The sequence below is a fragment of the Phyllobates terribilis genome, unplaced genomic scaffold (assembly GCF_046119375.1).
Source record: "Phyllobates terribilis strain yellow unplaced genomic scaffold, ASM4611937v1 Scaffold_11__3_contigs__length_659146591, whole genome shotgun sequence".
In the NCBI taxonomy this organism is placed as follows: domain Eukaryota; kingdom Metazoa; phylum Chordata; class Amphibia; order Anura; family Dendrobatidae; genus Phyllobates; species Phyllobates terribilis.
In genome coordinates, this window is record NW_027362771.1 from 257884790 (window position 1) to 257956878 (window position 72089).

At 45.9% G+C, this 72089-nt stretch overlaps 1 protein-coding gene across 1 annotated transcript; it reads left to right on the forward strand.

Annotated features, from left to right (window-relative positions):
* The first annotated feature begins 27964 nt into the window (after positions 1-27964).
* CCDC71L (coiled-coil domain containing 71 like) lies at positions 27965-29850 on the forward strand. Its single transcript, XM_073650728.1, has one exon. The coding sequence runs from the start codon at positions 28178-28180 to the stop codon at positions 28799-28801; it is 624 nt and encodes a 207-aa protein (XP_073506829.1). The 5' UTR covers positions 27965-28177; the 3' UTR covers positions 28802-29850.
* Positions 29851-72089: the final 42239 nt, after the last annotated feature.

Consider the following 72089-nt stretch of genomic DNA (forward strand, 5'->3'; position numbering starts at 1 on the left):
AACTCCTTAATAATGGGAACAATCTTTTTTAATGAGGACCTCCTCTACGTCTCTTTAAAGGGGTATTAGAGTGCGTTCAAATTTTTGGCAGCCCTTGCAGTCACTGCATGGGCATTACCACTATAGGAGACCCACTCCTTAATAATGGATACAGTTTTTTAATGAGGCCCTCCTCTACGTCTCTTCAAAGGTGTATTGGAGTGCATCCTAATTTTTGGCAGCCCTTGCAGTCACTGCATACACAATAACAGTATACTGTAGGAGACCAACTCCTTAATAATGGGAACAATCTTTTTTAATGAGGACCTCCTCTACGTCTCTTTAAAGGGGTATTAGAGTGCGTTCAAATTTTTGGCAGCCCTTGCAGTCACTGCATGGGCATTACCACTATAGGAGACCCACTGCTTAATAATGGGAACAGTTTTTAAATGAGGTCCTCCTCTACGTCTCTTCAAAGGTGTATTGGAGTGCATCCTAATTTTTGGCAGCCCTTGCAGTCACTGCATACACAATAACAGTATACTGTAGGAGACCAACGCCTTAATAATGGGAACAACAAAGCATAGCCGGCTGATGGCCCTCTAACAATAGTGAGGGATGACTGCTGGCCCTCAAACAATAGTAAGGGCCACCTGACGGCCTTGTAAAAATCGGCTTTGTGACTTTCACAGTCCCTCCTTCATAAATGAAACAGGATGTGTCTGATGATGTCTCACACACCACATGGTCAAATAAGGTAGTAAAATGTTAAAATTACATTTACTGGTGAATATATTTTTCACTGTTGAAAGGAATGCAAAAGTGCAAAAACACATCAAAAACACTACATGTGAACATCGGTCAAGGTGTGGAGGAGCATTTTTGTTTTTGGTTATTTATTTTGCCTTATATACAAGTCATTACCCTGGAAAGAATGTTCCTAATATTTTTACCAGGAAAATCCATTTTGGCTTCATTTTTGTATGATTTATTGTGAGTCCATAAAAGTGGCATTGTTCACAGCAGTGACTTGGGAGTCAGAGATGCTTTCAGGGGTGTTCCCATGCTGTTCCCATATAATTTGAGCACTGTTCCCATCAATTTGGCCAATTTTTAGGCCCCCTCCAGACCTCCGGGGGGGGGGGGTGCCGCTGGAAAAATGCTTGAGTTTCCCATTGACTTACATCTGGCTCGTTGCTTGGGTCGAGCACCCGAGCATTACGATTTGCTCGACCGGAGCAACAAGCATCCAAGCATTTTAGTGCTCGCTCATCACTAGTCATCATAGCTCCCTAAAAAAATGCAATAAAAATATCATATGTACTTTAAATTGGTATGAATAAAACAGTCAGCTCACCACAAAACAAGCCCTTACACAGCTCCATTGCCTGGAAAAAAAGTTAAATGTCTCAGAAAATAGCAAAACTTTTTTTCTACAAACTTCTGAATTTATTTTTACCACTTAAATTACAAGAAAATCTATGCAAGTTTAGCTTTTCTTTAACTATGCTAACCTGGAGTTTCCAGGTCAGCTTAACCATATAATGAATACCGTTAAAATAAAACCCCCAAAAATTATGGCTGAAGTACATTTTTTTCACCATTTCATCCCATTTGGAGTTTTTGTCCAGTTTTTCAGTACATTCTATGGTAAAAAGGAAAAATGGATGGTGTCAATCAAAACTACAACTTATCTCGCACACGAATTGCTCACTGATGGCGTACACAGGATAATGTATCACTGAGAATGATGATCTTTTGCACTGCACAAAAGATCAATTCACCTGATGAGCGAGCATTTTGTTCTTTTATCAGATTATCGGCAACCTGTTTAGACTGAAAGATTATTGTGAAACGTACTTTCTTAAGATCGCTCCTTCATGATTATCTTTCAGTTTAAATGCAGCTTAAGTGTGTGTGTCTCCAATGGCACAAGCTGGCCACAACATGTGAGCCATCATCTGCTGTGTATTTCATACTTTTAAAGCTGAAAAAAGACACAAGTCCATGGAATTCTATCTCCGTTCACTACAGCCCTAGATGTGGTTTTTTTTTTGAGTAATTTTTTGCAATATTTGATCACTTCTCGGGGAAGTAAACTGATTTGTTAACTCAAGGTGACTGAAAATGCAACATGGCACCAAAAAACAGCAATATCTGTGCTCCAAAAGTCAAATGGCGCTATTTCCCCCTTTTAACCACTGCTGTGTACTCAAACAGGAGTATAGTGTATCAAATTTCTCCTGAGAAATTGAATTAAAAAAGCTCACGTAACTGTGGTAACCTTACTGACGTCAACGCTCGCAAAGTGAGAACCAACAGTAAGTTCACACACTGTGAGAGGTGACGTCAGTAAGATTACCGCAGTTCACCGTCACAACAGCCGGATTCACATGCTCTCTCAGTGTGTTCTGGCTACTGTGGTGAGCGGTAACATTACTGACATATCTCTCTGATTTAAGGGCATGAAAATTCAAAGTTTGAAAATTGCTACATTTTCGCCAAATTTCTGATTTTTTCACAAATAAATGCCAGTTATATCAAATAAATTTTACCACTATCATGAAGTTCAATATGTCGCGAACAAACAATCTCAGAATCAGTGTGATCCTTTGACTTTCACAGTCCCTCCTTCATAAATGAAACAGGATGTATCTGATCATGTCTCACATACCACATGGCCAAATAAGGTAGTAAAATGTTAAAATTATATTTACTGGTGAATATATTTTTCACTGTTGAAAGGAATGCAAAAGTGCAAAAACGCATCAAAAACACTACATGTGAACATAGGTCAAGGTGTGGAGGAGCATTTTTGTTTTTGGTTATTTATTTTGCCTTATATACAAGTCATTACTATGGAAAGAATGTTCCCTAACATTTTTTCCAGGAAAATCCATTTTGGCTTAATTTTTGTATGTTTTATTGTGAGTCCATAAAAGTGGCATTGTTCACAGCAGTGACTTGGGAGTCAGAGATGCTTTCAGGGGTGTTCCCATGCTGTTCCCATATAATTTAAGCACTGTTCCCATCAATTTGGCCAATTTTTAGGCCCCCTCCAGACCATCGGGGGAGGGGGGGTGCCGCTGGAAAAATGGTCGAGTTTCCCATTGACTTACATTGGGCTCGTTGCTTGGGTCGAGCACCCGAGCATTACGATTTGCTCGACCGGAGCAACAAGCATCCGAGCATTTTAGTGCTCGCTCATCACTAGTCATCATAGCTCCCTAAAAAAATGCAATAAAAATATCATATGTACCTTAAATTGGTATGTATAAAACAGTCAGCTCACCACAAAACAAGCCCTTACACAGCTCCATTGCCTGGAAAAAAAAGTTAAATGTCTCAGAAAATAGCAAAACAAACCAAACTTTTTTTCTACAAACTTCTGAATTTATTTTTACCACTTAAATTACAAGAAAATCTATGCAAGTTTGGCTTTTCTTTAACTATACAAACCTGGAGTTTCCAGGTCAGCTTAACCATATAATGAATACCGTTAAAATAAAAGCCCAAAAAATTATGACTGAAGTACATTTTTTTCACCATTTCATCCCACTTGGAGTTTTTGTCCAGTTTTTCAGTACATTCTATGGTAAAAAGGAAAAATGGAAGGTGTCAATCAAAACTACAACTTATCCCGCACACGAATTTCTCACTGATGGAGTACACAGAATAATGTATCACTGAGAATGATGATCTTTTGCACTACACAAAAGATCAATTCACCTGATGAGCGAGCATTTTGTTCTTTCATCAGATTATCGGCAACCTGTTTAGACTGAAAGATTATTGTGAAACGTACTTTCTTAAGATCGCTCCTTCATGATTATCTTTCAGATTAAATGCAGCTTAAGTGTGTGTGTCTCCAATGGCACAAGCTGGCCACAACATATGAGCCATCATCTGCTGTATATTTCATACTTTTAAAGCTGAAAAAAGACACAAGTCCATGGAATTCTATCTCCGTTCACTACAGCCCTAGATGTGTTTTTTGTGGAGTAATTTTTTTCAAAATTTGATCACTTCTTGGGGAAGTAAACTGATTTGTTAACTCAAGGTGACTGAAAATGCAACATGGCACCAAAAAATAGCAATATCTGTGCTCCAAAAGTCAAATGGCACTATTTCCCCCTTTTAACCACTGCTGTGTACTCAAACAGGAGTATAGTGTATCAAATTTCTCCTGAGAAATTGAATTAAAAAAGCTCACGTAACTGCGGTAACCTTACTGATGTCACCGCTCGCAACGTGAGAACCAACAGTAAGTTCACACACTGTGAGAGGTGACGTCAGTAAGGTTACCGCAGTTCATTGTCACAGCAGCCGGATTCACATGCTCTCTCAGTGTGTTCCGGCTACTGTGGTGAGCGGTAACATTACTGACATATCTCTCTGATTTAAGGGCATGAAAATTCAAAGTTTGAAAATTGCTACATTTTCTCCAAATTTCTGATTTTTTCACAAATAAATGCCAGTTATATCAAATAAATTTTACCACTATCATGAAGTTCAATATTTCACGAACAAACACTCTCAGAATCAGTGTGATCCGTTGAAGTGTTCCAGAGTTATTACCTCATAAAGTGACACTGGTCAGAATTGTAAATATTGGCCTGGTCATAAACGTGCAAACAGGCTTCGGGGGTAAAGGGGTTAAACCAGAGAGTTATGTCACACAAAATAGTTAATAAATAACATTTCCCACATGTCTACTTTACATCAGCACAATTTTTGAAACATCATTTTTTTTTGTTCGAAAGTTAGAAGGGTTAAAAGTTGACCAGCGATTTCTCAATTCTCCTACAAAATTTACAAAACCATTGTTTTAGGGAACACATCAGATTTGAAGTTACTTTGGGTGGCCTATATAACCAATGACCAGAAAATACCAAAGGTGACACCATTTTAAAAACTGCACCCCTCAAGGTGCTCAAAACCACATTCAATAAGTTTATTATCCCTTCAGGTGCTTCACAGGAACTGAAGCAATGTGGAAGGATAAAATGAACGTTTAACTTTTTTTCACAAATTTTACTCTACACCCAATTTTTTGATTTTCACAAGGGTAATGGAAAAAATGAACCCCAAAATTTGTTGTGCAATTTCTCCTGAGCATGGCGATACTCCATATGTGGGGGAAAACTACTGCACGGCAGGGCTCAGAAAGGAAGGAGCACCGTTTGACTTTTTGAACGCAAAATAGGGTGGAATCGAGAGCTGACACCATGGCGTGTTTAGAGAGCCCCTGATGTGCATAAACAGTGCAAAACCCCAACAAGTGACCCCATTTTGGAAACTACACCCCTCAAAGATTTTATCCAGGGATATAGTGAGCATTTTGAATCCAAAGGTACGACACAGAATTTGATAACATTTGATCATCATATTGAATACATCATCATTAGTGTTGAGCAAATGCTCTCTACTTGAGTTTGCATCGGGTGCTTGGGTATGCACCGAGTATCGTGGGTGCTCGAGTGACATGCTCGAATCCCCACCCCGCATGATTCACGGCTGTTAGACACCCAAAAAAACATGCGGGGATTGCCCGTGTATGGCAGGCCGCAAAACATGGGGGTCAGGAACTCGAGCATGTCACTTGAGGACCCACGATACTCAGTTCATACTCGAGCACCCTATGCAAACTCGAGTAGCGAGCACTTGCACTCAACACTAGTCGTCACATCGTCATCATTTATTTTATTTTTTACTTTTGAAAAAAAAACAATCCCAACTCCAACCTCAACCCTAACACAACCCTAACCCCAACCCTAAGCCTAACACAACCCTAACCCCAACCCTAACACACCACTAACCCCCACCCTAACCTCAACCATAACGGCAAAGAATGGAAAAAATATTACTTTTTTTATTTTAGAATTTTTATCTAACTAAGGGGATGACAAAGGAGAATTTGATTTATTAATTATTGGATTTTGATCACTGTGATAGAGTCTATCCCAGTGATCAAAAGGAACCCATAGGAAAAATTCTCTATTGTTGCCCAGTAGCTGAGACCTCAGAGATTTTTCAACTCTGGGAGCGCTATACCCTTATTCCCGATCGCCGTTTTAAAACGGCAATGAGGGAATAAGGCCACTTAGTGGCCGCAATTTTAAGGGGTTACACAAACACTAAACCTATAGGGGAATAATAAAAGTATACTTGTAAATTTGCCCAAGCTGTTTTTGGACTACAGCATTTACTGCATGTTAGCCTATGTTCACAGGTTGCATTTTTGCTTTCAATTAAAAGCTGCTTTTTACGTTACCAACAAAAGCTATGGGATTTCAGAAATCTCATGCACATGTTTTTTTCCTGACAGAATTGAAAAACTCCAGCTATTTTAAAAACTGCAGCATGTCAATTCTTTCAGCATTTTTGCCGTGTTTTTCACCCATAGAAAGCAATGAGTAAGTGCAAAAATGCAGCAAAAATGCTGCTTTCAGTTTTTGCAGAGTTTTTGGGGAAGAAAACGGAGGTACAGCAGGATGTGAAACCCATTTATTTTTGTGATTTTGCTTGTCCTGACTCCAAGTTTAATTGAATTAGTGATATATGTTGAAGTACACAACGCCCCACTAATTCAGTGCCCTACCAATGTCTCACAATTCCACCTATTAGTGTGCCTGGAAGCAGTGAGTGACAGTTGAGCCTTAAACAGGGGCGTGCTCAGCTGTCAGTGTGTTGAGTGACAGTTCAGCCATCAAATCAGGGCCAAGGCGTAACAGTGCTCCCTCCATGTGTCTACTATTCCAGTAATTACCTGGCTATTTAGCCAATTAGTGCCAGCTGTAGCTTAGCTCAAATGGTGTGTGGTTGCTCTGTTCTCTGTATTCCTTTAGTTGATCTTTGTTGCTTGACCTTGGACCTTGCATTTGACTATCCATTTGCGTTGCCCTTTTGTCTTCTGCTACCTCCCCAGAATTCTGACCATGGACTGTGACCTGATTATGCCTTTGCCTTACCCCTTTTTTTATGACGAGCCCACTTGGTATCTGACCCCAGACCTCTTGAATATCCAGCCTGTCTGTGAGTTGTGGCTACCGTCACACATGCCCATCAATTCAATACTCTACCAATGTGTTAAGTTAACAATGCCTGACCAGTTCAACTTCTTCCTGCTGTTTTTATGTTTGCAATTGTGTTTTTTTTCTCATGAACTCATAAAACTTTAGTTCATGGCTGCGCTTCATACATGAATCTAGCTGTTTTGCTCAGAATAGTCACTATTTTTTCAGACATAAAAAACGTTTTCCCCTAACAAATTTGATCAAATTGCCCCCTTTCGCCAAAATGTCTTATGGTGTCGCATACGTCTTGGATTGGTGGCCTAAAACCTTGTATTGTTTATGCTTGAAGGAGGAAGCAAAGCTGAACTTTGGGATCCTGAAAAAGGCAGCAAAAAAGGCAGCAAAACCTGCATTTTTGCTACAGCTCTTTTACTGGCTAGAGATCAGGTTTTGGCTGCAGAAAAAAAAGCAACATATGAACATAGCCTTACACTCGTTACAGAAATTCTGCAGAGAACACAGGGGTTAATTTTCTTCTCATACTTTTCATCTGTGCAAATGACTGAGGGGCAGTTAAAGTGGCGATGTTTAATGAGGTTGGTCACTTTCTCTTGTTAGTGTAGCTTTCCTCACACACTGGACCAACACTTCTGCCCATACAATGGCTGCAGGTAGAGCAGTATGTGACCAGACCAGTCCATCAGCTGCTTTTTTATTGGAGGATGCTGGTCTGGTCACATGTTCCTCCATCAGCAGCTATTTTCTGGATGCAAGTGCTGGTCAGTTTGTGAGGTAAGCTGACTAAAGGAGCATTTATGTTGCACGATTATCGTAAACAAGCATTCCAAGAAAGGATTGTTTCATGATAATCATGCAGTCTAAACAAGCTGCTGATCACCTGTCAAACAATCGAACCAATTGTTTGGTGAAATTATCTTTTGGTCTGCCAAAAAGATGATGGTACTCTTCAGCAAATTGTGCAGTGTAAACAGGACCTGCACTGTCTAAAATAATGGCAGCCTACATGCACTGAATTATCTATTACGGATCTATTACGCTTTGCCTGTGTAAATAGGCTATTAACCCCTTTACCCCCGAAGGCTGTTTGCACGTTAATGACCAGGCCAATATTTACAATTCTGACCACTGTCACTTTATGAGGTAATAACTCTAGAACACTTCAACGGTTCCCACTGATTCTGAGACTGTTTTTTCGTGACATATTGAACTTCATGATAGTAGTAAAATTTAATATATATAAAAAATAAATATTTAAAATATAACTGGCATTTATTTGTGAAAAAATCGGAAATTTGACGAAAATTTAGCAATTTTCAAACTTTGAATTTTCATGCCCTTAAATCAGAGAGATATGTCAGTAATGTTACCGCTCACCACGGCAGCCAGAACACACTGAGAGAGTGTGAATCCGGCTGCTGTGACGATGAACTGCGGTAACCTTACTGACGTCACTTCTCACAGTGTGTGAACTTACTGTTGGTTTTCACGCTGTGAGCGGTGACGTCAGTAAGGTTACCGCAGTTACGTGAGTTTTTTTTAATTCTGATTCTGAGATAGTTTTTTCATGACATATTGTACTACATGATAGTGGTAAAATGTATTCGATACGACTTGCGTTTATTTGTGAAAAATCTGAAATTTGGTGAAAATTTTGCAATTTTTTAACTTTGAATTTTCATGCCCTTAAATCAGAGAGATATAGTATGTCACACAAAATAGTTAACAAATAACATTGCCCACAAGTCTACTTTACATCACCACAATTTTGTAACCAAATTTTTTTTTGTTAGGAAGTTATAAGGGTTAAAATTGACCAGCGATTTCTCATTTTTCCCAAAAATTTACAAAACCATTTTTTTAGGGACCACATCACATTTGAAGTTACTTTGAGGGGCCATTATAACAGAAAATACCCAAAAATGACACCATTCTAAAAACTACACCCCTCAAGGTGCTCAAAACCACATTCAAGAAGTTTATTAACCCTTCAGGTGCTTCACAGGAATTTTTGGAATATGGAAGAAAAAAAATGAACATTTAACCTTTTCACAAAAATGTTACTTTAGACTCCAATTTTTTTATTTTCACAGGGGTAACAGGAAAAAATGGACCCCAAAGTTTGTTGTGCAATTTCTCTTGAGCACGCCAATACTCCATATGTGGGGGAAAAACAATGTTTGGGCACGCGGCAGGGCTCGGAAGGGAAGGAGTGCCATTTGACTTTTTGCATGTAAAATTTGCTTGAATAATTAGCAGGCGCCATGTCGCGTTTGGGGAGCCCCTGATGTGCCTAAACAGTAGAAACCCCCCATAAGTGACACCATTTTGGAAACTAGACCCCTCAGGGAACTTATATAAATGTGTGGTGAGCACCTTGAACCCCAAAGTGCTTAACAGAAGTTTATAACATTGAGCCGTAAAAATAAAATTTTCACATTTTTCCCACAAAAATGTTTTTCAGCCTCCAATTTTGCATTTTCATAAGGGTAACAGGAGAAATTTCACCATACCATTTGTTGTGCAATTTCTCCTGAGTAAGCTATTACCCCATATGTGGGAGAAAACCACTGTTTGAGCGCACAGCAGGGTTCGGAAGGGAAGGAGCACCATTTGACTTTTTGATTGTAAAATTTGCTCGAATAGTTAAGAGACTCCATATTGCGTTTGGGGAGCCCCTGATGTGCCTAAACAGTGGAAACCCCCAAGTGAAACCATTTTGGAAACTAGACCACTCAGGGAACTTATCTAGATGTGTGGTGTGCACCCTGAGCCCCCAGGTGCTTCACAGAAGTTTATAACATGGAGCAGTGAAAATAAAAAAATCAAACATTTTCCACAAAAATGATCTTTTAGCCCCAATTTTTTTATTTTCACAAGGGTAAAAAAAGAAAATGGACCCCTAAAACTGTTGTGCAATTCCTCCTGAGTACGCTGATACCCCATATGTGGGGAAAATACACTGTTTGGGCGCACGGCAGGGTTCAGAAGGGAATGAGCACTGTGTTAACTTTTAGAATGCAAAATTGGCTGGAATCAAGACTGGATGCCATGTCGCATTTGGACATGGTGCGCCTAAATTATGGAAACCCCCCACAAGTGACCCCATTTTCGAAACTAGACCCCTCAAGGATTTTATCAAGGGACTAGAACATTTTGAAACCAGAGGAATGACACAGAACTTGATAACATTAGGTCATCATATTGAATAAGTTTTCATTAGTCTTGAGCACAAGTGCTCGCTACTTGAGTTTGCATCGGGTACTCGGGTATGCCCCATGTATCGCGGGTGCTCGAGTGACATGCTCGAGTCCCCGCCCCGCATGTTTCACGGTTGTTAGACACCCAAAAAAAAACCATGCGGGGATCGCTCGTACATAGCAGGCAATCCCCGTGAGTTTTTTTTGGCCGCGAAGCATATGGGGCGGAGACTCGAGCATGTCACTCGAGCACCCGCGATACTCAGTGCATACCTAAGCACCCGTTGCAAACTCAAGTAGCGAGCACTTGTGCTCAACACTAGTCGCCATATCGTCATCATTTTTTTTCTTTACTTTTGAAAAAATCCCAAACACAACCCTAACCCTAGCACAACCCTAGCACAACCCCAACCCTAGCACAACCCTAACCCTAGCACAACCCTAACTCTAACACAACTCTAACCCTAGCACAACCCTAACGCTAGCACAACCCTAACCCTAGAGTTTATTTTTTACGCCTTAGCTCGTGTGGTATAAGTGATTAGACGACTTTATTCTTTGGGTCGGTGCAATTACAGCGATACCAGATTCATATCGGGTTTTTATGATTGACAGCTGTCACACACTAAAAACCCCTTTTTTTTTTGCAAAGACTAGTTTTTGCAACGCCATATTTTGAGAGCTATAATTTTTCCATATTTTGGCCGACAGAGTCATGTGACAGCTTGTTTTTGTGGGACAATTTGATGTTTTTATTGGTACCATTTTTCGGGCACAAGACATTTTTGATCACTTTCTTCTCCGATATTTTGGGAGGCAGAATAAACAAAAACCAACAATTCAGGAATTGTTTTTTTTATCTTTTTTATGCCGTTCCATATGTGGTAAAATTAATATGGTAGCTTTATTCTTCGGGTCAGTACGTTTACAGTGGTACCACATTTATATTTTTTTTATGTTTTGGCGCTTTTACACATTAAAAACTATTTTATAGAAAAAATAATTTTTTTGTATCGCTTTATTCTGAGAGCTATAAATTTTTTATTTTCGGCTGACAGAGCTGTATGGTGGCTTGTTTTTTGCGGGACAAGAAGACGTTTTCAGCGGTAATATTTTTATTTACATTTGTCTTTTGATCGTGTTTTATTCCATTTTTTGTTTGGCGGTATGATGATAAAGCATCGTTTTTTGCTTCGTTTTTTATTTTTATCGTGTTCACTAAAGGGGTTAACTAGTGGGACAGTTTTATAGGTCAGGTCGGACGCGACAATACCAAATATGTGTACTTTTACTGTTTTTTTTTTCTTTTTCATAATAATATTTATTTATGGGTACCGTATATTTTTTCATTACTTTTGGATTATTAGTTTCATTTTTTTTTATATTTTTACTTTTTTTTTCACTTTCTGATACTTTTTTTTTACTTTTACACTTTGTCCCACTATGGGAATTTCATTTTTTGCAGGATGATCGCTTATATACACTGTGTGCAGAATTATTAGGCAAGTTGTATTTTAGAGGATTATTTTTATTATTGATCAACAACTATATTCTCAATCAACCGAAAAGACTCATAAATATCCAAGCATTATGTTTTTGGAAGTTGGAGTGTTTTTTTTTTTAGATTTGGCTATCTTAGGAGGATATCTGTTTGTGCAGGTAACTATTACTGTGCAGAATTATTAGGCAAGTTAATAAAAACCAAATATAATCCCATCTCACTTGTTTATTTTCACCAGGTAAACCAATATCAGTGCACAAAATGTAGAAATAAACATTTCTGTCATGCAAAAACAAAAAACAAAAAAATTTGTGATCAATATAGCCACCTTTCTTTATGATGACACTCAACAGCCTTCCATCCATAGATTCTGTCAGTTGCTTGATCTGTTTTCGATCAACCTTGCGTGCAGCAGCTACCACTGTTATGAACTGCTACAAGCACTAAGGAAAGATCGGAAAACTGTCCCTACAATAGGACTAAGCTGATTCCCTACGATGCAGCGGGGGACCTGTTCCTTGTGAACAGACCCGCCTAAGTCCTCGGCTAGTCTGAACGCAGACCTATAGATATAAGGGAGTGGTCCCTACAAGAACTAAGGACTGGGATATAGTTGGACACCTCCTAGCAGAAATTGTAGCAGAGCAACAACAAACAAACAAAAAGTACTAGTGGTCCAAGGACCAAGCAAACTACTGAGTTAGGTACAAGGCACCTGGCTAGCTTAAGAGTAAATGTAACACTGAAGTCCAGCAAGGCCAGAAGGGAGGAGCTGGATTATATAGGCAGAAAGTCATGTGACCAACAAAATAGAAAAAAACTAACAGGAGGGTTCTAACAACCACAGCCTCCCAGACACTATTCCGAGAGGTGTACTGTTTTCCCTCCCTGTAGATCTCACATTTTATGATGGACCACAGGTTCTCTATGGGGTTCAGATCTGGTGAACAAGGGGGCCATGTCATTATTTTTTCTTCTTTTAGACCTTTACTGGCCAGCCACGCTGTGGAGTAGTTGGATGCATGTGATTGAGCATTGTCCTGCATGAAAATCATGTTTTTCTTGAACGATACCGACTTCTTCCTGTACCACTGCTTGAAGAAGTTGTCTTCCAGAAACTGGCAGTAGGTCTGGGAGTTGAGCTTCACTCCATCCTCAACCCGAAAAGGTCCCACAAGTTCATCTTTGATGATACCAGCCCATACCAGTACCCCACCTCCACCTTGCTGGTGTCTGAGTCGGAGTGGAGCTCTCTGCCCTTTATTGATCCAGCCTCTGGCCCATCCATCTGGCCCATCAAGAGTCACGCTCATTTCATCAGTCCATAAAACCTTTGAAATATCAGTCTTAAGATATTTCTTGACCCATTCTTGACGTTTTATCTTATGTTTCTTGTTCAAAGGTGGTCGTTTTTCAGCCTTCCTTACCTTGGCCATGTCCCTGAGTATCGCACACCTTGTGCTTTTTGATACTCCAGTAACGTTGCAGCTCTGAAATATGGCAAAACTGGTGGCGAATGGCATCTTGGCAGCTTCACGCTTGATTTTCCTCAATTCATGGACAGTTATTTTGTGCCTTTTTTGGCCAACACACTTCTTGCGACCCTGTTGGCTATTTGCCATGAAACACTTGATTGTTCGGTGATCACGCTTCAAAAGTTTGGAAATTTCAAGACTGCAGCATCCCTCTGCAAGACATCTCACAATTTTGGACTTTTCAGAGCCCGTCAAATCTCTCTTCTGACCCATTTTGCCAAAGGAAAGGAAGTTGCCTAATAATTAAGCACACCTTAAATAGGGTATTGATGTCATTAGTCAACACCCCTTCTCATTACAAAGATGCACATCACCAGATTTACTTAATTGGTAGTTGGCTCTCTAGCCTATGCAGCTTGGAGTAGGACAACATGTATAAAAAGTGTCAAAGTGATCAAAATATGCATTTGCCTAATAATTCTGCACGCGGTGTAGCATAGAGATGCAGCAGCATCTCTATGCTATACAGCCTGTTAGCGCTGCACAGGCAGAAGTTACTTTGATCGTGCACTGTGCATGATCAAAGTAACTTCCTGCTGCCTGGTGACCCGAATGTCGACATAACAACTACCGTGACCCGGCACAGACAGAATGGGACGCCGGAAAGGAGCTACGTAAGTCGCGCTTACCTCCCCTTGCTCCCGGCATGCTGCGATCGACTTTGAGTGCAACATTTCGGGGGGGTCAATGTGCCGGGAGCGGTGCGGCACCGCTCCTTGCACATAGCACCGGGTATCAGCTGTGAGAATCAGCTGACACCCGGCAACGATTGCGCCCGTACAGCCTGTGTGCAGGTCCGATCGCCAAGGCGTAATAATACTTATCTTGTCCAATAGGCCCAGGGCGCAAATACATATTATTACGTATAATATCAGAAAGGGGTTAACAGCTGACCGGCAAACATGTTGGCGGTTATTTAAGGTTCGTCATCGAGCAGTGTAAATGCACCCCAAAAAGAGAAAATGGCTAACTCCTAATTTGCGTATCCTACTGCTATTGGAGCCTAGAAAGGGCTTTTCAGCTCTCTCCTCCGCCTGCCCACTCCCCACCCGTCAATACAAAGAATAAGGACAGAGGTTGCCTTTATAAAAGATTGTTTTCTTGAGACAACCCCTTTCAGGGTGGAATCACACATGTAGACCACACACACACAAAAGAATTCAAAAGAAAGGAAGGAGGAAGTGAGCTGTTTTCTGAACACCTTTTGTCAGTGATGTGATCCTTTGTTGTCTGCCTCCAGCTGTGATGATAATGAGATGGCTGTTCACCATGCATTCAGTGTACACAAGACAGACTGGAAATTAATCTCTACAACAAAGAACGTTTCAGCCTATTAGCCTATCCGCTTTGTTTTAATATTTTTTTGTGATAAAATGATGATAATCTTGAAGTCTAAACATGCTGGCTATCACTTGATGCACCAGTGATTTACTCTTGCGAAATTAACAAAAAGATCATCGTTCTCGGCAGCACATCATCCTGTGCTGCAGAGATCAATGGTAGCTTATGCACAGTGAACAATCTATTCAGTTCAATGCGCACATTAAGTTGGGTTGGCCTATGTAAACAGGCTGCAAACAACTGCCAATCAGCAAACAAGCAGCTGACCGGTTATAGTTTATTGCACTAGGTTGGCCCTTGTAATTTAATTTTAACAGACCTCATTATAGTCAAAAGTGTTTGTGTCTGTTATCGTAGGGAATCTGCACACGAATATAATTTCCTAGTTAATAGAGCTGCAAAATATAAGTTATGAAATATAATAGGATATATGGGCTCAGTGGTTAACACTGTAGATCACAGGAAGCTATCCACCTAGAGCGCTACTTCTTACCTCCCTGTGGACGAGCAGTTTGAAAACAAAAACTGAGAGTGCTGTGCCTGCAGCCACCTGGCTCATTCCGCCAGCCACAGGCATTCAGCATACTGATGGCCGAGGTGCAGGCTCACAGGTGAGCAGTCTCAATAACACCACTCACCACTCTCTAGCTGCACCCCGACCGGCGTTCCCTCCCTGCACTCAACTGTATTTGCGTCTTTAAAGAGAATCTGTCACCAGGTTTTTGCTACCTCATCTGAGAGCAGCATAATGTAAGAAATGAGACCCTGATTCCATGATGTATTACTTAGTTTACTGGGTGCAGCAGTTGTGACACAATCAGAGTTTTTAGGTGTAGCATGTAGCAGAGCTCAGAAAGCTAACCCGACCCACACCAGGCTCTGTGTGTACATTGTATATTGACAGTGAACTGCTTACCAGAGGTGGGGATGTGGTCGGACAACTTGGCAAGAGGCAGCAAGTCTGGGCAATGATAATGTTCTAGTGATAAAATCTTCATTGTAAGTAAACAACAACACACAGCCTAATAAGTGACACATTGCTGAATACAGTATTTTAACCCCTACCTTATGTTGTCCTCAGATTACATAGCAAAAACTTGCTGACAGATTCCCTCTAGGATGAGAATACAATTGATATATGTGTGCCGGGACAGGAGCAGAAAAGTTTTAGTCAGCTCCCTGCTCTGCCGGTAACTCAAGCAAGATGCAGGCTACTTCCAGCCTGTGCCCTGTTGGAGAACAGCACCATGCAGGGGATGTCAGGCGGAGCGATGACATCACTGCATCGCACTACTTAGCACCCACTGCTAAATATCTGGTAGAAGTGGAGACGATGACAGTGGTGGATGGGAGAATGGATAAGGTGAGTGTAAGATTTTTTTATTTGGCCACTGAAGGGGTGATTGTGGAGGACATTATCCCCACCCCCAGGGCGTGGTTTTGGTAAATAAAATAGAGACCGAGTGTCTCATTCAGTGTCTGTGGCTGGAGGTGTGGAGACCTCCAGTGCGCTTGTGCTAAAGGACACTGACTGTGAGTGGGCAAACCCGCGCTACTGTATGGACTGTTTATATTCTGTTTTGTTACTCTGTGCCGGACAAGGCTGTGTTTTGTTTATTTATAAAGTGTGATTATGAAGGTATAATAAAACTGCCTTGGCCATTTTATTACATTATACTGGGGGCTGTGGTGACCATACTGTATAAGGTGCTGTTGGGGACATTATACTGTTAAGGTGGCTATGGTGACCATACAGTACAGAGGCACTGGTGGACATTATAATGTGTATAAGTGGCTGTGGGAGCGATCATACTGTATCGGAGACTGAGGGGGCCACCATACTGTATTGGGGTACTGTGGAGGCCAAAATACTGTATGGGTTCCTATGGCGACCATCATACTGTATATGGGGTGCTTTGGTGGACATCATACAATATAGGGGGCTGTGGTGGTGACCATACTATATATGGAGGTTGTGGTGGACATCATACTATATGGGGGGCTGTGATGACTATACTGTATGGGGGATTGTGGTGGAAATTATACTGTATGGGGGTTATGGGCCATCATACTGTATGGGGGCAGAGGATGACATTATACTGTGTATAAAGGGATGCAGGGACCATTACACTCTATGAGGGACTGTGGGGTTCACCATGTGTATGGGCAATCTTACTATATGGGGGGCTGTAGTGGACATCATATTGAATGAGGGCTCTGGGGGACATCATACCATATAGGAGGCTGTGGTGACCATACTGTATGGGGGCAGTGGTGGACATCATACTGTATATTGGGGGACTGTGGTGGATATATTGTATGCGGGCTATGGTGGACATCATACTGTATGGGATGCTGTGGTACATACCATATGGTATATACCATATATTAGGGGCTACTGTGGATATCATACTGTAAGGGTAACTGTGATGACCATTATACTGTGTAGGGGGACTGTGTGAGGAAGGTATATAGTTTTGGGAGGGCAGTGTGGTAGGCAGTATGGGGGCATAGTGTGAAGAAGGGGCACATAATGGATATGGAGAGGGGCAGCGTGAAATGGGGGCACAGTATGGAAAGAGGTTACCATAGAGGGGGACATCATGGAGATATAGAGAGCGTAAGATAAAAGACAGCCATGATATAGGTTGTGGTTCATAAGGGTGAATGGTGTGGTGGTTATAGCTGATAATGATAGACAGTCTGGTGGTTATAGCTCATTAAGGTGGACAGTGTGGCATCTGGACCAGATGGATACGAAAAGAAAGAGAACAACTCCAATCAGAGAGGACGTCATCTATAAGGTACCTGGGTGTTAGTGTTTTTTCGTGATACTGCCTGTGTCTCATCAGAACTGTGGTTCCTGCATGGTCCACAGTTGGATGATGGCTGTTAACAACAACTCACAGCATCTCCTCACCACTGCTAAGGACATTTTGGGAGTTGTAAGTTCATGGGATACAAACATATATGGGGCTGACATGACATTATAATTGATTGATATACTAAGGTTGATTCTTGTAGTCAAATACTTATGGTGATTCTGGGGATGTATTCATGTACTGATAATGATTCTGATGATGTATTCATGTACTGATGGTGGTTCTGGTGATGTATTATGTACCAATGGTGTTTTAGTGACCTATTTATTTACTGATGATGGTTCTGGTGCCGCATTCACGTACTATTGATGGCTCTATTTTCTATTTATGTACTGATGATAATTTTGGATTCATATTCATGTACTGATGATGGTTTTGGTGATGAATACATCACCAGAACGATCATTGCTACATGAATACATCACCAGATCCATTAGTAGTACATGAATACATCACCAGAACCATCTTCACTACATGAAGTTTTCACCAGAATTAGGCTGAGTTCACACGATACGTTTTTAATGCGTTTCCGTGGCGTTTTTGCAGTTGCATAAACGCAGCGGAAACGCATTAAAAACGCATGGTAGAAGGGCAGCAATGTTCCCCAATTGAAATCCGCATGTGCTGTGCCCATGATGCGGATTTTTCAGCAGCGTAAATGCTGCGCTCAAAAATCCGCAGCATGTCAATTAATTTTGCGTAAACGCGGCGTTTTCGCTGCCATTGACTTGCATTATAACGCTCCAATTCCGCAAGACTGTATTTGTACTTGCGCTATTGGTGCGTTCTAATGTGCGGATGGTACCCGGGTGTGGAGGAGAGGAGAGTCTCCTCCACACCCAGGTACCATTAAAAAAGCTGTAAAACAAGAATAAAATAAAAAATAAATGTATATTTACCTTCTGTCGGCCCGCGCACCGCTCCTGCTTGGTTCCCGGCACCTTGCAGTGAGTTGAAGGACCTGCGCTGACGTCAGAGTCATGTGACGGGTCACGTGATGCTGACGTCGGCAGGTCTTTTAATTCAAAGTTGCCGGCGAGGGAGAACGGATTGAGCGGGACACCGGGGGCCATCAGAGGGTAAAGTATACATTTATTTTTTATTTTTTACCACTCTCTCGGGTCTCACTATATAAATCCATGCCGGTTGCATGGATTTATATAGTGTGACCTAGTTGTCAAGCACTTTCCAAGTGATGCTAAAATCGCCTGGAAAGCGCTTGTCAATCCACATGCGGAAACGCATGTGAATCCGCATGTATTCCGCAGGAAAAATGCATGCACAATCTGCATGCGTTTTTTCTGCCAGGGAGATGCAGAAATGATGCAGAAATTTTCTGCTTCATTTCTGCATCGTGTGCACATACCCTTACTATCAGAACAGAAATATGCCACCAAAACCACCATCAGTTCCAGAAATACGACTCCAGAACCACTATCAGTACATGAATACAGCACCAGAATAACCGCTCGTACATAAATACGTCACCAGAACCACTATCAGAACAGGAATACGTCACCAGAACCATCTTCAGAACATGAATGCGTTACCAGAAACACCATCAATACAGGAACACGGCACCAGAACCACCATCAGTTTTGTTGTCAGCTGTATTTGTCACATGACTAACGCAAACAACACCAAATGTATCCCTTTACCTATAATGTGGTCTGTTTTCATTAGAGTTTCTACCAAACGCTGGATAACTTAATTAGAACTAAACAGCCCCCATTATAGTTTTGCTATACTAGTTTCCATGACAGTCCTTGGGTCTGACATTTTGTCCTCTGGTCTTTTGAGCGGGTTTTATATATTTTATATGGGCCATTTATGTACTTACATGGGTTAATGCTATGTCTACTTGCACATATCTTAACGCATTTACCTGCACTAAAGGAACCGTACACTTTAAGCTGGCCATGTATATTGAAGCTGGCCAAATCTGCAGATCATCTAATGTGTCTGGGTGTCTCCTGACTCTTACCCCCTCTCTTCCTGCGCAGAAGATGGTGGGGGAGATAAGGGATAGGTAAACTGAATTCTCACACCTGATCCTTTTGTTCCCTAAGCTGATAAACCACTGCCTGATAAGTCTAGTTTTCTAAATGTACAGTATGTCTGAACAGAGGTCTACCCTTTGGTCTTGTGATCACTGTGGAAATGTTCTTTTTTCTTCTAGAACTGATGATGTACCATACATCAATCACATGGCTTGAGTGGGAGAAATGCACCAATATCATCAGTGATATCACATTTAGGGGGCTGAATCAATTAGTTTATGCTGACAAACATGAGCCCAGGGATAAAGTATTTTTTTAGGGAAAAATGCAAAGTACTACATCTGGGCAATAAAAATGAAAAAAGCATATACAGAATGGGAGGAATAGAGCTAAGCAACAGTACATGTGAAAAAGACTTAGGTATACTAATAGATCATAGACTGAACATGAGTCAACAGTGTGATGCAGCAGCAAAAAAGGCAAATACAATTCTGGGATGTATTAACAGAAGCATACAGTCTAGATCACGTGAAGTCATTATCGGTCTTTACTCCTCTTTGGTCAGACCTCATCTGGAGTACTGTGTACAGTTTTGGGCACCACATTTTAAAAAAGACATAGACAAACTGGAGCAAGTTCAGAGAAGAGCGACCAGAATGGTGACTGGTCTGCAAACCATGTCCTATGAGGAACGGTTGCAGGATTTGGGAATGTTTAGCTTGCAAAAAAGAAGACTGAGAGGAGACTTAATAGCTGTCTACAAATATGTCAAGGGCTGTCACATTGTAGAAGGATCATCTTTATTCTCATTTGCACAAGGAAAGACTAGAAGCAATGGGATGAAACTAAATGGGAGGAGACACAGATTAGATATTAGAAAAAACTTTTTGACAGTTAGGGTGATTAATGAGTGGAACAGGCTGCCACGAGAGGTGGTGAGTTCCCCTTCAATGGACGTCTTCAAACAGAGGCTGGACAGACATCTGTCTGAGATGATCTAGTGAATCCTGCTTTGAGCAGGGGGTTGGACCAGATGACCCAGGAGGTCCCTTCCAACTCTACCATTCTATGATTCTATGATTCTATGATAAGTAGAGAAGGAAGTGCAACAAGGGGATCCAGATCTACAGAGAAAAGAGAACACATTGCATGTTAAGAGGTGTAGTTTTCAGAATCATGCTAAGAAAATTTGCGCAATCCACACAAAAAAGGAAAGCAGCAAAACAAATGGCACACAATCACAACAGTACTCATGGGAAGGTGGAATTAAAAAATTATGAAATAGGTGCCTCAAGGATAAGAATGGGATTCCTTTTGATACGCAGGTTAAATTTAACATGTCAATTATAATGCATGGTAAATGCTGTAAAAAATAAAACTTAAAAATAAAAAACAATTCCAGGTTTATTGTTTTCTGTTCATTTTTTCTGCCAAAAGAATGGAATAAAAGTGATTAAAGGGGTTGTCCACTACTTGGACAACCCTTCTCATCCCTCATGTTTCGCTCCGTTAAACTAAAAACACCTATACTCACCTTAGATGCTGGCACTGTTCCAGTGGTGTCGGCACTTGCGTTCCCTGTGGTTATGATGTAACGTGAGCCCTGCACCCAATCAGCCCTGGCGTTAGTGTCCCCACTTTCTGACAAATCGAAAATCATGAGGAAGTCAGATCAGTCGCGGACCTGACTTCCTGTTGATGTTCAATACGTCCGAAGGTGCGAACAGTGATGCCGGTGTTGATTGGGCGCAGGGCTCACTTGACATAATAACCTCACATGAGCCCAGGGAACATGAGTGCCGATATTGCTGGAATGGCACCGGCATCTGAGGTGAACAGAGGTGTTTTTATTTTAAAGGGGCATAACATGAGGAATGAGAAGGGGTTATCCTAGCTGTGGACAACCCCTTTAAACAGTTGCTTGTACCCATAAATAATAGATACAGCTTGTTTTTGTTAATCAAAAAGTCCTCACTTAGAGAGAGCTGTGATAAAGAAAACGTGGTTATGACTCTCAGAATATGGTGACCAAAAAAAAGATATTGAGCAAAAGTAGTAAAACATAAGAGACCATGTAAGGGTATGTGCACACAATGTTTTTCTTCAGGCAGGTAAGCTCCATAACACACTTGAAACAGTGCTAAAGAACCGCTAAAAAAGCGCCCATTTTATTGTGTGGATGCTATCATACTGTATGGCGGACAGTGGGGGTATTGTACTGTATGGTAGGGACATCATACTGTGAGTGTGTGCAGGGAGCTGTGGGGCCCATCGTACTATATGGGGGACCTGTGGGTGCATCATACCGTTTGTAGGGGTGGCTATGTAGGCCCTCATGCTATGTTAAGAGCTGTGTGTGCTGCACAATGTGTGGGGAGGCTGTGCTGGAATCATACAGTGTGTGTGGGCCATCATACTGTGAGAGGAGGCTGTGGGGGGAATCATACTATGTGTTATGGCCACCATGGGGGTGTCATAATGTGTGGGTAGGGAGTTATGGGTGCCATTATACTGAATTGAGTGCCTGTGGTGACATCATACTGTGTGGGAGGGATGCAGGGGTCATCATACTGTGTGGGAGGGCAATAGGGGTCATCATAATAATAATCTTTATTTATATAGCACCAACATATTCCACAGCGCTTTACAATTCAGAGGTTCATATACAACAGTCATAAGTTACATTGATAAAGATAATACAATAATTAAAGCAAAAATAATGATGACCCTGCTCGTAAGCACTCACAATCTACATTGAGGAGGGAGTGACACAAAGTACAGGGGCTTCCTATTTACAATGATGGTCCAGCCATCTTGAGGGGATGAGGGATAGATAAAGGCTGCATGAGCTCGTCACCAGCCAGTATTCGTAGTGCTTTTGGGTGCGGTGGAGTTTGGTGGAGACTTACAGTACAGACCAAAAGTTTGGACACACCTTCTCATTTAAAGATTTTTCTGTATTTTCATGACTATGAAAATTGTACATTCACACTGAAGGCATCAAAACTATGAATTAACACATGTGGAATTATATACTTAACAAAAAAGTGTGAAACAACTGAAAATATGTCTTATATTCTAGGTTCTTCAAAGTAGCCACCTTTTGCTTTGATGACTGCTTTGCACACTCTTGACATTCTCTTGATGAGCTTCAAGAGGTAGTCACCGGAAATGGTCTTCCAACAATCTTGAAGGAGTTCCCAGAGATGCTTAGCACTTGTTGGCCCTTTTGCCTTCACTCTGCGGTCCAGCTCACCCCAAACCATCTTGATTGGGTTTAGGTCTGGTGACTGTGGAAGCCAGGTCATCTGGCGTAGCACCCCATCACTCTCCTTCTTGGTCAAATAGCCCTTACACAGCCTGGAGGTGTGTTTGGGGTCATTGTCCTGTTGAAAAATAAATGATGGTCCAACTAAACGCAAACCGGATGGAATAGCATGCCGCTGCAAGATGCTGTGGTAGCCATGCTGGTTCAGTATGCCTTCAATTTTGAATAAATCCCCAACAGTGTCACCAGCAAAGCACTCCCACACCATCACACCTCCTCCTCCATGCTTCACGCTGGGAACCAGGCATGTAGAGTCCATCCGTTCACCTTTTCTGCATCGCACAAAGACACGGTGGTTGGAACCAAAGATCTCAAATTTGGACTCATCAGACCAAAGCACAGATTTCCACTGGTCTAATGTCCATTCCTGTGTTCTTTAGCCCAAACAAGTCTCTTCTGCTTGTTGCCTGTCCTTAGCAGTGGTTTCCTAGCAGCTATTTTACTATGAAGGCCTGCTGCACAAAGTCTCCTCTTAACAGTTGTTGAAGAGATGTGTCTGCTGCTAGAACTCTGTGTGGCATTGACCTGGTCTCTAATCGGAGCTGCTGTTAACCTGCGATTTCTGAGGCTGGTGACTCGGATAAACTTATCCTCAGAAGCAGAGGTGACTCTTGGTCTTCCTTTCCTGGGGCGGTCCTCACATGAGCCAGTTTCTTTGTAGCGCTTGATGGTTTTTGCAACTGCACTTGGGGACACATTCAAAGTTTGCCCAATTTTTCGGACTGACTGACCTTCATTTCTTAAAGTAATGATGGCCACTCGTTTTTCTTTACTTAGCTGCTTTTTTCTTGCCATAATACAAATTCTAACAGTCTATTCAGTAGGACAATCAGCTGTGTATCCACCTGACTTCTGCACAACACAACTGATGGTCCCAACCCCATTTATAAGGCAAGAAATCCCACTTATTGAACCTGACAGTGCACACCTGTGAAGTGAAAACCATTTCCGGTGACTACCTCTTGAAGCTCATCAAGAGAATGCCAAGAGTGTGCAAAGCAGTCATCAAAGCAAAAGGTGGCTACTTTGAAGAACCTAGAATATAAGACATATTTTCAGTTGTCTCACACTTTTTTGTTAAGTATGTAATTCCACGCGTGTTAATTCATAGTTTTGATGCCTTCAGTGTGAATGTACAATTTTCAAAGTCATGAAAATACAGAAAAATCTTTAAATGAGAAGGTGTGTCCAAACTTTTGGTCTGTACTGTATGTTTGGGGAAATAATGAATGGGCTACAAAAATATAAAAGGACTTTGATTAGGGAACATGAAAGGCCACTCTAAACAGGTGTGTTTTTAGGGAGCGCCTAAAACTGTGCAAGTTGTGGTTCATCCTAATTTCTTGGGATAGAGCATTCCAAAGAATAGGTGCAGCGCAGGAGAAGTCTTGGAACCAGGAGTGGGCGGTACTGATTAGTGCGGATGTTAGTCGAAAGTCACTTGCGGAGCGTAGAGAACAGGTAGGCCGATAAACAGAAATGAGGGAGGAGATGTAGTGGGGTGCCACGCTGTGGAGAGCTTTGAATATGAGAACAAGCAATTTAAATTGGATCCTATAATGTATGGGCAGCCAGTGCAATGACTGGCACAGAGTGGAAGCGTCCGAGTAACGATTAGCCAGATAGATGACCCTGGCTGCTGCATTAAGGATGGACTGGAGAGGTGAAAGTCGAATGAGGGGGAGGCCAATTAATTGAGAGTTACAGTAGTCAAGGCGGGAGTGGATCAGGGAAATAGTGAGGGTTTTTGTTGTTTCCAAAGTGAGAAAGGGGAGGATTCTAGAGATGTTCTTCAGGTACAAGCGACAAGAGTGGGCAAGAGATTGTATATGGAAGGTGAAGGAAAGATTGGTGTCAAACACAAATCCCAGACAGCGTGCCCACTGGTTTTGCGTTATTATGGTGCCACACACGGAGAGGGAGATGTCGGATTTAGGGAGGTGAGTAGTTGAAGAAGTTCAGTTTTGTAAAGGTTGACTTTCAGATAGAGAATGGACATGATGTTGTAATCTGGTGTTCTGTAGTACAGTATGGGTAAGATCAGAGGATGAAGTGTATAGTTGTGTGTCATCAGCATAAATATGGTACTGAAAGCCAAATTTGCTGATGGTCTGTCCAATTGGGGCCGTGTAGAGAGAGAAGATAAGAGGGCCAATGACTGAACCCTGAGAAACCCCAATAGTGAGAAGAAGGGGGGAAGAAGTGGAGCCAGCGAACGATACACTGAAAGAGCAGTCAGATAGGTAGGAGGAGAACCAGGAGAAAGCAGTGTCCTTCATGCCAATTGAGTGGAGCATAGAGAGTAGGAGGGGGTGGTCAACGGTGTCAAAAGCAGCAGATAGGTCAAGAAGAATTAGCAGAGAGTAGTCACCGTTACGTTTTGCTGTCCGAAGGTCATGGGTTACTTTGATGAGTGCAGTTTCTGTAGAATGTAGGGGAGGAAGCCGGACTGTGATGGGTCTAGAAGAGAATGAATAGAGAGGAAACGGGTAAGGCGGGAGTAGACCAGGCACTCCAAGAGTTTAGAGATGATGGGGAGATTGGAGACTGGTCTGTAGTTGTTTGTGCAGGAAGGGTCAAGAGAGGGCCTTTTTAATAATGGAGTACTGATGGAGTGTTTGAAGGAGAAGGGCTGTGTGGGAGGGCTGTAGAGGTCATCATACTGTGTGGGAGGGCTGTAGGGGTCATCATACTGTGTGGGAGAGCTTTTGGGATTATCATACTGTGTGGGAGGGCTGTAGGGGTCATCATACTGTGTGGGAGTGCTGTAGGGGTCATCATATTGTGTGGGAGGGCTGTAGAGGTCATGATATTGTGTTGGAGGGCAGTAGAGGTCATGATATTGTGTTGGAGGGCTGTAGGGGTCATCATACTGTGTGGGAGGGCTTTAGGGGTCATCGTATTGTGTGGGAGGGCTGTAGAGATCATCATACTGTATGGGAGGGCAGTAGAGGTCATCATACTGTGTGGGAGGGCTGTAGGGGTCATCATACTGTGTGGGAGGGCTGTAGAGGGCATAATACTGTGTGGGAAGGCTGTAGTGGTCATCATATTGTGTGTGAGGGCTGAAGGGGTCATGATATTGTGTGGGAGGGCTATAGGGGCCATCATACTGAGTGTGAGGGCTGTAGAGGTCATCATACTGTGTGGGAGGGCTGTAGGGGTCATCATACAGTGTAGGAGAGCTTTAGGGGTCATCATACTGTGGGAGGGCTGTAGGGGTCATCATACTGTGTGGGAGGGCTGAAGGGGTCATGATATTGTTTTTGAGGGCTGTAGGGGTCATCATACTGAGTATGAGGGCTGTAGAGGTCATAATACTGTGTGGGAGGGCTGTAGGGGTCATCATACTGTGTGAAAGAGCTTTAGGGGTCATCATACTGTGTGGGAGAGATTTAGGGATCATCATACTGTGTGGGAGGGCTGTAGAGTTCATAATACTGTGTGGGAGGGCAGTAGGGGTCATCATACTGTGTGGGAGGGCTGTAGAGGTCATAATACTGTGTGGGAGGGCTGTAGGGGTCATCATATTGTGTGGGAGGGCTGTAGAGGTCATAATACTTTGTGGGAGGGCTGCAAGGGTCATCATACTGTGTGGGAGGGCTGGGGGGGTCATAATACTGTGTGGGAAGGCTGCAGGGGTCATCATACTGTGTGGGAGGGCTGGAGGGGTCATGATATTGTGTGGGAGGGCTGGAAGGGTCATGATATTGTGTGGGAGGGCTGTAGGGGTCATCATACTGTGTGGGAGAGCTGTATGAGTCATTATACTGTGTAGGAGAGCTTTAGGGATCATTATACTGTGTGGGAGGGCTGTAGAGGTCATCATATTGTGTGGGAGGGCTGTAGGGGTCATCATATTGTGTAGGAGAGCTGTAGAGGTCATGATACTATGTTGGAGGGCTGTAGGGGTCATCATACTGTGTGGGAGGGCTGTAGGGGCCATCATATTGTGTGGGATAGCTGTAGGGGCCATCATACTGTGTGGGAGGGCTGTAGAGGTCATAATACTGTGTGGGAGGGCTGTAGGGGTCATAATACTATGTGGGAGGGCTGTAGGGGTCATCATACTGTGTGGAGGGGGCTGTAGAGGTCATAATACTGTGTGGGAGGGCTGTACGGGTCATCATATTGTGTAGGAGGGCTGTAGAGGTCATAATACTGTGTGGGAGGGCTGCAAGGGTCATCATACTGTGTGGGAGGGCTGTAGGGGTCATGATATTGTGTGGGAGGGCTGGAAGGGTCATGATATTGTGTGGGAGGGCTGTAGGGGGTCATCATACTGAGTAGGAGGGCTGTAATGGTCATCATACTGAGTAGGAGGGCTGTAGAGGTTATCATACTGAGTAGAAGGGCTGTAATGGTCATCATACTGAGTAGGAGGGCTGTAGAGGTTATCATGCTATGTGGGAGAGCTTTAACGGTCATCATACTGTCTGAGTGGGTAGTATTGTAGGGGAATTCAGTGAGGGGGTGACAGTGTGCTTAAATTTATTTTTTGGGGGTATAATACTCTATGGTGAGTTATGAAAGGGGTTATGTAGCAGGCTTCAGCATGGGGGGGGGGGGGCACTATTTTATGCCCATGCAGAAATACATGTCCCTGTCTTTTAGCTGGCTGCTATGCCCGAATGTGACTACCCCTATGCCTGGTGACCCCGCCTGCGCCACCAATTATTTTTCATGGGGGAGAGGGGCCTGTGGGTTCCCCACCCGCCCTTTTCTGGGTAACCTACGTTAATGAAGAGGTATCTGAAGGATGGACATGACTGGTTTGTCTGGCACCATGGCTGAAGCTGATCACCACAAAGCTTATTAACCTCCTAATAAAGACTAGGTGTTGGCCACCACTGACTACAAGACAGGAGCCACTTGAACCTGCCTCTCATCCATTCAGACTCCACTGCGAAGAATGGCTGAGCTGGTGCAACAATAAAGTAGCCAAGAAACAGTGTGAAACAAAGTAACACGCTCCAGCGGGGAGGTAACATGGCCGACGTGACTAGACGGCTCGGGATCGACGTCTATTACTCCACTTCGGGCACCCCCTCCACGCCCGCTAAGGCGCCGCCCATTCTCTTGCCGCTAACCAATGCGGATACGACTATGCTGCCGCTAGCCAATCGTCAAGCAGGATCCCATTAAGTGGGCGGGCATGGGGTATGTCGTATTTCAAAGAAGCAGCTATATAGCCAACGGTAGCGGTTGCTCAGAGCAGCCATTTTGTTTCCCGTTTGGTACTGGAGCGCCCTGCGTTAAACCAGGCGGCCAGAAGGGGGGCGCTTCAGAAAGCTTTGGCAGCAGTTAAGTTTTTTTTGGGCGATAAATTTAACTGTTTGCCTGCCCGAGCCGGGGACGGACAAAGGCGGCGGGAGTCATGGAAGACGAGAAAGTTGTGTACTCCAGGTCGCAGCTGGTGTTCGCCGGCATGAAGCCGTTAGAAGACGCCTTGGAGATCTTCGTGCCGGAGTCTAAGCATTTCATGAGCTCGGACACGGAGCTGTGGAACTTCCTGTGCAGCCTGAAGCGGGACTTCTCCCCGGTGATTCTCCGGAGCAAGGACGTGTACGGCTACTCTTCGTGCCGCTCCGTGGTGCCGGACCCCAGCCAGCTCTCCCGCCGGAGAGCCAAGGAGCAGCCGGCCGCCCAGTCCAAGAAGCCGGCTGTGAAGAGGCGGAGGAGAGGCGGGCGGCTGAGCTGCAGGAAGCGGCGGCGGCGGCTGCAGGACACGGCGGCGGCCAGCGAGGAGTCCGGAGCCAGCAGCAGCAGCAGCGGCTGCAGCAGCCCCAGCCCCAGCGACATCCCGGGGCTCCTGGGCAGGTCTCTGGAGGAGATCTGGAGAGCGGCAGCCCCCAAGCTCACCAGCTTCCCCAGCATACGGGTCAGGGACGTGTCCTGCCAGGCGAAGGTGGCCGCTGCCTGCCGCCGGGCACAGCAGATTCTGCAGGTGAACCTGCAGCCGGTGGTGCGGATCCGCCGCTTCCCGCTGGTGGAGCCCTGAGCTCTGCACTCCACTGCTGGACTGTGGCTGTTTACATGTCTCCAGGATCCCGCGTCTCACTGCACTTTACTGTAAGATTACTACTAGAAGAGGCGATCCCGGGATCCACCACGTCTGGATCGGTTCTTGTAGGGCAGATCCCACATTCTTCCTGGCCTGTGGTGACACTGGCAGTGCTGATCTCCTGCCAGATCTGGATGGCAACAGGTTCCTTGTGATGGACTGAAGTGGCCTGTGACTGTCATCGGCAACTACCTCAATCCCCGATCCAAAGACTTGTTGATGATTTTACTTTTCTTTCAGATTAGCGAAGTATTTTGAAAGTGTCTGGAGGATGAAGGACTGTGCCAGGCTGGATGCCCTTTTATGCAAACTTGTAGTTATTTTTTTATGAATTGCAGGGACCTGACAAGTGTCCGTCTGTTGTGTGATTGCTGGCATGTGCCAAGCCTGATGAACAAGTTACAAGTAGTTTCTTTAGGTGTTTAATAAAGACTGACTTTTCAGAACAATCTGAAGTCCATGTTTTCCATGGCGCAGGGCCCGGATAGCTGTAGTCGTGTGGTCATGGACTTTGGTGGCATTGGTGCAAGATACAGTATGGTTAGATTTTGTAAAATAAAACAAACAAACCTCTGAGGAAGGATATTTATTTTTATTCTTTTCCATAATTAATGTGACTGGTGCTCACAGAACTGGTACTCTGGGCCGTCACCTTACGGATGGTGCCACCTGTAACAGATATATGTGCCTTTCTACAAATCCGCATGGAAGTGTCTGACTGTTGGACCTTACTGGTGCTTTGACTGTTCACTGCCTGATGGTCTTTTCTGGATCTCTTCTACAGTTTAATTTCTACTTTTTAATAATGGCTGAATATGTATACTTTGTTAGCATAGGACACAATCTGCCTCTGTGCCGCTCCTTCTTTTCCCCCTCCCCACCCCAAGGATCTTGCCTACTGTGCCTGTGCCACTGAGGACCATATGTATAAAAACGAATGCAGGCAAATAAAGCAGCTGCCTATCACAATAAAAATGACTCTTTAATTTTTGCAGTGCTGGTTATACTTTTTAAAGTGATTGGTTAGAGCCAAGGGGAGCAAGTGCCAAAACTCATCATGGCTCATGGTTTTATCATCTAATCTACTGTATTCTAACAGGCCCATTCATTAAACTGGCCTTGTGCAGGCCAGTCTCAATGAAGGGCTTGAGTATGATGCACCTAATACAAGAGAACCTGTCATCAGGATCATGCATGATAAACTAAAGGTATGGGCCTAAAGGTGCTGTGCTACTGACTTAAAGGGAATCTGTCACCCCCTCGGCGATATCAGTCCACTACTATGGGCATACAGGTGATAGAAAAGTAAATCTATACTTGCCTGTATGGCCCATAGTAGAAGTCTGATTGCAGAGAAATCTTTATTAAAGTATGTTTTGCAGAGGCTTGTTGTCCTGGGACACCAAGAAAACCCCTCCTATCTGCTTATTATATAGCTAAATCGCTGCCTCTGTTGTAAGTTAACATATCCCCCTTTCCCGGCACGTCAGAGGCCCTGTGACGTGCCCTGTTCTGCCACCCATGCGCAAAGCGTGGCTCCCTTGGAGCGTGCTTTGTTTCCCTCCGCCACAGTTTGGCTGTGTACTTGTGTGACGCAGCCTCGCATTGCGCAAGTGGCAGGGGTGGCAGAGCAGGGCCTGTCACAGCACCTAGTGACGTGTCGGTGAGTGGGGGGGGGGATATGCAAATTTAGAACACAGGTGGCGATTTAGCTGTATAATAAGCAGATAGAAGGGGTTTGCATGGCATCCCCCAGACACCAAGCCTGTGCGAAACAGACTTTATTAAAGAAGATTTCTCTGCAATCAGACCTCTGCTATGGGCCATACAGGTAAGTATAGATTTACTTTTCTATACCCTGTATGCCCATAGTAATGGTCTGATATTGCCCAGGGGGGTGACAGATACCCTTTAATAGGTATCTGCAGCCTGATTAATCATCATTAGAAGTTTTGGCGCAATAAGCGGTTTGTGCATCGGGGAGGGGCTGTGGCTGTGGCTAGGGTCTTCATCTCTGCCATGGTCCTTCAGCTGCCTCTGGTGTAAGGATCTACCACTTATTGCACCAGAACTTCTATTGAAGTGAATAAAGAATAACGAGGCTGCAGATTTCTACAGTGAAGGTACATATTACAGCAGTACAGTGCCTTTATGCCTATACCTTTTTAGTTTATCATGCATGATCCTGATGACTGGTTCTCTTTAAGTGGCGTTCACCTCTTAACGAATTAGGAGCTTCTCTGAAAGGGAACTTGTCACCAGAAAAAAACAATCAATCTGCGGATTAGTAATGTTCTTAACCTGTCCAGTGCCCGCACTTGAACGCTGTCTGGAGAAAATTAGATTTTTTTTTTTCCCCTGGCAGCGTTCGACTTCCAGTTTACGAGGGGGGTGGCGCCAGGCAGTCTAAGAACGCTATAAACCTGAAGATTATCCCCTTATCTGCAGGTTAATAATTGTTTTTTTTTTTTTTCTGGTGACAGGTTCCCTTTAATGGGGTTGTCTGACCTTTGGATGCAAGTCTAAGTGACTGCAGACTTGTGAATCCTCAGCAGGCACTCTGTGAGGATTCTCCAGGAGTGGGCGGTAAAGTGACTGCAAGTATTTGATTTTCATACTTATGGTCACATTCTGACCGGACCTGTCTGGCCATGCTCAATTCATTTGCATTGAGGGAGGATATGCACGTCTAGTCCACATGACCGTATGTATGCAAACCGCATGCTTGCAGTAATTCTCCCGGCATCTGAGAATCCTGACTGCTTTATCGAATCACAAATCTGCAATCTCACATAGTGCCTGCTGACTAGTACACTAAAGGCCATTTGTGTCATTTGCAAATTGAGCAAACATATTGTGATTAAGGTGTTTTATGCCAAAATTCTGCTATACAGCGCTTAAAGAATCACTATCAGTATTTTGTCAGTATTTATTTTTTCTCAGGAGTGGGAGCCAAAACCAGGTGAGGAACAATCAGAGAAAAGGTATAATAGAAACAAGTCACCAATTCTACATTTATCACCCACTCCTGGTTTTGGCTCCCACTCCTGAGAAAAAATACTGACCGAATACTGATAGTAGACCATGGCCTATTTGTGAAAGTTGCTATGAAACCCAATACAGCAACCCACAACCATTATCAAAAGTGGTTGGGACCACAGTTCTTAAAGTGAAGCTGTCACCTGAAAATGATCGATTTAATTAGTGCTGTAATCTAAACTTAATTTCTAATACGAGTAGAGAGAAAATGGTCGGCGCTCACCATGCTGCAAAGTAGTCCATGTCCAGGATGCAGATAGACGTGGAGGGTGTCGCTTCTGCTGGTGAGGCCCATCCCTGAAGAGGAGGAGAGAGGAAGGAATTTGGCACAACCATCCAACCTTAAAATCCAGTTTATTCACAAGCCATTAAAAACTAGGATCCAAGGAAACCGTATAAAACCTGGTTTGTATAGTTTCCTTTGATCCTCGTTTTTAATGGCTTGTGAATAAACTGGATTTTAAGTTGGATGGTTGTGCCGGATTCCTTCCTCCCTCCTCCTCTAATTTCCAATATACTTGTATTAAAAATTCCCTACCTTTTCACTAACTTTGCTCTTTGATGACACTTTGTTTGAGAATCTCAGTGCATGCTGGGATACTCATAGGAAACCAAGTGTCATCAGTGATGCTTGTTTCAGGGGATGCGGGCTAGTCCTTGCTGTGTCCCAGCACTCAGGCGTAGGCTACTGTGTCTGAGTGTCCACCTCCTGTAGCCGTACACTCCGGAAAAAAATTGCACAGCTGGGTGCACGTTTGCTCTGCCGTCACCATTGCAGTCTATGGCCCCCGTCATCGCATACGTCCCGACCCTGTTTTGCTGGAGATCTTGGACGTATGCCCCGACGGGGACAGAATGCAATGTAAAAGTAGCCTTAGATAGTGTAGTTAGGGATGGAAAGGGAATTTTTAGTGCAAGCATAATAGAAAATAGTTTTGATTGTGGCACTAGATAGCGATTTAGATGAAAAGTTCTTTGCCCTTTGGACTACCCCTTTAAAAAAAAATTGGATTTTTTTTTTCCTTATTGCAATCTGTATTTAAAGAGGTTGTCCACTACAATGTGCAGTGGGCAGATCATTTTAAACCTTGGAAATAAGTCTTTCTTCAAATACCTTGAGTTTCTAAATGTGCCTGTGAGCGGCACTATCGCTGTCCGCTCATCCCCATCACGTGACCCCCAGCCTGTAACTGCCTCTGATCTCCGGTGATGTCACGTCAGCTTCCGGAAATGGAAGCTGATCTGGCATCACAGAGGCGGGACCCAGTCTCCCTGCGTGACTGGGCTGTGGACGGAGTATCAGCGCACATCACAGCCCAGCATCGTGCGTGCTGGCGGCACTCTGTTAATGAAAGCAGTGCAGGAGGCAAACAGAATCCAAAATGTGAAACTTTGACCTTTCTTTTTGTTGGCTGTCTTTTCAGCAATGGACAATAGAGAAGAATAACCCCAAAAAAGGAGGCCAAACAGAGCCCAATGTGTTATATTTTGGATTGCTTGCCTCACTGAAGTCATTGGCTCAGTTTGGGACTCTTCCAAATGTTTTTTTATGGATTCCAATTGAGTCATGAATGGTGGCACAAGCGATTTGAATCTGACCTAAGGAAGGAGTTGTTGGGTTTTAAGATGCTGTTGCACACTCAGCAGGGCAGTTGCCGATGCAATTGTCAGACGCCCAGATATTGAGCACACATCCTGTTGATGGTCATGGTGACTGTCCCATGAGCAGAGGTGTTTCTTAATGCTGGAACAAGGAGATGAGAGCTGCTAGCTTACTGTTAATTTTGACACCTGGCTATGTGATAGGTGAGGATATAGGCCTCGTGTGCCTTTCAAATAAACTTCTTATGATCAGCTGTTCATGTGCCATATGGCTGAGGCTACCTGCGATCAGCTGCTATTTTAGAGAGGACTTTAAAGGGTATCTTTCAGATGATTTTTAGATAGGATACTGATGGTATCCTGGAATAGTGTTTGGGCAGCCTTTTCTGAACATGTAAATTGTATTATTGTACCTACTTTGGCTTTCTGGCTGTAACCTTCTAAACATAACGCGTGCAGCAGGTTTTTCAAGTCTGGTCAATGAGGATCGCAAGCTGGCTAGCCCTTCATATGCTAATGAATTGTGATTATGCAGGTTTATCCACGCCCCTCTTCTCTGCCACCCCTATGTCCTCTACATCACTAATTGTAATTCGCATGTAGCTGCTCTGCAGAGTAGGCGCCCCGACGAGGAAATGAAATGGTGCATGCGTAGCCTTGTAAGTATCTCGCATGCACAAGATTTATATAAAAATATAATATAAAAGAGCTGCAATACTTTTCTGCCATTGGTTTATTTCTTAGGGAGCAAATGGATCAGCAGTCTGAAATCAGACACACCAGATCCTTCTGTCTCCTGATATCGTCTGTCGCGGGCATCAATACACATTAGCCTGTCGTCCGACATTACTCTAATGTAAAAGGGGACCTTTTGAAACTAAACCGATTAAATACACATTTAATGGTTTGTCCAGACCTTTTTTTTTTAACAAAAGCACAGAATAGCATAAAATCAAATAATACTTTACAGATCTGCCACCACTTCCCAGGTCCCGTGCAAGTCCCTATAGCCTGGCTTGTGATTTTGTGTGTTTTTTTTTAAATGGATACAGAGACCAGTGGGGAATTTGTAAGGTGAGCAATATCCAAGACATAGTATACATAGTTTGTAAAGCCGAATAAAGACTTGCGTCCATCAAGTTCGACCTGTAAGTTCTGTAGTTGCTAAAGTTGATCCAGAGGAGGGCAAAAACCCCAAATGATTTAGCCAATCTTCACCTGAGGAAAAATTCCCTCCCGACTCTGAAACCAGCAATCAGAATAAATCCCTGTATCAACCTACTATTTTATTCTATTTTTAAGTATATGCAGAAATCTGCCTGGTATCTAGAAAAGCATCCAGTCCCCGCTTGAATTGGTGTAGTGAATCCGACATTACCGTCTCCTCACTCAGTGAATTCCATATTCTCACTGCTCTTACCGTAAAGAACCCCTTCCTATGCTGGTGCTGAAACCTTTTCTCTTCCAGTCTTAGTGAGTGCCCTCTTGTTACCGTAATATCCCTCCTTTTGAACAAATCCCGGGCAAGGTCTCTATACTGTCCCCTAACATATTTGTACACATTTATTATGTCCCCCCTCAACCTTCTCTTTTCCAGGCTGAATAGTCCTAGTTTTGCCAACCTCTCTGGGTATTGCAGTCCCTCCATTCCCTTTATTAATTTTGTTGCCCTCCTTTGTACCTTTTCAAGCTCATTTATATCCTTTCTATATATTGGGGCCCATAACTGAGCACAGTATTCCAAGTGTGGTCTGACCAGTGCTTTGTACAGTGGAAGAACAATGTTCTCATCCTTTGCAGCTATACCTCTTCTGATACATCCCATTACCCTGTTTGCCCTTACAGCAGCGGCCTGACTTTGGGCACTCCAATTTAGTTTGCTATCAATCAAGATGCCCAAGTCCTTCTCCATCTCTGAATTCCCCAATGATTTCCCATTCAGTGAGTACTGGTGACTTCCATTTTTCCTTCCCATATGTATGACCTTACATTTCTCCTCGTTAAACCTCATTTGCCATTTAATGCTCCACCTACCCAGCTTATCCAAATCCCTCTGAAGGTCTTCACTATCCTCTTTTGTATTAATTGTTTTACATAACTTTGTGTCATCTGCAAATATTGATATTTTACTATTTATCCCGTTGACTATGTCGTTAATAAAGATATTAAATAACATTGGGCCTAGTACAGACCCCTGTGGTACCCCACTAGTGACGCTTACCCAATCTGAGTATATTCCATTTATAACCACCCTCTGCCTTCTATCCTTTAGCCAGTTAGCTACCCACTTGCAGACATTTTCCCCCAGCCCCATCATTCTCATTTTGTATACCAACCTCTTATGTGGCACGCTATCGAACGCTTTTGAGAAGTCGAGATACACGACATCCACTGGTTCCCCCTGATCTACTCGAGAGCTAACCTCCTCGTAGAAGTCAATCAGGTTTGTTTGGCAGGAGCGATTCCTCATGAATCCATGTTGGTTCGGGGTTAATAGATTATTAGCGTCAAGATGCTCCATGATTGCCTCATTAATAAAGCCTTCAAAAATTTTGCCCACAACGGACGTCAGACTCACCGGCCGATAGTTTCCGGCGTCACTTTTTGCTCCCTTTTTGAATATTGGCACTACATTCGCCTGTCGCCAATCAAGTGGTACAGACCCAGTCTCAACAGAGTCCTTAAATATAAGATATAACGGTCTGTCTATCACATTACTTAGTTCCCTTAGTACCCGTGGGTGTATGCCATCAGGTCCTGGTGATTTGTTTATTTTAATGTTACTGAGGCGTTTCTGTACCCCAGCTTGGGTTAGATTTGTCATACTTAGTGGAGGATTCAGCTTGTCACTTCTCATTTCGCCTGTTAGTTCTTTTTCCTTTGTGAAAGTTGACGAAAAAAATTTATTTAATAGATTAGCTTTATCCTCATCTTTCTCTATGATTTTGCCTTCATCACTTTTTATCGGTCCAATATTATTCGATTTAATCCTTTTATTATTTATATACATAAAGAACAGTTTGGGATTTGATCTACTTTCCCTAGCAATACGTCTCTCTGTTTCCTCCTTTGCTATTTTTATTTGTTTTTTTGCAGGTTCTCGGTTTTTCCTTGTAACACATTAGTGCCTCCTTGCTGTTTTCCTGTTTTAATCTCTTGAATGCCTCTTTTTTGCTATTTAACGCCCCTTTTACGTTCTTATTCAACCATATTGGTTTCCTCTTATTTCTGGCCCTTTTATTCCCATACGGTATATACCTCTCGCACTGAGTATTCAGAATTCTTTTGAAGGTTTCCCATTTACTATTCGTATTTCCTTGATTAAGAACTTTGTCCCAGTCTATAAGTTGAAGGTTTTCTTTCAGCTGATCAAACTTCGCCCTCCTAAAGTTTAATGTTTTAGTTGTTCCCTTATTGATAACCCTACTGAAGGGCATTTTGAAATTGATAATATTATGATCGCTATTACCTAGGTGCCCCCCTATCTGTACCTCAGTTATTCTATCAGGCCTATTAGTCAATATTAAGTCCAACACTGCCTTCCCTCTCGTTGGTTCCTGCACTAGTTGGGAGAGATAATTATCCTTGATATTTGTCAAGAACCTTTTTCCTTTCTGCGATCTACAGGTTTCTGTTTCCCAGTCAATATCCGGGTAGTTGAAGTCCCCCATTACAATCACCTCATTATGTTTTGCTACTTTGTCTATTTGTCCTAATAGCAGTTTCTCATTCTCCTCTGTTATATTGGGTGGCTTATAGCAGACCCCCAGTAATATTTTATTATTATTTTTTGCCCCCTCTATCTCTACCCACATGGACTCGACCCCCTCTTCTCCCTCTCCTATATCTTCCCTTAGTCTGGGCTTTAGACGTGACTTTACATATAAGCAGACTCCTCTGCCCTTCCCCTGTTTCCGGTCCCTTCTAAATAAACTATAATCTGTTAAATTTACCGCCCAGTCGTAGCTATCGTCTAGCCAAGTCTCTGTTATACCTACGATGTCATACCTCTCCTCCGATATAAGCGCCCGCAGCTCATCCGCCTTATTGGTCAGGCTTCTTGCGTTGGTCAGCATGCAAGATAAAACTTTGGGGTTATTTAGCATCCTATTCTTCTCTAACGATCTAACTGTACTATCCCCACCCCCCTCTCCACCCTCATTATATTCACTTCTCCCCTTCCCCCTTGCTTGCCTCACATCCCACCTATTTCCTTGGTTTCCCCCCCCCATCTCTAGTTTAAAAACTCCTCCAACCTATTAGCCATCTTCTTCCCCAGCACCGCTGCACCCTCCCCATTGAGGTGCAGCCCATCCCTACGGTAGAGCCTGTAGCCGACAGCGAAGTCGGCCCAGTTCTCCATGAACCCAAACCCTTCTGCCTTGCACCAACTCTTTAGCCACTTATTCACCTCCCTAACCTCCCGTTGGCGCTCCTGTGTGGCTCGCGGGATTGGTAGTATTTCTGAGAAAACTACCTTGGAGGTCCTTGCCCTAAGCTTCCTACCTAGATCCCTGAAATCAATAAGACAACCCCTTAAGATTGTGGAGATACTTCTTGCTAAACTAGTAATCCACAATGTTCTCAGACATCTTAGCTCCTATTCTTTGTCTTATGGCAGAATGGCTAAAACAGAACAGGCTTTTGATATTACTATTATAAATGGAATCTCAGGAAACGTTACATATATTCAGTATAAACCTGTGCAGGTTCCATATTTTTATTTCCCTTTCTTCATATTTTTGCACTTTTTTTTTATAGACTTCACAATCGTAAATATGAAATGATCTTTTCCTGCGTTCGTATAACAAAATATATATATATATATATATTTTAAATAGAAAAGAGAGAAGATTGTCAGTGGCCCAATGTAACAGAGGACAGAGGACAGAGCTGCCGGACGGTAGATCAGCAGGGCAGACAGGCAGTGGAAGGTCAGGAAAGCCGCGTCAAAAACCAGAAAATCCAGAAACAAGGGCAGAATCGTCAGACGATCAGAGGTGTGGGTCATGAGAAGAATATGCTTCATGGCACTTAACTCGACTGAAAATGTTTCTGGTGCTTTTGGAACCAGTAGTTCTTCAGTATGTGGTACTGTGCATATTATTATTATTATTAATTTATATAGCGCCATTGATTCCATGGTGCTGTACATAAGAAGGGGATACTGCATATTGCAAATGTAAGGTTTGGATGCTGTAAAGTCCACTTCTTCCTTGAAACTGCTTTCCTAATGGGGGGCACCATGAAGAAATAGCAATTGGTAGTGTGATCGGTTGGCTCTCTCCAGATCATTGGGACTGCAAAAGGCATAGATTGCCTCTTCCCATGCAACCACTCATTAAAACTTGTGAATCCCCCCAGTGCACGCACTGTGAGCTGCGAGGATTCACTGGTTTCTGAGCTGGAAACTGTGGTGATGTATGCGTTATGCATACTCCCAGCCAGAGCCCGTCTAGTGGGTGCGGCCTCGCTCCATACTGAGCCATGCCATGCCCATTAGTCTGCCGCGTCTTAAGGTGGGGCTCATTCTCGCTCTATACAAGTGTATACCGCGCTTTGTTTCCTCCCGGCCGGGTTTGTATGAGCACAGTGCCGCAGAAAGCCTTCTTGTTATGCTTTGGGAGTCACTGGAGTGGAAGTCGCAGTGACTCCCCGGTGCCTGCGCAATAGAGCACTGCGGCACTGTGCTCATACAAACCCGGCCGGGAGGAAACAAAGCGCGGTCTATAAGAGCCAGGAGGTGAGGAAGGAAAGCACACGTCACAGCGCCCTGTGAAGTGCAGAGGAGGGAGTGAAAATGGTAACTAGGCTGATAGGTGGCGATTTAGGGGAATAATCAGATAGGCGGGCATTGCTTGGCGTCCCCCGAACGCCAAGCCTGTTCAAGACCAAAAAGTTAAAACTACTTTTCTCTGCAATCAGACCTCTACCATGAGCCACACAGGTATGTATAGATTTACTTTTATATCACCTGTATGCCCATAGTAGTGGTCTGATATCTCCCAGGAGGGTGACAGATTCCCTTTAATGACGGAGCCCCATTTTTCAAATCTGACACTTAATGGCCAGGTTCACACGACCTTAATTTTGGTCCAAGTGCTGTCTGTAAAAAAGGAACAGCACATGGACAGCACATGGAACATTGTTATTCAATGAGGTAGTGCAGATGAGCATTTTTTCTCACCGACCAGTGAGTTTCTTCTGTAAATCAGATGAGACTTGCCAATTCAAGTCTATGGTGCCCAACGGATACCATACGGAACCATAGCACAGCATTCGTTTTGTAAAGGGTACATTACAGTTGTGTAGCATTGGACACTGTAGATCGTTTTGTAAATTAGTAATAGCTGCTGTAAAGAAAACAGATTGTAGATGGGTTACAAATTATAAAAAAATTGTCAGAGTTTTCAGGATGAAACTCTGATGATTTTATATATGTTTGTGTGAACCTGGCCTATGTTGTAGTAACTCTGGCATTCTTCAACATATCCCAGTGATTCTGAGACCATTTTTTGTGACATGTTGTACTTTATAAACAAAAGATTACAGAAGCACTCTGTAAGCACTAAGATGTATGCAGACATTGAGCGTATAAAATATTTACTACTATGAAAAAACACAAAATTTGAGCTTGCTTTAAGTTGGTATACGTGCAGCACATAAATGCTTTTTCAAAATGGCCATGAATCAGAAAATAATCTACAAGAAGCAAAATGAACATAAACCCTGCTGTAAATAAATAAAAAGCAAAAGTGCAAAATAAAATAAGGTTCTTAGCAACACTGATTTTGATCAAAAATAGCATGAAACCCCACCGCGGCAAGGTGAACCCATTCGAGATAGTCATATTCTGTCTAATGCTAAAACCTTACCATGTGTCAAATTTGACCTCAATGTGTGAATAAGGGCAGACAAAGGACTGGGTCCTGAATTGTGGACACCAGCCATGGGAAGCTTTTTAAATGTGTTATACAGGTCTAGGAAGGGAGGCCACACCCTGGTTTGCACAAAATGCAAAAAATACAAAGAAAAAACACAAAATTTGAGCTTGGTTTAAGTTGGTATACATGCAGCACATAAATGCATGTTTCACAATGGCCATAAATCAGAAAAAAACTACAAGAAGCAAAATTAACATAAAAAAATCACATTGTATGATTTTTACATAAGTAATTTGCATTTTATTGTGTGGGGCAGTCTTTACCCGCTGTGATTTTTGAAAACTCAGAGCTGACATCAACCCCAACTACCATTAACCCGATTGCCAAAGCAACAGGGCAATCGGGCAGAGCCGGGTAAAGCGCCAGAATTGGTGCATCACAATTTTTATTTATTTATTAGCTTAATACAAGTACAGTAAGCTACACACGCAAAGCACTAATTATTAGTGTTGAGCGAGCATGCTTGACACTGCTTGGTACTCGCCCGAGCATCTCACTACTCAGGATGTTCGGCGAGCACCGAGCATTTTCGGGTTACTCGGGCGGGAGCTCGCGTCTCCGCCCTGCACGTTTGGCACTCTTTACAGAGCCAATGAAGATGCAGGGATTGCCAGCCAGTCACTGTAATGCTGCAGCCATGTTGGTTGTGGGCATTACAGTGATTGGCTGGCCGCACAGCGTCACCTCGAGTATTTAAAACCGGGCGCCGCCATCTTGGACACAGTCGCCTGGGAACAGACAGTGTAGGGAGAGTGCTGCTGAGTTAGGGAGAGATTTATACTGCAAAATAGGTAGTGTAGGGTCTCTAAAGCCTGCAAAATCAAACAAACAGTCCTTCTGAGGACTAATATCCATCCCAGATATCAGGCAGGCTGTATAGGAGACGCAGTGGTTATACCAACAAACAATGCATTACAGTCCTGTGTGCTGCTTCTCAAATTGCTAGACTTAGCCCTAGGTCTCAGGGGCCAGGAAAAATCCTTTTTTTTTTTTAATCTAAATCCTCTTTTTTTTTTCCTCAGTCAGACTGTACAAATACCCGTCTTATTAAACTTTTGGTATCCCCCCCCCTCCAAAAAAAAATAAAAAAATTGAGTATGTCTGTGAGTGTTCAGACACAAATATATATGTTTAAAAGATTCTGGTGTAGGCCAGAGAAATAGAACTGTGCTTTTCCTCTTCCACCGTTCTAATGTCCTTTTTATTACCCTTTTGCCATTGGTAGTGCGAGTGTAAGCTATTTTACTTCATTTACAATGGGCAAGGCGCGTGGCAAGGGACGTGGAACTGGACGTTCTGGTGACGGTGCGTGCAGAGGACGGGGCCGTGGCCAAGGTGAAAATGTGCCACAACCAACAGCCACATCTTCTCGCTCCCAGTTCTTGACCGAATTACTAGGGAAGCACACAACACCACCACTATTGCGAACTGATCAGTGTGAACAGGTTATTAATTGGATAGCAGATAATACTTCCAGTTATCTGGGCACCACCACCTCCGGTCTGTCTTCCACACGGTCAAGTCTTAGTAGCCGTGAGTCTCAACCGCATACTCCTCCTCACCCTGATGCTCCTTCCTCCCACTATGCCGAGTGTCGTCAGACAGCAACTGATTCCACAGTTGGACACTGAAGAGCTGTTCACTGGTCCGTTTCCATATTTGTGCCCCTCGCCTGCTCCGCTTAAAGTGGTGGAAGAGGAGATCACATGTAGCGATGGCCAAATATTTGAACAGCCACGGCCACAGGAAGTCGACGCTGGCAATTTGTCACAAGAGGTGAACGATGACGAGACACAATTGCCACGAAGTGTGGAGGAGGACCGTGGTGCGGAAGTGGAAGAGGAGGAGGTGGTGGATGATCTAGTAACTGACCCAACGTGGCAGGAAGACACGCAGAGTGAGGCTAGCAGCACACAGGTGGAGGGAGGCAGAGTACCCCAACAGGCAGGAAGAAGCAGTGTGGTGGTCGCAGACAGAAGGCGGGCAACCGATCCCCGTAACACCAACATGAGGGACGTTGCCAGTACAACCGGTAGGTCTTCCAGAGTCTGGAATTTTTTTAAATACTCTGCTGATAACCCCAAAAAGGCCATTTGTACCACCTGCCAGGCCAGCATCAGCAGGGGTGACAAAACTACCCGCCTGACTACCACCAACATGATCAGGCACATGTCAGCAAAGCACCCGACTTTGTGGGGCGACCCCAGGGTCCACGACCAGTGTCAGCGGGTGTCACCATTGCTTCTTCCACTGTTGTGCGTGAAAGAGAACCCCCTGTTGTGCGTGCAAGGCAATCCCCTGTCCATACTGCATGCAAAGATGCCCCCTCCTCTCAGTCTTCACTTGTTATGGCAGTTTCTCAAGAAACAGCATCCACGTCCACGTCCCACCGCAGCGTTCAATTGTCCATATTCCAGACCTTTGAAAGAAAGTGTAAATTCGCAGCCAACGCCCCACAGGTCACAGTCCTAAATTCGCACATTTCACGACTGCTTGCGTTGGAAATGCTGCCTTTTAGGCTGGTGGAGACGGAATCCTTCCGCAACCTTATGGCGGTGGCCGTCCCTCGGTACTCGGTCCCCAGCCGACACTATTTTGCCCGGTGTACCATCCCCGCACTACACAAGCACGTGTCCCAAAACATCGGCCGTGCCCTCAACAACGCAGTTACTGGGAGAGTCCACCTGACAACGGATACGTGGACAAGTGCTTGTGGCCAGGGACGGTACATCTCCCTGACGGCACACTGGGTAAACATAGTGGAAGCCGGGACCCAGTCGGACCCTGGGACGGAACACATCCTCCCCACACTGAGGATTGCGGGCCCTATGTCAGTCAGAGTTGCCCCCACAGTGTACAGCTCCTGTGCATCTTCCTCCTCCTCCTACTCATGTTCAGCCTCCATCTCAGATATCACCACATCAGTTACAAGCTGGAAGCACTGCAGTACTGCCTCAGCCAAGCGGCAACAGGCTGTGCTTAAACTCATAAGCTTAGGTGATAAACCTCACACTGCTTGTGAGTTGTGGACAGCTGTGAAAGAGCAGGCAGATCTGTGGCTGAGACCGCTGAACCTACATCCAGGCATGGTCGTGTGTGACAATGGCCGTAACGTGGTGGCGGCTCTGAGGCGAGGCGAGATCACACACGTACCATGCCTGGCTCATGTGCTTAATCTCGTGGTTCAGCGGTTTCTTAAATCGTACCCCGAGTTGCCAGATCTGCTCGTCAAAGTACGCCGCCTGTCAGCTCATTTTTGGAAGTCGGCTACAGCTTCCACCGCCCTTGCTGTGTTGCAGCAGCGTTTGCAGCTTCCGGCACACCGACTGGTGTGTGATGTCCCCACATGTTGGAACTCTACCCTCCACATGTTGCAAAGGATTTGTGAGCAGAAGAGAGCAGTTGTGGAGTACCAGCTGCAACAAGGCCGTCGATATTCAGGTCAGACTCCACACATAAGACCTCAGGAGTGGACCTGGATGTCTGACATATGTACCATCGTGACAAACTTTGAGCAGTCCACCAAGATGGTGAGTGACGATGACGCCATCATTAGCATCAGCATCCCACTTGCCTGTCTTTTGCAACGCTCTCTGCAGAGAATTAAAGAGGAGGCATTGCAGCCAGAGTATGATGAGCTGGATCAAGAAGCTGTAGCGGGCGATTACACACAGCCCAGCCTCATCTCATCCCAACGTGTATTGGGGGACAATGAGGGAGAGGAGGAGGAGGAAGAACAGGAGCTGGTATCATGCGCTGTAGACGGTAGTACCTGTACAACTGTCATACCGTCGGTTCAGCGTGGGTGGCCTGAGGACAGGGGGGAGGAGGAGGAGGAGAGCATGGTCAGTCGTCATCTTGGTGAGGACACGGAAGTCTTGCCCGTTGTAGCGCCGGCGTCCCTGCCCTCTGCTAGGCAGGGACGCTGTTCCCCTCACCTCCCTGCTCCGTGCCCGGCGTCCTCCTCCCGCTCTGCTGGCAGCGCGCGCTCCTTCCCGGCCACTGTGCTTAGGGCGCGCGCGCTCTCCCTTCCTCTTAAAGGGGCCGCGCGCGCCGTCCTAAGGAGTCCCCGGCCAATGGCCGGAGGACTTCACCATATATAAGGCACCTCCTCCAAAATGGAGGTGCCCGAGCAATGTTGTTGCACTGTTCTACTCTGCTTCAGCCCTCAGGTCCCGTTGCCAGTTACCTGCCTGATTCCTGCCAGAGTCCTGCCAGTTTGCTGTCTGTTTCCTGCCTGTTATTCCTGCTACCTGCTTGCTAGCCTGAGGTCCGACGGTCTGCCTTACAACTCCTGTCAGTCTGTCTAAGGACCAGCTTGCCCGCTCACCTGGGAGCGCACATCAGCTACCTGCCTGCTTGCTAGCCTGAGGTCCGACGGTCTGCCTTTCTACTCCTGTCAGTCTGTCTATGGACCAGCTTGCCCGCTCACCTGGGAGCGCTCCTCCGCTACCTGCCTGCTTGCCTGCCCGGAGGCTCCGCCGTCACGTGCTGTGACCACCAGCTATTCCAGAGACTCTTGCCCGCTCACCTGGGAGCGCTTCTCCGCTACCTGCCTGCTTGCCTGCCCGGAGGCTCCGCCGTCACGTGCTGTGACCACCAGCTATTCCAGAGACTCTTGCCCGCTCACCTGGGAGCGCTTCTCCGCTACCTGCCTGCTTGCCTACCTGGAGGCTTCGCCGTCACGTGCTGTGACCACCTGCTATTCCAGAGACTCTCGCTTGCTCACCTGGGAGCACACATCCTCCATCTGCCTTGCTAGCCTACCTGGAGGTTCAGCCATCACAGGTCGTTCCTACCCTTTACCTAGAGACTGCCCCGGTCACTTGCCGTGACCTCCAGCCCGTTCACCCAGAGACTGCCCCGGTCACTTGCCGTGACCTCCAGCCCGTTCACCCAGAGACTGCCCCGGTCACTTGCCGTGACCTCCAGCCCGTTCATCCAGAGACTGTCCCGGTTACTTGCCGTGACCTCCTGCCCGTACACCCAGAGACTGTCCCGGTCACCTGCTGTGACTGCCTGCCTGGTCGCCACCCGCTCCCTTACAAGGACCGCCCCCTTGTATAGTAGCTCAGAGGTTCCGCCTCCCAGACCCGTTACAGTTTGCTCGGGCCATGGAACCCGGTGGCACCCAAGCTCCCTCGCTCTCGGACCTCTGTCATGAACTGTCCCGTCAGAGGTCCCAACAGGAGTCCATCCTGGGTCACCTGCGGAATGTCAATTCTCGCCTGGATACTCTGACTGCTCCACCAGCAACCACCACCAGTGCCATGACTCGCAACCCGGCAGCTCCGCTGCCCACCAATACCATGGTTTCCTACCCCGGACCCCGGCTTTCTGCACCTCCTCGCTTCGGAGGCGACTCCGCCCAGGCTCGGGGCTTCATAAATCAGTGCACCCTGCACTTTGAACTATTTTCCCACCAGTTTAACTCCGACCGGGCCAAAATTGCCTTCATCATGTCCCATCTCACCGGGGAGGCCCTGGCCTGGCTAAATCCTCTATGGGAGAGAGGAGACCCCCTGGTGTCCGACTTGCCTGCCTTCCTCACGGCTTTCCGGAAAGTCTTCGACGAACCCGGACGGAAGACCTCATCCGCATCATCTCTGCTACGCCTCCGTCAGGGAAGTCTCACCGTGGGCCAATATGCCATACGGTTCCGTACCCTTGCCTCGGAGCTGGCCTGGGATAACGACGCTCTGGTATCCGTCTTCTGGGAGGGTCTGTCCGGCCGTATTAAAGATGAACTTGCCGGTCGGGACATTCCTACCACTCTCGATGACCTAATAACTCTTGCCACCCGGATTGACCTACGGTTCCAGGAGCGTGCCAAAGAGGTCACCCGTGAGAGGAGGTTTCCACGTCTAGCTCCTACCTTTCAGAAACCCGTCACTCCCTCCGTCTCTCCCCAGGTACACTCTCCTGAGTCTATGCAGGTCGACCAGACCAAGATGGTCAAAACCCGTCAGGACTTACGCCGTGCCGAGGGGAGCTGCTTCTACTGTGGCAGTAAGGAGCACCGGATCCGTGCCTGCCCAGAGAGGTCGGGAAACGCCTGTGTCTAGGTTCGCTCAGAGAGGTCGACCTAGACAAGAATAAATCCTCTCCATCTCTGCTGCTGTCAGTTTCAATCGTCTGCGGGGAGAACCGTTATTTCGAACTAGCCCAACTGGACTCTGGAGCAGCCGGGAATCTTATTTCACAGTCCCTGGTAGAGAAATACCGCATCCCCACCAAACCTCTGGCTGTACCCTTGTCTGTTGCTGCCGTGGATGGGGGTCTCTTACCACTCCCCATCCAACTCATCACCGAATCCATTACTCTACAGGTGGGAATGCTGCATTCTGAGAGTATCTCCTTTCATGTTCTGCCTGGACTCTCTCACGCCCTCTTGCTAGGTCTACCTTGGCTCCAGAGACATGCACCCGTGCTTGACTGGCAGACCGGAGAAGTCCTTCGCTGGGGACAGGACTGCCATAAGACCTGTCTGGTTCCCGTCCATCCCGTCCGTCCTTCTCCTACCCCAGCTAATCTACCTGGACTTCCGATTCCTTATTGGTCTTATGCTGATGTCTTTAATAAAAAGGAAGCAGAGACACTACCCCCTCATAGACCATACGACTGCCCTATCGACCTGTTACCCGGTACTACTCCTCCCCGTGGGCGTATTTATCCATTATCCGCTGCTGAGACCCGGTCGATGTCCGAATATATTGAGGAGAATCTGGCCAGGGGATTCATCCGGAAATCTACCTCCCCGGCGGGAGCAGGCTTCTTCTTCGTAAAAAAGAAGGACGGCTCTCTCCGTCCCTGTATAGACTATAGAGGCCTTAACCAAATCACGGTGAAGAATAAGTACCCCCTTCCGCTCATTCCGGAGTTATTTGATCGTCTGAGAGGGGCTAGAATCTTCACCAAACTGGACCTCCGTGGGGCGTACAACCTGGTTCGTATCCGTCAGGGGGATGAATGGAAGACGGCATTCAACACCCGGGACGGCCACTATGAATATCTGGTAATGCCCTTTGGTCTCTGTAACGCTCCTGCCGTCTTTCAAGAGTTGGTCAATGACATCTTCCGGGACCTTCTCTACTCCTGCGTAGTGGTGTACCTGGACGACATCTTGGTCTTCTCTCCGGATCTCCAGACTCACCGGAGGGACGTTCGTCAGGTCCTGCTCAGGCTCAGGCAGAATCACCTCTTCGCTAAATACGAGAAGTGCCTCTTTGAGCAGACCTCGCTTCCGTTTTTGGGCTACATTATTTCTCAGACCGGCCTACGAATGGATCCAGAGAAACTGTCTGCCATCGAGAAATGGCCTCGACCGGAGGGGTTGAAGGCCATTCAGCGGTTCCTGGGCTTCGCCAACTACTACCGCCTCTTCATACCACACTTCTCTTCCCGGACTGCCCCAATTTCCGAGCTCACCCGTAAGGGTACTAATCCCAAAGAGTGGCCTCCCGAAGCAGAGGAGGCCTTTCTTTCCTTAAAACAGGCCTTCTCTTCCTCCCCGGTGCTGCATCGCCCGGATGGCAACAAGCAGTTCTTCCTGGAAGTTGACGCCTCCTCCTCTGGAGCCGGAGCGGTACTTACTCAAAAATCATCTTCCGGGAGGATGGTAACTTGCGGCTTCTTCTCTAAACTCTTCTCCTCCTCAGAGCGCAATTATTCCATAGGAGACCGAGAGTTATTGGCCATCAAACTGGCATTGGAGGAGTGGCGTTACCTGCTCGAGGGGGCTCTTCACCCGGTAATAGTTTACACTGACCACAAGAACTTGGCTTATCTCCAGCATGCCCAGAGACTTAACCCGCGCCAAGCCCGGTGGTCCTTGTTTTTTGCTCGCTTTGATTTTGTTCTTAATTTTCGCCCGGCTGACAAAAACGTCAAGGCGGACGCCTTGTCTCGATCCTTTCTGGTGTCTGATCTCGAGGAAGATCCGAAACACATCATCGATCCCGCCAGAGTAATGCAGGTGGCTCCCGTGAGTCTAAATCGTCTCCCTCCCGGAAAGACGTTCGTATCAGTACCTGATCGGGAGAAGATCCTTCACTAGGGTCACTCGTCTAAACTGGCTGGCCATGCCGGTCAGAAAAAGACCCTCCAGCTTATTACCCGGCACTACTGGTGGCCTACCCTGCACAAGGACGTAATAGACTTTGTTTCTGCCTGTGTGTCCTGCGCCCGCAACAAGGTTCCGAGACATCTGCCAGCCGGTCGCCTCCTTCCGCTCCCAGTACCTGCTGTCCCCTGGCAGCATATAGCAATGGACTTTATAACAGACCTCCCAGTCTCTGCCGGTTGTACGGTCATTTGGGTGGTCGCTGACCGCTTCTCCAAGATGGCTCATTTCGTTCCCCTGCCAGGCCTCCCGTCTGCACCCGAGCTAGCTAAAGACTTTATTCGTCACATCTTCCGTCTTCATGGCCTGCCCCTCCACATCGTGTCGGATCGTGGGGTACAGTTCACCTCACGCTTCTGGAGAGCCACTTGTAAACTGCTAGACGTCACCCTGGACTTCTCTTCCGCTTTCCACCCACAGTCCAATGGTCAAGTGGAGCGGATCAATCAGAACCTGACCAGTTACCTCCGGCACTTTGTTAATGCCCATCATTCAGACTGGGTGGATCTCCTACCATGGGCCGAGTTCTCTTATAACAATCACGAGAGCGAATCCTCCTCCAAATCCCCGTTTTTTGTAGTCTTCGGTCAGCATCCTCGGATTCCTTTTCCTGTCTCCACCTCTGTGGACAACCCGGCTGCGGAATCTCTCTTTGGCAAATTTTCCTCCATTTGGGAGAGTACCCGATCCGCACTCCTTCAGTCGTCCGAACGGATGAAAAGACACGCTGACAAAAAACGCCTGGATCCTCCACAATTTCGTCCCGGAGATAAAGTCTGGCTCTCATCTAAATATGTCCGACTCAAGATACCTTCTTACAAGTTAGGGCCTCGGTTCATCGGCCCCCTGGAGGTCATCAGTCAGATCAACCCGGTGGCCTATAAATTGAAACTCCCGGCCAACTTACGGATCCCTAACTCCTTCCATGTATCTCTCCTCAAACCTGTGGTACTTAACTCTTTTTCCAAGTCTACAGGTACGCCTCCTGCTCCGGTTTCTGCTGAGGACGAGTTTGAGGTAGAGAACATTCTTGCCACCAAAAGGGTAAGAGGAAAGACCTTTTTTCTAGTAGATTGGAAGGGGTTTGGTCCTGAGGAGAGAACGTGGGAGCCCCGGGAGTACATCCATGCCCCTCTTATCCTTGCTAAATTTCTGTCTGGCCTAAAAAAGGGGGGGCCTAAAGGGGGGGTAGTGTAGCGCCGGTGTCCCTGCCCTCTGCTAGGCAGGGACGCTGTTCCCCTCATCTCCCTGCTCCGTGCCCGGCGTCCTCCTCCCGCTCTGCTGGCAGCGCGCGCTCCTTCCCGGCCACTGTGCTTAGGGCGCGCGCGCGCGCTCTCCCTTCCTCTTAAAGGGGCCGCGCGCGCCGTCCTAAGGAGTCCCCGGCCAATGGCCGGAGGACTTCACCATATATAAGGCACCTCCTCCAAAATGGAGGTGCCCGAGCAATGTTGTTGCACTGTTCTACTCTGCTTCAGCCCTCAGGTCCCGTTGCCAGTTACCTGCCAGTTACCTGCCTGATTCCTGCCAGAGTCCTGCCAGTTTGCTGTCTGTTTCCTGCCTGTTATTCCTGCTACCTGCTTGCTAGCCTGAGGTCCGACGGTCTGCCTTACAACTCCTGTCAGTCTGTCTAAGGACCAGCTTGCCCGCTCACCTGGGAGCGCACATCAGCTACCTGCCTGCTTGCTAGCCTGAGGTCCGACGGTCTGCCTTTCTACTCCTGTCAGTCTGTCTATGGACCAGCTTGCCCGCTCAACTGCGAGCGCTCCTCCGCTACCTGCCTGCTTGCCTGCCCGGAGGCTCCGCCGTCACGTGCTGTGACCACCAGCTATTCCAGAGACTCTTGCCCGCTCACCTGGGAGCGCTTCTCCGCTACCTGCCTGCTTGCCTGCCCGGAGGCTCCGCCGTCACGTGCTGTGACCACCAGCTATTCCAGAGACTCTTGCCCGCTCACCTGGGAGCGCTTCTCCGCTACCTGCCTGCTTGCCTACCTGGAGGCTTCGCCGTCACGTGCTGTGACCACCTGCTATTCCAGAGACTCTCGCTTGCTCACCTGGGAGCACACATCCTCCATCTGCCTTGCTAGCCTACCTGGAGGTTCAGCCATCACAGGTCGTTCCTACCCTTTACCTAGAGACTGCCCCGGTCACTTGCCGTGACCTCCAGCCCGTTCACCCAGAGACTGCCCCGGTCACTTGCCGTGACCTCCAGCCCGTTCACCCAGAGACTGCCCCGGTCACTTGCCGTGACCTCCAGCCCGTTCATCCAGAGACTGTCCCGGTCACTTGCCGTGACCTCCTGCCCGTACACCCAGAGACTGTCCCGGTCACCTGCTGTGACTGCCTGCCTGGTCGCCACCCGCTCCCTTACAAGGACCGCCCCCTTGTATAGTAGCTCAGAGGTTCCGCCTCCCAGACCCGTTACACCCGTTATCAGTCTGGCATGCATGGCTGACTTTATGTTACGCTGACTTAACCGTGACCCTCGCGTTGTCAAAATGTTGGGTGCTAGTCATTACTGGTTGGTGACACTTTTAGACCCCCGCTAAAAGGAGAACTTTCACTCTCTTATTCCTGAGGTGGAGAGGTCTACAAAAATGGGGCAGTACCAGAAAGCCCTTGCTGCAGAACTGTTAAAAAAATTCCCATCTGAACACGCTAGCGGCAGAGGTCACAGTTCGTTGCCCAACCAAGGTGTACAGGCGAGAGAGACGCAACTCCCATCCAGCAGAGGCAGGGAAACACTGTCAACGTTCTGGGACAGTTTTCTGAGACCCGCTCAGCTTACAGGCCCTGAGGCGCAGGGTACTCTCACAAGGAGTGGAAAGTTTCAAAAGATGGTGAGGGAGTACCTTGCCGACCGTACCAGCGTCCTCCGTGATTCATCTGTGCCTTTTAATTATTGGGTATCCAAGCTGGACACTTGGAATGAACTCGCTCTGTACGCCTTGGAGGTCCTGGCCTGCCCTGCTGCTAGCGTGTTATCGGAGCGTGTTTTTAGTGCCGTTGGGGGAATTATAACTGATAAGAGCACTCGCCTGTCAACTGACAATGCTGACAAGCTGACCCTTATCAAAATGAACAAGGCCTGGATTGGGCCAGACTTCTCATCACCACCAAATGACAGTAGAGTAACATAAAGTCAAATTCACTGTGTTATTTCGGGAGGTGTATTCCCATGCACCGCTTCACACCCACACATGGGTATACGCTTCCTCATTTCGGCTGTTTTTTGCTCTTCTCCTTATCCTCAGCCTCCACCACCACTATACAACCAGGGTGACCGTGGTCCGTGTTGCCAGCATTGCAAGTTCCTCCATCCTAATTTTTGGCAGCTTTTGCTTGGAAGGCATAGGCAAAGACTATGGGAGACCCACTCCCCAATAATGGGAATAATGTTTTTAATATGCTGTACTGCAATTGTCTTGTTAAGCTACTGTGACCTCCACGTCTCTTCCAATGGTTATTGATATTGTCTTTTTATTCCACTGTAACCTCCACCACTCTTCCAAGGGGCATTGATATTGTCTTTTTATTCCACTGGGACCTCCACCACTCTTCCAAGGGGCATTGATATTGTCTTTTTATTCCACTGGGTCTTCCACCACTCTTCCAAAGGGGCATTGATATTGTATTTTTATTCCACTGCGACCTCCAACACTCTTCCAAGGGGCATTGATATTGTCTTTTTATTACACTGGGACCTCCACGTCTCTTCCAAGGGGCATTAAAACCGTCTTGTTAAGCTACTGTGACCTCCACGTCTCTTCCAAGGGGCATTAAAACCGTCTTGTTAAACCACTCTGAACTCCACATCTCTTCCAAGGGGCATTAGAATTGTCTTGTTAAGCTACTGTGACCTGCACGTCTCTACCAATGGTCATTGATATTGTCTTTTTATTCCACTGCGACCTCCACCAATCTTCCAAGGGGCATTGATATTGTCTTTTTATTCCACTGTAACCTCCACCACTCTTCCAAGGGGCATTGATATTGTTTTTTTATTCCACTGCAACCTCCACCACTCTTCCAAGGGGCATTGATATTGTATTTTTATTCCACTGGGACCTCCACGTCTCTTCCAAGGGGCATTAAAACCGTCTTGTTAAACCACTCTGAACTCCACGTCTCTTCCAAGGGGCATTAAAACCGTCTTGTTAAGCTACTGTGACCTCCATGTCTCTTCCAAGGGGCATTAAAACCGTCTTGTTAAACCACTCTGAACTCCACATCTCTTCCAAGGGGCATTAGAATTGTCTTGTTAAGCTACTGTGACCTGCACGTCTCTACCAAGGGTCATTGATATTGTCTTTTTATTCCACTGCGACCTCCACCACTCTTCCAAGGGGCATTGATATTGTCTTTTTATTCCACTGTAACCTCCACCACTCTTCCAAGGGGCATTGATATTGTCTTTTTATTCCACTGCAACCTCCACCACTCTTCCAAGGGGCATTGATATTGTCTTTTTATTCCACTGGGACCTCCACGTCTCTTCCAAGGGGCATTAAAACCGTCTTGTTAAACCACTCTGAACTCCACAGCTCTTCCAAGGGGCATTGAAATGTTGTTTTTAATTACCTCTAACCTCCACGACTCTTCCAACGGGCATTGCATTTCCTCCTAATTTTAGTCAGCTTTTGCTTTTCAATGCATAGGCGAACACTAAGGGAGACCCACTCCCCAATAATGGGTAGAAGGTTTTTAGTACGCTGTAATCCACGCCTGTTTCAAGGGGCATTGCAGTTCCTCATAATTTTTGGAAAGCCTTCCATTCACTGCTTAGGCCAACAGTGTACAGGAGACCCAGTTGCTATAAATGGAAAAAACAGTTTAGTTAAGGCCCTCTGACCTCCATGTCACTTCCAAGGGAGATTGGAGTGCCTCGAAATTTTTGGTAGGCATTGCACTCACTGTATGCCCTATAACTGTGTAGCCGAACCGCTCCTTTTGGTACAGAAACGTATCCTACAAGACATGTGTGTTTGACTGGCCTGATATTGATGTGAATGATCCCTGTTCCTCCTGCTCTTTCTCCTTTGCCACCACCTCATCCATCATTCATCACCTGAAGCTTTGTTTTAACGGGAGTCATAGAACTGGGATAGAACAGGAAAACATCCAGCAATCCTCGGAGGAGGTAGGATATGTGCCAAAACGCTGACCACCTCAGGCCTAGCCGCTACTACATACATGCTCTTGCATTCCAAGGAACAGAAAGCTAAGGAGATGGATGGCCTCATGATCATGAATAATTTACTCGTTGTGTAGGAGGCCGACCACTGCTGCTGTCTACCTTCTGAACTTTGTGTTGAAGCCTGATTGACCCAGGACCCGCAATCCTCTATGTCTGGAGGACTTGTTGCATCCCAGTGTCCAACTGTGTCCCGGCTTCTACAATATTAACCCAGTGTGAAGGCATCAGTGAGATGGACCATCCCTGGCCACATTCACTTGTCCACGTGTTTGTGGTTAGGCTGTCCTTCCCACTAAATGAACTGGGGAGGGCACAGGTAATGTTTAGGGTATGCGCGCTTGTGTATAAGGCTCACCGGGACAAATAGGGTCGGCTGGGGACCGTTTATGGACATCCGGCCGCCCCCAGGCAGCTGGGGACCGTGTGTGGGCACTCGGCCGCGGGGCGGCTGAGGACCAAGCGTGGACACCTGGCCGCCGGGCGGCTGGGGACTGAGTATGGATACCAGGCCGCGGACGCAGCCATGACGTGTTGGCCAGATTTCGCCTCCACATGCCTAAAAGGCCCAATTTCAAGTGCAAGCAAGCAAGCAGTATGGTATTGAAGCCTGGGGGTAAGTGGGTGGCAGGCTGCATACTTGCGCTTGCATTGCAAGGAATGGGGGGAGGTACAATTGAACACTGCCCAGGGACAAGGACTTGCATGGGGATAGTTGCAAGTCTGCATCTTCTGATGCGGCAAGGATCACTTCTGATGGGCACACTTTTAGGCAGTGACCTGGGTGTCAGAGATGCTTCCAGGGGTCTTCCCCATGCTGTTCCCATGTCTTTTCAGCACTGTATGCATGTGTCACACAGCACATGGCCAGATAAGGTTGTAAAATATTAAAATGACATTTCCAGGTGAATGCATTTGTCACGGTTGAAAGCAATACAAAAGTGAAAAAACGCATAAAAAATGCTACTTGTGAACATAGCCCAAGGTGTGGAGGAGTATTTTTGTTTTTGGTTATTTATTTTACCTTATGCACAAGTCTTTACCCTGGAAAGGATGTTCCTTAACATATTTAACAGGAAAACAGTTTCAGTTTTGTTTTTGAACGTTTTATTGTGAGCCCGTAAAAGTGGCTTAATACCTCTGACCATGTTGTTGACAGCAGTGACCTGGGGGTCAGAAATGCTTCCTGGGGCGATCCCCATGCTGTCCCCATGTCATTTGAGCACTGTCACTATCGTTTTGGGCACTTTTTAGGCTTTCTACAGACTGCCGGGGGTGCCGCCGCAAAAATGCTCGGGTCTCCCATAGACTAACATTGGGCTCATTGCTCGGGTCGAGCACCCGAGTATCACGGTGAGCTCGGCCCGAGCTTCTAGCACCCGAGCATTTTAGTGCTCGATCAACACTACTAATTATATATCTGATGGATATCTAAAAAAAATAAAATGTAAACAGCATTAGCAAGCAAAATACAAAAAATAGCAAGATGCACGCCGTCCAGGCATGTAGCAAACCTTGCATGTAGTCTTGAAAAAATGAAGAATGGTGATTTATTTGCTCATAAGAGCTCAGGCGACGTTTCGACTCTGGGTGTGAGCCTTTCTCAAGCAATGTGAAATGTGAACTAACAGGGTTTATAACAATACAAACATTTATATACCAATTATATTATTAAAGTGCAAAAGGACAGGACGATGACCCCAAACACACCTCCAGGCTGTGTAAGGGCTATTTGACCAAGAAGAAGAGAGATGGGGTGCTACGCCAGATGACCTGGCCTCCACAGTCACCAGACCTGAACCCAATCGAGATGGTTTGGGGTGAGCTGGACCGCAGAGTGAAGGCAAAAGGGCCAACAAGTGCTAAGCATCTCTGGGAACTCCTTCAAGATTGTTGGAAGACCACTTCTGGTGACTACCTCTTGAAGCTCATCAAGAGAATGCCAAGAGTGTGCAAAGCAGTCATCAAAGCAAAAGGTGGCTACTTTGAAGAACCTAGAATATAAGACATTTTTTCAGTTGTTTCACACTTTTTTGTTAAGTATATAATTCCACATGTGTTAATTCATAGTTTTGATGCCTTCATTGTGAATGTACAATTTTCATAGTCATGAAAATACAGAAAATCTTTAAATGAGAAGGTGTGTCTGAACTTTTGGTCTGTACTGTACATGATTACATAGAGTAAGACAAAAATCTCCTAATAAGATCCATAGTTACATCAATGCATGATCTGTATTTTCATTATATTTCATAACATGGTTAATTAGATATAGAAGACAGGTGTCCATAATTGATGAGGCAAGACTCACCATTAGGGATGAGCGAGTAGTGAAGTAATCGGACTCGCTATACTCGTAACGAATAGGTCCCAATACTCGGGTACTCTTTACGAGTAGCGAGTCCAATGTAAGTCAATGGGAAAAGCAAGTAAGTGTCTGCTGGAGCCTATAAAGCGGTCTGGGGGCTGAGGAAAAGGCTGAAATGGGTGCATGATTGTTTAAAAGCCAGCGGTAAAAAGCCGCCGGCTTTTAAACAATCACTCAGCCCCATACTCGCTTCTCCGCAGCTTCCCATCCCGATCCTCCGCTCCCCCGCCGCCTCCCATCCCGATCCTAAGTTAGGCTTTCCTATTCGGTGCTGCGCTCCCGGATCCCTGATGTGCGCTCCCCGCTCCCTGATGTCCTAACTTAGGATCGGGATGGAAGGCAGCGGGGGAGCGTACAAAATTGCCCAAATCGATGGGAACAGTGCTCAATTAAACGTCAAGCAGGCAGAATATATAGGCAGACAGGCAGGCAGAATATATAGGCAGACAGGCAGGCAGGGTATATAGGAGGTTGCATGAAAAACAGCAGGGCACTTGGAGCACACTAGTGCCCTCCAATTTTCATGCACCGTCTCTTTAAAAAAGCCGGCTGGCAATTCATCAGCGGCATACACCGGTACCCGACAATTTAGAACAGAAGGAATAGAGCATCACACATAGATTAGATAGATAGAAACGTCAGTCACATATATAAGTACAGTGCCAGTGTTGGTTACTGTACTTGTCATTTAATGTTAAAATAAAGAATTTATTAAAAAAAATTGGCGTGGTGTCCCCCGTAATTTTAGTCTCTAGCGGAGGTTAAGCAGACGGCTGAGGCAGATGTTTGAAGCCTGGCAAGGGAGTAATACCCACGCAGCTTCCCAGGCTACTAATATCAGCCCCCAGCTGAATACCTAGCCTTTACTAGCTATTAAAATAGGGGACCCAAAAAAAAAATGACATGGGGTCCCCCTATTTTAATAGCTAGCAAAGGCTAGGCAGACAGCTGGGGGCTGATATTGTTAGAAGCCTCCTGTTTGTTTTTTCCATCTTGTGTTTTGCGGTCACGTGACCATCTGCCTTTATATTCCAGCTCCGCCCTTTTGGCTGTGCTGGACTTCAGTGTTTGTTTCTTTAGCCAGGTGCTTCGGTGCCTTTCTCTGTCAGTTCGCTTGGTTCTTCTGGGACCTCTAGTACCTTTTTGTCAGTTTGTCTTTTTGTGTTCTGCAACAACTTCTCTGTTTAGGGGGTGTCCCATTTTTGTCCCAGTCCTTAGTTCTTTTAGGGACCCCTCCCCTTATGCTATAGGTCTTCGTTCAGACTAACTGAGGACAAAGGCGAGTCTGTTCGCTAGGAACAGGTTGCCCGCTACATCGTAGGGATTCAGCTTAGTCTTACTGTAGGGACAGCTTTCCCCTATCTTTCCTTAGTACTTGTTGCAGATCAGTAAGTCCAGCCCAAAAAACTAAAAGGAAAGAAATTCGGGGATCAGTATAGTTTCCGTCCAGGATTTGGCTCAACGCTTGCAGGGATTGTCTCTGGAGGTGGCCGAGCTACAGCAACACCTGAGTAGCTGTTCTGAAGCGCATTTTTTGGAATCCCAAGGTAGGACTGCCTGATGTTTTTTATGGTAAACAGCAAGATTTTTTTTCCTTTAAAAATGCTTGTTTGTTATATTTTCATTTGAGACCAAGGTCCTCTGTGAATGAATCACAGCGCATTGGTTTTATTATGTCACTTCTGCGCAATGAACCACAGGGGTGGGCCTTTTCTCTCCAACCTAATGATCCATGCTTAAGGTCTGTAGAAGAATTTTTTTCTGCTATGGGTCTATTATATGCCGATCCTGATAGAATCTCATCTGCTGAGGCAGAACTCAGGCGTTTGATTCAGGGGTCGGGTGATGTTGAAAATTATTGCACACACTTCAGAAGATGGGCTTCAGAAGTCAAATGGAATGATCCTGCTCTGAAATGTTTATTTCTTGCTGGTCTGAGTGAAAGGGTTAAGGATCTGCTAATTGCATTCCCTGCACCTGAGACTCTGCAGGATGCCGTGCAATTAGCTGTTCGTGTGGACAGGAGGCTGAGGTTCAGGCTGAATGAGGTAAAGACTCCTGTAATGTCAGGTCCTAGTCCCCAGAAAATCTACTCAGACGGCGGAGAACCGATGGAGGTTGGGGCGATGTCACTCCGCTCTCAGGAAAGAGACCGGAGGTTCGCTGAGGGATTGTGTCTTTATTGTGGTAAAGCTGACCATTTGATTAAGTATTGTGAGCTTCGTTTAAGTAAAGAAAAAAAAAAGGTCAGGAACGCCATATTGCTTGTTTACGCTCTGCAGGAGTATTTCTTTCTGGGAGTACTACTTTGCAGGGAGATTTTATTGAATTTCAGGTATTTGTGGATTGTGGCTCAACACTTAATGTGATTGATAAAGGGTTTTTGGAAAAACTGAACTTGAAATCCAAACCTTTGTCATCACCTATTTCTGTGATTGCAATTGATAACACTCCCTTGAAGTGTATTACTCACAAGGTTGCTGCATTTCCCCTCACTATCAATGGAGTTCACCAAGAAATTTTGGACTTGGTTGTATTGGATAATTTACCCTCTCCAGTCATTCTAGGTTTGCCTTGGTTAAAACTGCACAATCCTTTACTGGACTGATCTACTAACGTGATTAAGTCTTGGAGTCCGAAGTGCTATGATAAATGTTGTAATGGTCGCATTGTGGCTGTGGAAAACGGGGAATTACCGGTACCTATTCAAGATTTTTGGAGGGTTTTTTCGGAGGAAGAGTCGCAAGTTTTACCTCCTCATAGGGATTATGATTGCGCCATTGAGTTTGTTCAGGGAGCTACTCTTCCCAAGAGTCGCTTGTTTAATCTGACTATCCCTGAAAGAAAGGCCTTGGAGGAGTACATACAGACTAGCCTGACTGCTGGTCATTAGACCTTCTAAGTCGCCTGTGGCAGTTGGATTTTTCTTTGTTAAAAAAAAGGACCGGGGTTTACGTCCATGTATGGATTTTCGTGAAATTAATAAGATTACCGTACGCAAGTCCTACTCATTGACGTTAATTCCTGACTTGTTTAACCAGTTAGTGGGGGCCAGGTGGTTCTCTAAAATTGATCTCCGGGGGGCATAAAATTTGTTACGAGTGAAGGAGGGTGATGAATAGAAAACTGCTTTTGACACTCCGGTAGGTCATTTTGAGAATCTGGTGATGCCTTTTGGTCTTACCAATGCTCCTGCATTTTTTTTTAGAACCCTATTGATGACATCCTGAGACCTTTGATTGGTAAGAATGTGGTTGTGTATTTGGATGACATTTTGATTTATTCACCAGATCTAGAGTCCCATTGGCAGAGTGTACGTGAAGTTTTGCAATTATTGAGTGATAATTCACTCTTTGCTAAGCTGGAGAAATGTGAGTTCGCTGTGCAGAAAATTAGTTTTTTGGGCTACATTGTCTCCAGCGAGGGCTTTGAGATATGTAACATTGGCGTCTCTGCCTCCTGCCAGGCAGAGACGCCGTCCCTCTCACCTCCCCGCTCCCCGCGCGACGTCCTCCTGCGCTCCTCTTCCTGCAGCGGCCGGCGCGTGTTCTTTCCTAGGCACTGTGCTTAGGGCGCGCGCGCTCCCTCTTTCTTAAAGGGGCCGCGCGCACCGTCCTAAGGAGTCCCCGGCCAATAGCCGGAGCACCTCCCATATTTAAGGCACCTCCTCCAAAATGGAGGTGCCCGAGCAAAAGTTGTTGCACAGTTACTTATCTCTGCTTCAGCCCTCAGGTTCCACTGCTAGCCTGACTCCTCGTCCTTCCTGCCAGCCTGTTATCTGCCCGTTACCTGCCGAGCCTGCCAGCCCGCTCACCTGGAGCGCTCACCTGTTACCTGCCTGTTACCTGCCTTGTCGGTCAGCCCGCTCACCTGGGAGCACCCGCCTGTTACCTGCTGTGTTTGTCAGCCCGCTCACCTGGGAGCACCCGCCTGTTACCTGCTGTGTCCCTTAGCCCGCTCACCTGGGAGCGCTCACCTGTTACCTGCCTGTTACCTGCCTTGTCTGTCAGCCCGCTCACCTGGGAGCACCTGTCTGTTTCCAGCTAGCCTACCTTGAGGCTCTGCCGTCACTTGCTGTGACCACCTACCTGGTAAACCTAGAGACTACTACTTGCTCTGCTGTCACTTACCGTGACCACCTGTCAGCTAACCAGAGACTTCTGCCTGCTTGCCGTGTCCATCCGTCATACCGGTCAGTCCCAGCCATCTGACCCATGGGAGCCACCTGCTCTCTTACAAGGTCGTCCCCAGAGTAGCACCTGGTCCCTCTGCCCGGATCCTCCCTGGTCACGGAGTCGTTAGCCGCCGTCCGACCAGGGTCGGTTCGGGTTGATACTTAGTTACGCCCCTCTGGGTCCCTCCTTGCACCGCGTCACAGAGGTTCCACCACTCGGACCCGTAACAAGATAGACCCGGTGAAGGTTCAGGCTGTGCAGGAATGGCCTAGGCCTATTGATTTGAAATCTATACAGAGATTTTTGGATTTTGCCAATTATTACAGGAAATTCATTAAGAATTTTTCTGTAATTGTTAAGTCTCTAACCGATCTCACCAGGAAAGGTGCGAATACGGTCCAGTGGACTACTGAGGCCATTGAAGCGTTTAAGTATCTCAAAGAGAGGTTCAGTTCTGCCCCTATCCTTATGCATCCCGATGAGACCAAGCCTTTTTTGGTCGAGGTCGATGCTTCATTGGTGGGGGTCGGAGTAGTTTTGTCTCAGGAGAACGGGGATGGAGTACATCCTTGTGCCTTCTTTTCGAAAAAAATTTCGGAAACCCAGCTGAATTATGATGTTGGAAATGGGGAGTTTCTGGCTATTAAACTCGCGTTTGAACATTGGCGTCATTTTTTGGAAAGCGCTAGATTTCCTATTCAGGTTTTCGCAGATCATAAGAATTTGATCTATCTGGATGCTGCCAAGCGCTTGAATGCCCGTCACTTTTTTTTCTCGGTTTCATTTTTCTGTTATCTATATCCCTGGTACTAAGAATGTTAAAGCCGATGCTTTATCTCGCAGCTTCTCTCCTACGGTCGGTGCCGAGGAGGAGGAGAGCATTTTACAGAAAGGAGTTGTGGTGGCGGCATTGGACTCCGTTTTGGAGGATGGGATTCTGAAAGCTCAAGATTATGCCCCTTATAACACTCCCCATGGAAGGTTGCTCGTACCTAGAACCTTTAGGAGAGATTTGTTTGTGGAGTGTTATGAATCTCGGTTGGCAGGTCATCCAGGAATTTCTGAGACTAAGAGACTTATCAGTCACAGTTTTTGGTGGCCTGGATGGCAGAAAGAAGTCATCAAGTAGCTGCATCAATGTACTGTGTGTGCTAGGTCAAAAGGTTCACATACTCCTGCTGCGGGGTTTCTTTGCCCTCTGGAGGTTCCTAGTGTGCCTTGGACGCATCTCACAATGGATTTTATTACTGATCTTCCTGCGTCCGAGGGTTTTACTGTCATCTGGGTGGTCGTGGACCGTTTTAGTAAGATGTGTCATTTGGTTCCATTCATTAAGTTGCCCTTCGCCAAGACACTCGCTAAGGCATTTGTTAAGGAGATTGTCAAGCTTCATGGCGTTCCCACGGATATTGTTTCTGATAGAGGACCTCAGTTTGTGGCTCGCTTTTGCCGTGCTTTTTGTGACAGGTTGGGAGTCCATTTGTCATTTTCGTCTGGGTATCATCCTGAGTCTAATGGACAGACTGAAAGAAAGAACCAGGATGTAGAACAGTTTTTGCGTTGTTTTGTGGCGGACAATAAAGAGGTGTGGTCTGAGTTTCTGCCTCTAGCGGAATTTGCTCTTAACAATCATACATCCTCCTCTGCTGGGTGTTCTCCTTTTTTTTGTTGTACTGGGAGACATCCGTCTTTTGGTTCGTTCTCCAAATTGGGGTCGGCGGTGCCAGAGGAAGAGAATTTTTCCGGTGATTTGGAGGGAGTTTGGACTAATGTACGTTGCAACCTTCAAGAGGCTAACAAGAAGTCCAAGAAGTATTTTGACAGGAAACGTAAGGAGGTTTTGTTTACTGTGGGTGACATGGTTTGGTTGTCCTCAAAGAACCTGCGGTTGGGGATTCCCAAAAAACTGGGTCCTAAGTTTGCAGGTCCATATAAAGTGCTTCAGGTTGTTAACCCGTCTGCTGTTAGGTTGGATGTCCCTACTTCCTGGAAGATTAATCCTGTGTTTCATGTTTCCTTGTTGAAAAAGGCTGATGTGTCAGATATGGATGCCATTATCACAGTTCCTCCTGTTGTGGAAGACGACGAATATGAAATTTCTCGTATCTTGAATTCTAGATGGCATAGAGGGAGATTACAGTATCTTGTCTCCTGGAAGGGTTTCGGTCCCGAAGACAACTCCTGGGTAAGGACGGATGATGTCTCTGCTCCTAGGCTTGTTAAAGCTTTCCACAAGAGATTTCCGGATAGGCCTGGTCCTGGAGGATCCGGAGGATCCTCATAAAAGAGGGGGTACTGTTAGAACCCTCCTGTTTGTTTTTTCCATCTTGTGTTTTGCGGTCACGTGACCATCTGCCTTTATATTCCAGCTCCGCCCTTTTGGCTGTGCTGGACTTCAGTGTTTGACTGTTTCTCTAGCCAGGTGCTTCGGTGCCTTTCTCTGTCAGTTCGCTTGGTTCTTCTGGGACCCCTAGTACCTTTTTGTCAGTTCGTCTTTTTGTGTTCTGCAACAACTTCTCTGTTTAGGAGGTGTCCCATTTTTGTCCCAGTCCTTAGTTCTTTTAGGGACCCCTCCCCTTATGCTATAGGTCTTCGTTCAGACTAGCCGAGGACAAAGGCGGGTCTGTTCGCTAGGAACAGGCAGCCCGCTACATCGTAGGGATTCAGCATAGTCTTACTGTAGGGACAGCTTTCCCCTATCTTTCCTTAGTACTTGTTGCAGATCATAACAGATATTAATAGCCCAGGAAGGGTGCCATGAATATTGTCCTCCTCCCAGGCTAGAAACACCAGCCCTCAGCCGCCCCAGAAATGGCGCATCCATAGGATGCCCCAAGGGGATTCCGCATATTCTATGCACATGCTGCGGATTTTTCCGCAGCGTTTATGCTGCGTACAAAAATCCGCAGCATGTCATTTAATTTTGCGGAAGTGCAGCGGAACTCCCGCCATTGACTTGCATTGAGACGCACAGAAACCGCGACTGTACATTTTTACAAGCGGCTTCTATGCGTCTCTATGTGCGGATGGTACTCAGTTCTGGAGGAGAGGAGACTCTCATCCAGACCTGGGTACCATTGTACCTGTAAAAAAAGAATAAAATAACAAATAAAGTTTATACTCACCTGTCCGGCGTCTTCTCTCTGAATGCCAGCAGCGCTGAAGGACCTTCGGTGACGTCACAGTCATGTGACCGCAGGCCCTTCACCGCTCTGTCTCGCGATATGCCGGCAGCCGGGAACCAGACAGGAACGAGCGCTGCTGCACACGCCGGGGCCTCGGGGGTGAGTATAGCTTTATTTGTTTTAATTTTTACGGTTCACACTGTATAAATCCATGCTGTTTGCATGGATTTATACAGTGTGACCTAGTTGTCAAGCACTTTCCAAGTGATGCTATCGCCTGGAAAGTGCTTGTCAATCTGCATGCGGAAACGCATGTGAACCCGCATGTGGATCCGCATGTATTCTGCTGGAAAAACGCATGCACAATCTGCATGCGTTTTTTTCTGCCAGGGAGATGCAGAAATGCTGCAGAAATTTTCTGCTTCATTTCTGCATCATAGCCTTATTGTGTAAATGCGCCAAAACATAGAAAAACAATATAAATGTGGTACCGGTGTAAACGTACTGCCCCGAAGAATAGAGCTGCCTTATCAATTTTACCACACGCAGAACGGCATAAAATTTTTTAAAAAAAAACAATTCCTGAATTGTTGGTTTTTGTTTATTCTGCCTCCCAAAAATCGGAATAGAAAGCGATCAAAAAATGTCACGTGCCTTATTGTACCAATAAAAATGTCAACTTGTCCAGCAAAAAACAAGCTGTCACATGACTCTGTCGGCCGAAATATGGAAAAATTATAGCTCTCAAAATATGGCGATGCAAAAACTAGTCTTTGCAAAAAAACAACGTCTTTTAGTGTGTGTCAGCTGTCAATAATAAAAACCCGCTATAAATCTGGTATCGCTGTGATCGCACCGACCCGAAGAATAAAGTCCTCTAATCACTTATACTGCACGAGGAACGGTGTAAAAAATAAACTCTAGGGTTAGGTTTAGGGTTGTGTTAGGGATAGGGCTGTGCTAGGGTTAGGGTTGTGCTAGGGTTAGGGTTGTGCTAGGGTTAGGGTTGTGCTACGGTTAGGGTTGTGCTAGGGTTAGGTTTGTGCTAGGGTTGGGGTTGTGCTAGGGTTGGGGTTGTGATGGGGTTGGGATTTTTTCGAAAGTAAAGAAAAAAAAATGCTGACAATATGGCGACTAGTGTTCAGCGCAAGTGCTTGCTACTTGAGTTTGCATCAGGTGCTCAGGTATGCACCGAGTATCCCGAGTGCTCGAGTGACATGCTCGAGTCTCCGCCCCATATGCTTCGCAGCCAAAAAAACCTCGATGGGATTGCCTGCCATGCATGAGCTACCCCCGCATGTTTTTTTTTGGGTGTCTAACAACTGTGAAACATGCAGGGTGGGGACTCGAACATGTCACTTGAGCACCCGCGATACATGGTGCATACCCGAGTACCCAATGCAAACTCATGTAGTGAGTACTTGCGCTCAAGACTAACGACAACTTATTCAATATGATGACCTAATGTTATCAAATTCTGTGTCATACCTCTGGGTTCAAAATGTCCACTTATACCCCTTGATAAAATCCTTGAGGGGTCTAGTTTCCAAAATGGGGTCACGTGTGGGGGGTTTCCACTATTTAGGCGCATCAGGGGCTCGCCAAACGCAACAAGGCGTCCGCTCTCAATTCCAGCCAATTTTGCATTCAAAAAGTCACACCATGCTCCTTCCCTTCTGAATCTTCCTGTGATCCCAAACAGTGTATTTTCCCCACATATTGGGTATCGGTATACTCAGGGGAAATTGCACAAAAGTTTTTGTGGTCCATTTTCTCCTCTTACCATTGTGAAAATAAAAAAATTGGGGCAAAAACAACATTTTTGTGGAAAAGTTTTATTTTTTATTTTCACGGCCCCATGTTATAAACTTCTGTGAAGCACCTGGGGGTTCAAGGTGCTCACCACACATCTAGATAAGTTCCCTGAGGGGTCTAGTTTCCAAACTGGTGTCGCTTGTGGGGGGTTTCCATTGTTTAGGCACATCAGGGGCTATCCAAACGCAACATGGCGTCCGCTAATAATTCAAGCAAATTTTACATTAAAAAAGTCAAATGGTGCTCCTTCCCTTCCGAACCCTGCCGTACACCAAAACAGTGGTTTTCTCCCACTTATGGGGTATCGGCTTACTCAGGAGGAATTTCACAACAAATTTTGGGGTCCATTTATTCCTGTTACCCTTGCAAAAATAAAAAATTGGGGTCTAAAGTAACATTTTTGTGAAAAAATGTAAATGTTAATTTTTTTCTTCCACATTCCAAAAATTCCTTTGAAGCACCTGAAGGATTAATAAACATCTTGAATGTGGGTTTGAGCACCTTGAGGGGTGCAGTTTTTAGAATGGTGTCACTTTTGAGTATTTTCTGTCATAAAGGCCCCTCAAAGTCGCTTCAAATGTGATGTGGTCCCTAAAAAAATGGTTTTGTAAATTTTGTTGGAAAAATGAGAAATCGCTGGTCAACTTTTAACCCTTATAACTTCCTAACAAAAAAAAATTTTGTTTCCAAAATTGTGCTGATGTAAAGTAGACATGTGGGAAATGTTATTTATTAACTATTTTGTATGACATATCTCTCTGATTTAAGAGCATGGAAATTCAAAGTTTGAAAATTGCGAAATTTTCGCCAAATTTCCATTTTTTTCACAAATAAACGCAAGTGATATTGAAGAAATGTTACCACTATCATGAAGTACAATATGTCACGAAAAAACAATATCAGAATCAGGGGGATCCGTTGAAGTGTTCCAGAGTAATTACCTCATGAAGTGACAGTGGTCAGAATTGTAAAAATTGGCCTGGTCATTAACGTGCAAACTACCTTGGGTGGTAAAGGGGTTAAGTAAGCAAGAGGAGAAGAAGGAGGATATGGCTGATAGACACGCTGGGATTCTGGACAGCAGAGAGGTGACGTCTGGGCCATAGAGGTAGATCTGAGTGTCATCAGCCTACAGGTGGTACTGGAAGCCATGGGACTTTATGAGCTGTCCCAGGCCAAGGGTATAGATGGAGAAGAGTAAGGTTCCTAGGACAGAGCCTTGAGGGACTCCAACAGAGAGCGGGCGGGATGAGGAGGTATTGTGGGAGTGGGATACACTAAATGTGTGGTTGGAGTATAAAGTATAAGGAGATCCAGGACAGAGCAAGGTCTTTGACACCAAAGGAAGAGAGATTCTGTAGTAGGAGGCAGTGGTCAACTGTGTCAAAGGCAGAGGACAGGTCTAAAAGGAGGAGTGTGGAGAATTGTCTGTTAGCTTTGGCTGTAATTAAGTCATTAGTAATTTTGGTCAGGGCACTTTCGGTTTAATGGTAGGGACGGAAGCCAGATTGTTGGTTGTCGAAGAGAGAGTTAGATGAGAGGTGAGAAGAAAGTTGCTCATGGAGTTTGGAGGCAAATGGGAGCGGCGATATGGGGCGATAGCTGAACGAAGCGGTTAGGTCGTGGGATGGTTTTTTGAGGATGGACGTGATTGTGGCATGTTTGAAAGCAGAGGGGAAGGTACAGTACAGACCAAAAGTTTGGACACACCTGCTCATTTAAAGATTTTTCTGTATTTTCATGACTATGAAAATTGTACATTCAAACTGAAGGCATCAAAACTATTAATTAACACATGTGGAATTATATACTTAACAAAAAAGTGTGAAACAAATGAAAATATGTCTTATATTCTAGGTTCTTGATAGTAGCCACCTTTTGCTTTGATGACTGATTTGCACACTCTTGGCATTCTCTTGATGAGCTTCAAGAGGTAGTCACCGGAAATGGTTTTCACTTCACAGGTGTGCCCTGTCAGGTTTAATAAGTGGGATTTCTTGCCTTATAAATGGGGTTGGGACCATCAGTTGTGTTGTGCAGAAGTCTGGTGGATACACAGCTGATAGTCCTACTGAATAGACTGTTAGAATTTGTATTATGGCAAGAAAATAACAGCTAAGTAAAGAAAAACGAGTGGCCACCATTACTTTAAGAAATGAAGGTCAGTCAGTCCGAAAAATTGGGAAAACTTTGAAAGTGTCCCCAAGTGCAGTTGCAAAAACCATCAAGCGCTACAAAGAAACTGGCTCACATGAGGACCCTCCCAGGAAAGGAAGACCAAGAGTCACCTCTGCTTCTGAGGATAAATTTATCCAAGTCACCAGCCTCAGAAATCGCAGATTACCATAAGCTCAGATTAGAGACCAGGTCAATGCCACACAGAGACTTTGTGCAGCAGGCCTTCATGGTAAAATAGCTGCTAGGAAACCACTGCTAAAGACAGGCAACAAGCAGAAGAGACTTATTTGGGCTAAAGAACACAAGGAATGGACATTAGACCAGTGGAAATCTGTGCTTTGGTCTGATGAGTCCAAATTTGAGATCTTTGGTTTCAACCACCGTGCCTTTGTGCGACGCAGAAAAGGTGAACGGATGGACTCTACATGCCTGGTTCCCCCCGTGAAGCATGGAAGAGGAGGTGTGATGGTGTGGAGGTGCTTTGCTGGTGACACTGTTGGGGATTTATTCAAAATTGAAGGCATACTGAACCAGCATGGCTACCACAGCATCTTGCAGCGGCATGCTATTCCATCCGGTTTGCGTTTAGTTGGACCATCATTTATTTTTCAATAGTACAATGACCCCAAACACACCTCCAGGCTGTGTAAGGGCTTTTGACCTAGAACGAGAGTGATGGGGTGCTACGCCAGATGACCTTGCCTCCACAGTCACCAGATCTGAACCCAATCGAGATTGTTTGGGGTGAGCTGGACCGCAGAGTGAAGGGAAAAGGGCCAACAAGTGCTAAGCATCTCTGGGAACTCCTTCAATATTGTTGGAAGACCATTTCCGGTGACTACCTCTTGAAGCTCATCAAGAGAATGCCAAGAGTGTGCAAAGCAGTCATCAAAGCAAAAGGTGGCTACTTTGAAGAACCTAGAATATAAGACATATTTTCATTTGTTTCACACTTTTTTGTTAAGTATATAATTCCACATGTGTTAATTCATAGTTTTGATACCTTCAGTGTGAATGTACAATTTTCATAGTCAAGAAAATACAGAAAAATCTTTAAATGAGAAGGTGTGTCCAAACTTTTGGTACTGTAAGTTAGTGATAGGTTGAAGAGATGGGTTAGGGATGGGATGAGTGTGGGGGTGAGGTTAGGGAGGACGTGGGATGGGATGGGGTCGACTGCACAAGTGGTGAGGTGTGATTTGGAGAGGAGGCGAGTAAGCTCTCCTTCAGTGATGTTGAAGAGGGAGGTTATGGGGGAAGGGCAATGGTTTGGAAAACAAAGGGGTTGTGGTGGTTGGACAATAAAGGCTTACCTTGTTTGGTCAATCTTGTTTTTGAAGTGTGTGGCAAATTCCTCAGCAGCGATGATGGAGGTCGGAGGGGGCAGTGGAGGGTGAAGGAGGGAGTTAAAAATGTTGAATAATTGTTTGGCGTTGTAGGATAAGGAAGATATGAGGGTTGTGAAGTAGGCCTGTTTAACAGAGGTGAGGGCTGATTTGAATGAGAGTGTTGCTTGTTTGAATGCAGTGAAGTCATCTTGTGAATGTGTTTTCTTCCAACGCCGCTCCGCAACCCTGGACGCTTGCCGAAGCTTCTTAGTGAGGTTATCGTGCCAGGGTTGTCTATTGATTTGTTGCATTCTGCCATGCACAAGAGGGGTGACCGAGTCAATAGCTGATGCGAGAGTGGCATTGTAGAAAGCGGTGGCGCTGTCTGTGTTGTGGAGTGAAGATATGGATGTCAGTGTTAGAATAGAATCAGAGAGTGTGTGAGTGTCTAGATGTGCAAGGTCCATGCGTGGGTGTGCTACTTGTTGGAGATGGGTGACAGGTGAGGAGGAGAGGGATGAGAAAGTGAGTAGATGATGGTCAGATAGAGGGAGGGAGGAGGTTGAGAAGTTAGATAGGGAGCAGAGTTGGGTGAAGATAAGGTCCATTGTATGTCCGTCTGTGTGGGTGGCTGACGAGGACCACTGAGTAAGTCCAAAAGATGAAGTAAGCGACAGGAGTTTGGATGCTGCTGACTTGCGGGTGTCAGTGGGGATGTTGAAATCGCCCATGATTATGATGGGAATGTCAGCAGAGAGAAAGTGAAGAAGCCAGGTGGAGAATTGGTCAATAAATGGAGTGACCGGACCCGGAGGTTGGTATATGATAGACGGTTGGAGGGAGAGTAGATGCGGACAGAGTGGACTTCAAAAGAAGGGAGGACGAGGGAAGGTAGAGGTGGGATTGGGTTAAATGTGCAGTTGGTAGAAAGAAGAAGACCCACTCCTCCACCATGTCTGTTACCAGAGCTAGGAGTGTGGGTGAACTGGAGGCCACCGTAACACAGCATAGCATGGGAGGCAGTGTCGAAGGGTGTCAGCCATGTTTCGGTGAGACCCAGGAAGGAGAGATTACGAGAGGTAAAGAGATCGTGAATAACATGGAACTTATTGCAGACAGAGCGGGCGTTCCAGAGTGCTCCAGAGAGAGGGAGCAAGGGTGGGCATCAAGGGCACAGGTTTAACGTAGGAGAGATTGTGGTAGTTCATATTTGGCTGGGAGTGATAGAAGGGGGAATTAGTGGAACGTCTAAGCTGTGGGGGTCCAGGATTGGGAAATATGTCGTCAGCAGTGATAAGAAGCACATAGAGGGAGAGCAGGTGGGAGAAGGAGAGTGGCCGGATTGTTTTATGTTTGAGTAGGATAGATCTGAAGTTGAGAATCAGGCCTGCAGATGAGGTCAGGTGGGGAGGTAGGAGGGAAGGAGAGATGATTATTTGGTTAGAAGGTGCTGGGGTTTGGGGATAGCGAAGAAGAGTGAGGATTAGTGGAGCAAAAACTGTAAGGGCATATGTAAGCATAATGAAAGATTGTGTGTGGGGAGAATAGAGAAGCTAAGTACATTTAAAGGGAATCTGTCACCCCCTGGGAGATATCAGACGGGGAGAATAATAAACAGATAGGCGGGGATTTCTTGGCGTCCGGAGGACGCCAAGCCTGTGCAAAACGGAGTTTATAAAAACAGATTTCTCTGCAATCAAACCTCAACTATGGCCTTACAGGTATGTATAGATTTACTTTTCAATAACCTGTATGCCCATAGTAGAGGTCTGATATTGCCCAGGGGGTGAAAGATTCTCTTTAATAAGTAGTTACTCGTACCTTCTGGTCACTTCTGGCCCATTTCTGCTACACACTTAAGAGAAATACTTACTTATGAGACAGACCACAGTCCAGACCGACCTGGGTCTCTAAATTTATAAAGCTTTAAGAGCACATGGAATGGGCCAGGTGTGAGAAGGATGGAGGAGCTGCAGGGAGACGAGATTGAGATCAGACTGAAAAAAAATGCAGCATTCTGCCATTGTATGCGGAGTTCGGCTCACACGCACCCATATAAGTCTATGGGTGCGTGTGAAACCTCGCACTGCACTTAGATATCACCTGAGTGCTGTGCGATTCACGCCGGCAAAGGAGATGGAGAAATTAATTTTTCCGTCTCCTCCGCAGCTGTGCTGCGATTCTCTCATGCGAGGGGATCGGAACACAGAGCACTGAAACTCAACTTGCAGCAGAGCAGAAGCCATGTGTCATTAGCATATCTGATCCGATGCTCTCACATCGGATGTGTTACGCTAGTGTGTCTCCGGCCTAAGATTCTATGTACATGGTACCTGTAGCATCGGCGTCTCTGCCCCCTGCTAGGCAGAGACGCCGTCCCTCTCACCTTCCTGTTCAGCGCACGGCGTCCTCCAGCGCTCCTTCCCCCTCTCTTAAAGGGGCCGCGCGCGTCGTCCTAAGGAGTCCCCAGCCAATTGCCGGAGGACTTCCCATATATAAGGCACCTCCTCCAAAATGGAGGTGCCCGAGCAAAGTTGTTTGCACTGTGTCTCACCTGTGCTTCAGCCCTCAGGTTCCGCTGCTAGCCTGACTTCTCGTCCAGCCTGCCAGCCTGTTATCTGTCCGTTATTTGCCGAGCCTGCCAGCCTGCTCACCTGGAGCGCTCACCTGTTACCTGCCTGTTACCTACCTTGGCTATCTGCCCGCTCACCTGGGAGCATCCGCCTGCCCCGTCTGTCAGACCGCTCACCTGGGAGCGTCCACCAGTTACCTGCCTGTTACCTGCCTCGTCTGTCAGACCACTCACCTGGGAGCGTCCACCAGTTACCTGCCTGTTACCTGTCTCGTCTGTCTGCCTGCTCACCTGGGAGCGTCCACCAGTTACCTGCCTGTTACCTGCTGTGTCCGTCAGCCCGCTCACCTGGGAGCGCCCACCAGTTACCTGTCAGTTACCCGCCTCGTCTGTCTGCCCGCTCACCTGGGAGCACCTGCCTATTTCCTGCCAGCCTGCCTAGAGACCCTGCCGTCACTTGCTGTGACCACCTTCCTGGTAAACCTAAAGACTGCTACTCGCCCTGCTTTCTCGAACTGTGACCACCTGTCAGCTACCAGAGACTTCCGTCTGCTTGCCGTGTCCATCCACCATAACGGTCAGTCCCAGACATCTGACCCGTGGGAGCCACCTGCTCTCTTAGAAGGTCGTCCCCAGAGTAGCACCTGGTCCCTCTGCCCGGATCCTCCCTGGTCACGGTGTCGTTAGCTGCCGTACGACCAGGGTCGGTTCGGATGGATACTTAGTCACGCCCCTCTGGGTCCCTCCTTGCACCTCGGCACAGAGGT

Coding starts and splice junctions, on each gene's coding strand:
- CCDC71L (XM_073650728.1), top strand. CDS start 28,178: ATGGAAGACGAGAAAGTTGTGTACTCCAGGTCGCAGCTGGTGTTCGCC.